This window comes from Mustela erminea, chromosome 6 (assembly GCF_009829155.1).
Source record: "Mustela erminea isolate mMusErm1 chromosome 6, mMusErm1.Pri, whole genome shotgun sequence".
Lineage (NCBI taxonomy): Eukaryota > Metazoa > Chordata > Mammalia > Carnivora > Mustelidae > Mustela > Mustela erminea.
The window spans coordinates 95,949,248-96,021,336 of NC_045619.1; the positions used below are offsets into that span (position 1 = coordinate 95,949,248).

A 72,089-nucleotide genomic window follows, 5' to 3' on the forward strand; every position below is an offset into this window, starting at 1 on the left:
TAGAAGACATCAGTGAGACCCTAACCACAGAAAGAAATGAATTAACAACAACAACAAAAAAATCAGTTGGGAATGCCAGGGTGGCTCAGTGAGTTAAGCATTGCCTTCAGCTCAGGCCATGATCCCAGGGCCCTGGGACTGAGTTCCACATTAGGCTCCTTGCTTGGTGGGGACAACTGCTTCTTCCTCTGTCCCTCCCCCTGCTCATGCTCTCTCTCTCTCTCTCTCTCTTACAAATAAGAAAAGTCTTAGGGAAAAAAAATAATCAATTGAGATGGAGACTGTAATAAATGAGATTAAAAACACAGCTGGTACACACTCCAAACCCTGAAAAACAGGGTGGAAGAAGCAGGGTGGAATGAATTAATGACATAGAGGACAAAAGAAACAGAAAGCAATGAAGCTGAATAAAAGAGAGAAAGAATTATATAAAACAAGAACAGACTTAGGGAACTCAGTGATTCCATCACATGTAATAGCATTTGTATTATAGGAGTAACAGAAGAAGAGAGAAAAGGGGGCAGAAAAATTTGAAGAAACAATAGCCAAAAACTCCTCTAATCTGGGGAAGGAAACAGACACCCAGATCTAGGAAGAACAAAGAACTCCCATCAAAATCAACAAAAGCATACCAATACCAAGACATATCATAATTAAATTTGGAAAATATTGTGATAAAGAAAAAAATCTTTAGAGTAGCAAGAGAAAAGAAGTCATTAACTCAGAAGGGAACACTCCTAGGGCTAACAGTATTTTTCAACAGGAACTTAGCAAGCCAGAAGAGAGTAGCATGATATTCTGAATAGAAAAAATTTGTAGCAAAGAATACTCTATCCAGCAAGACTAAGACTATCACTCAGAATAGAAGGAGAGATAGAGTTTTCCAGACAAACAAAAATTAAAGGAGTTTGTGACCACTAAACCAGCCCTGCATGCAAGAAATATTCAAGCGGACTCTTTGAGTACAAAGGAGAGATCAAAGGTGATAAAGACAAAGGATCAGAGAATATCTCCAGAAACAATGACAAAACGGGTAGTAAAATGGCAATAAATCCGTATCTATCAATAATTACTTTTAACGCCACCTGGGTGGCTCAGTTGGTTGACCAACTTTTGGTTTCAGGCCAGGTCATGGTCTCGGGATCATGAGACTGAGCCCCATGTTGGGCTCTGCACTTAGCAGGGGTCTGCTTGAGATTGTCTCCCTCTCCCTTTCCTCTGCCCTTCCCTCTCTCTTTCTCAAAAAGAAATAAATTTAAAAAATAATAATCATTTTGAATATAAATAGAATACACACAACCTATCAAAATACATAGGGTGTCAGAATGCATTAAAAAACAAGACCCATCTATATGCTATGAGAGACTCATTTTAGACCTAAAGACACATGCAGATTGAAAATGAGGCAGAGGAGAAACATTTGCCATGAAAATGGATGTCAAAAAAAACTGGGGTAGCAATACTTATGTTGGACAAACTAGACTATATTTTTAAATTTGTAAAAAAATATTTATTTATTTATTTATTTGAGTTGGGGTGGGGCAAGGAGAGAGACAAACATAATACCAGCTGATCATGAAGCCCCATGTGGGACTCAATCTCCCAAACCTGAGATTGCGACTGAGCCAAAAATCATGAGTCAGGTGCTTACCCAATTGAGCCACCCAGGTACCCTGACAAAGTAGACTTTAAAACAGACTAAAAAGGGACAAAGAAGGATATTATATAATCATAAAGGGGACAATCCAACAAGAAGATATAATAATTCTAAGTATTTATGCACCCAACATGGGAACACTCACATATATAAAATAATAACAAACATACAGGAACATACATGATAATACAATAATAGTAGGGAACTTTAACACTCCACTGATATCAATGGACAGATCATCTAAACAGAAAATAGACAAGAAAACAGTGGCTTTGAATGACACACTGGACCAGATGGACTTAACAGATATATTCAGAACATTTCATCCTAAACCAGAATAATACACATTCTTTTCGAGTGTTCACAGAGCATTCTCCAAAATAGATTACATATTAGGTCACAAAACAGGCCTTAACAAATACAAAAAGACTGAAATCACACATGCACCTTTTTTGACCACAGTGCTATGGAACTTGAAGTCAACCACAAGGAAAAAAATAATTGGAAAGACCACAAATACATTGAGGGTAAACAGCATGCTACTAAACAATAAAACATCCAGGAAATAGAAAAGAAATAAAAATACATAAGAACAGAAGAAAATGAAAACACAGTGGTCCAAAATCTTTGGGATGCAGCAAAAGCAGTCCAAAGAGGAAATCTTATAGCAATACAGGCCTACCTCAGGAAACAAGAAAAATGTCAGGTATACGACCTAACCTTACACCTGAAGGAGCTAGAAAAAATAGCAACAAATGAAGCCTGATGCCAGCAGAAGGAAGGAAATAATAAAGATTAGAATGGAAATAAATGTTATAGAACCTAGGAAAACAGTAGAATAGGTCAATAAACCTGCAACTGGTTCTTTGAAAAGATGAATAAAATTGATAAACCTCTAGCTAGACTTATCAAAAAGAATAAAAGAAAGCACCCAAATAAATAAAATCACAAATAAGAGATGAGAAGTAACACCAACACTACAGAAATACAAACAATTTTAAGAGAATATTATGAAAAACTATGTGCCAGCAAATTGGACAACCTAGAAGAAATGGGTAAATTCCTAGAAACATACATTACCAAAACCAAAACAGGAAGAAATAGAAAACTTGAACAGACTGATAGCCAGCAAAGAAACTCAATAATTAAAAAACTCCCACCAAACAGAAGGCTAGGACCAGATGTCTTCACAGGGGAATTCTACCAAACATTTATTTATTTCTTTTTTAAAATATTTTAATTTATTTATTTGACAGAGATCACAAGTAGGCAGAGAGGCAGGCAGAGAGAGCGAAGAAAGCAGGCTCCCTGCTGAGCAGAGAGCCCGATGCAGGGCTCAGTCCCAGGAGCCTGGGGTCATGACCTGAGCTGAAGGCAGATGAAGCCATCCCCACCCAGGTGCCCTCTACCAAACATTTAAAGAGGAGTTAATACCTATTCTCAAAGTATCCCAAAAAGTAGAAAAGAAAGGAACACTTCCAACTTCATTCTATGAGGTCAGCATTACCCTGATACCAAAATCAGATAAAGACTCTCTTGAAAAAGAGAACTATAGGCCAATATCCCTCATGAACATGGATGCATTTTGTATTCTTTGGGTAAATACCTAGGTGCACAATTGTGGGATTTTAAGGTAGTTCTATTTTAACTTTTTTGAGGAACTTCCATATGGTTTTCTAGAGCAGCTGTACCAGTTTCCTACCAGCGGTATAAGAGGGTTCTTTTCCCTCCAAATCCTCACCAACACCTGTTGCTTCCTGCGTTGTTAATTTTAGCCATTCTGACAGGTGTGAGATGATATCTTATTGTAGTTTTGATTTGTATTTCCCTGAAGATAAGTGATGTTGAGCATGTTTTCATGGATCCGTTGGCCATCTGGATGTCATACTTGGAAAAATATCTGGATGAGCAATACTTTATTTATATATTCACCTACTAAAAGGCATTTAGCTGCTTTCAACTTTTGGCAGTTATGAACAAAGCTGTAATCTGTGTGCAGGTTTTTGTGTGGAGTCCTCAACAATTTTCTTTTTATTGGAGCACAATTAATATACAATATCTTGTTAGTTTCAGGTGTACATCACAGTGCTTTGATATTTTATACATTATAAAATAATCCCCATGATAAATCCAATTTTAAGGATCCATAAATTGGTAAAAGTACCATCAGTTTTGGCTGTATTATTAATATTCCCCTTGTATTAGAGTTTACCAGAGAAACAAAACCAACAGAATGGAACCAAGATATGCGTGCGTGTCTTATTAGGTATTCAACTAATTGAATGGTAACTGCTTATGGATGATAATCTGCCTTACTTGATGTTTACTGGTTTAAATGTTAACCACATCTAAAAACTACCAAGAAAAGTGTCAAAAGATATTCCGGAACTAAATAGGCTGATTCTATAGTTTATGTGACTGAAAATAAACAATAGCTAAACATTCTGAAAAAGCAGACAAATGAAAAGACTTATAACAGTAGACAATTAAAACATGGGGACCTATCACATAAGCGAGGCAACAAATCTATGAGTCATAAGAAACACATGAATCAACTAAAATATACACAGTAATTTAATAATATTTAAAATAACTGGTTTATTGGGCCTAGGGGGAAATAGAAGACAAATGTTGGCATTTGCAATGTCTATGGAGCTTATATGGTATAGGTTTAATAGTAATTTTTTAAATTAAGGAGTATTTGGCTTTATTTTAAATATTCAGCTAATTATTAACTCAAGTCCTCCTGTAAAAGCCAGAAGGCATCTACCATAGCTCTTGAGGAAATACCAAATTTCAGTAGTCCCAGAGGAAATGATTGAAAAGTCAGGCCCAAGATAGATTTGCGAGAGTGGTAAAAATGCAAAGGAGATGGTTTGCCCAATCTCAGTTTCTAAGAGACTGTAGCAGGAAAATGGTAGAACCCTGATACCTAAGATAAAGCCATGTGTGAATGAACCTAAAAAACCTTGAACCCTAGATCTCCCTGAACTAATTGAATTGACAGAAACTGCCTTCTTCTTTTGCAAAGGGAAATCTCTTTATTCTTCGTGGCCCTTGACTTGTAAGATAAAACTTATCTTTATCAGTCACACCTAAACAGGTTAATATAAGCCCTGTTCCAGGAGGACCTAATGCCAAAGAAATTACAAGACTTGGGTAATACATTCTAGAACCAGTGGAACCAGTGTAACTGATATTGGAATAGATCTTCAAGATATTTAATTGGGGAATAGGATGTAAGACTCAATGGCAGGAGTTTGTTTACATGGGTAGTTCATCTACCACCTGATGTTCAGTGTTCTGGCAAGACCATGTGGACAGAGTTTGTTGTGATGGCTCCTTAAAGCTTGGACAAAATAATGGCTGAAACTTGGATGTTACTGAAACTTGGAGAAATGGCAGGGCATTTTTGACGTAGTATTGAGAAAGGGGCCAAAGGCCAGAGAGGCAGGAATATTAGAATAGACTGATATTCTAGAATAGAAAGCTTGCTACCTTATTGAGTTCTCCTAAAGGATGTGTGTGTCACTAAGGCACATAGAAATGCCCGTTTTTTTTTTTCTTTTTTAAAAATTTATTTTATTTTTTCAGTGTTCCAAGATTCATTGTTTATGCACCACACTCAGTGCTCCATGCAATACATGCCCTCCTTAATACCAACTGCCAGGCTCACCCAAACACCCCCCGCCAAAAACCCTCAGTTTGTTCACAGAAATGCCCTTTAAGGGAGGTACCAGGTTATTAGAGAAATTTGTGGTGGTTGTCCTTCAGGCTGGAGTTAATGGTAGGATTTGTTGTTGTGGAACTGGGATACCTAGTGTCAGCAGAATGATGGAATTACAAAATGGTAAAAACCAAATTACAGTATTTAAATATCAGAGGCAAAGTGGTTACAATTACTTTAGTGAGAAGCAAAGCCAGAAGGACAATCAGGAAGACATAACAATTAGGGTCTTTGTATTAACTAATATGATGTTCCTTGGGTTAAGAAAGATGGACAACTGGCAAGGGTGTGAGGGTAATATTGGGTATAAAAAGTCAACTGTAGAGCAGAAGACTGAAAGCTGCTACAATGGAAAATTGTGGCCCTTGCCCAGGCCAATTCAAATGAAATTCACAAATCCAGAGCCCATTGATTGAAAAAGAAGCTTGGAAGCCTTGAGCAAGGACCCTATAACAATTCTGAAAATACATACAGTAGAATTCCTTCCCCAAAAGACCTGTGGCTATTTACGTCTGTTTGATCTAACATTGATACCTGGGAAACCAAAACCCCAATTAGAAGAAGAGTTTATGGGAGTAAGTTTGAAATAAAGTGTTGGGCATATCTGCTTTGTAACATTTCTAAGAGTTTCCATGGATATATTTTGTGATTGTTACCCCAGTCTTGTAATGTGTATTTGGAATTGATATGCTTAGCAGCTGGCAAAATAATCACATTGGTTTCCTGACTAGAGAAAGACAGTATTTGAAATGCCAAGTGGAAGCCCCAGAAACTACTGGAAACTATCCTGCCCTGCCAAAATAGTAAATCAGAAGCAAGGATGCCTTCTGGAAAGAAAGGGCAGGGGTTTTCATATCATTTTGTAATTAACCTTTATAGTCCTTCCAAAAATGAGATCGATAATGGTCAATGAAGATTGACAATCATCAATTTAACCTGTTGGTGGCCCCAATTTCAGCTGCCATGTTAGATGTTTATTTTATTATTTTTTATTTGAGCAGATAATTAAAGCCTCTGGCACTTGGTATATGGTCATTGATCTGGCAAGTGTTTTCTTCTTGATCTTCATCAATAGGGAAAATCAGAAGCATTTTGCCTTTATACAGAGATAGCAATGCTCAGTTCCTACCCTACCTCAAGGATATATGCTCTTCTTCTCTGTCATTATACTGTCCATTGGGATGTCAGTTACTTTAATGTTTCACATACGTTGTCCTAGTTCACTACATTGATGACAGCATATTAATTGAAACTGATGAGAAGAAAGAGACAGTTACTCTAGATGCCAACAATAAAAATATATATGCCAGAATATAGGACTTCAGCCCATAAAGATTCAAGGATCTGCCACATCAGTAAAGTTTTAGGGTCCAGCAATCTAGTCATTGAAATGGGTCTTCTAAAGTAAAAGACAAATTGTTTATATTTCACCACTTTTCCCCACTATGGAAAGCTACAGGCTTTATTTGGCCTCTTCAGCTTTTTGAAGCCCCACAAAGTGAATTTTAGAAAAGAACTTAAAATCATTGGTTAGGTAATATGGAGGGCTTATAGCTTTGACTAGTGCACAGAGAAAGATAAGTGTTATGTACTGAGTCTAGGCTGTAGTGCCTCTGCTTTGCCACTATGACTGGCAGAGCCAACGGTGTTAGGATCTTTAGAGGACTGTGATGCTCTTTGTTCTTTGACAATACCTAAAAGAAAGTAATAGCCCAGACCATGCTTTCTACTGTTACCTGAGTGCTACTGAGCCCTGATAGAGACTAAGCAGCTGATCACGGGACACAAGATGTCTAAGTGGCTTGAGTTACCCGTCATGAGCTGCATTATCAAATTCAGAGTTATGAAGGTGAACCGGACAACCACAGTCCATTATTTGATGAAAATGCTATGTTTAAGTTTGGGCCTCAGGAAATCTAGCAGACATAAGTAAACTTATAGAACTAGAAGGTAGAAAGGTGGTTGCCAGGTATTGGGAGGTGAAAGAAAATGGGAGATGTTGGTCAAAGGGTGCAAACTTGCAAATATAAGATGCATATGTTCTGGGGATCTAATGTATAGCATGACCATTGTAGTTACTAATGTACTGTAAACTTGACATTTACTAAGAAAATAAATATTAAGTGTTCTCAACCCTCCTCCATGCCCCCCCACACAAGTAATCATGTGAGGTGATGGGTGAGTTAACTTTTTTGGTAATCATTTTACAATGTATACATATATCAAATTATCATGTTGTATATCTTAAATATATACATAATTTTTGTCAATTATACCTCAATAAAGCTGGAAAAAATAATCTAGCCCAATTAAAAAAAATACAAAATATGTTCAACCTCACCCAAGAGGGTAGCGTGCTTTAACTCCATAGAAACAGAAGCTCTGCTTGCTTTAACTCCATAGAAACAGAAGCTCCTTTGCTCAGTTCCTCTGGTCTTCAAGCTATATACCTCTGAATCTGCCTGTTCATTTGCATCCTTTATAGTATATTTTATAATATATTGGTAAATGTAAATAAAGTGATTCCCTGAGTTCTACGAGTCATTATAGAAAATTATCCAACTCGAGAAGAGAGTTGTGGGAACCTCTGATTTTTAGCCAAGTTGAACAGCAGTATGGATAACCTGGGAATTCACTACTTTTGATTAGCATCTGAAGTGGGGAAAGCCTTTTTAGACTGAGCCCTTTACCTGTGGGGTTTGTCCTAACTCTGGGTAGTTAGTGCCATAATTGAATTAAATTCTTAGGACACCGAGGTGGTATAAGTTTCTGGATATGGAAAACCTAGAGTTTGGTTCTGTGAGTGGAGAAACAGTTTTTCTTCAGAGATTAAAAGAATGCAAAGGAATTATGCCATATATGTGAATCTCAGCTTAGAAATGACACGTTGTAACTTCTGATCACATCTCATTAGCTGAAGCAAGTCACATGGTCTGGACCACAAGGGCTTTGGAAGAGGTGAATATTTGTTGAGTATATATATATACATATATATATATGTATATATATATGTTGAGTTTATATATATATATATATATTTGTTGAATTATAAACTAACTTAAAAGACTTGTATGAAATATGACTTAGAGATCTCTACCAACACAGTCTCAGAAATGTCATTCCTAGGATTTTATCCTACAGGTATATAGCACAAGTATAAAATTGTATCAATAGGTGATTTGTAAATCAAATTAAGTTACCTCAATTCTATAAATCTATACAGCTCATCAAAAATAATGAGGCAGCAGCATTATACATACACTGGTGGAAGGATCACCAAGATATACTGTGAAGTATAAAACCAAGGTACAGAACAGAATACACAGTTGCTATAATTGCAGGAGAAAATATAAATATTCCTGAAGTATATATACTATCTGTAGGAGGACTTTTAGAATCTGGCAACTGCAGTTACTCCAATGAGGGAAAATGAGTGGCTGGGGAGAGTAAAAGAAAAACTTTCTTTTTTTTCCTGTATACTGTTTTATTACTATTGGTTTGGTACAAGACACACTTTACTCACTTAAGAAACATAAAGGGGTAATATACACGTTAGAAACATAGACTTCTCAATTTTTTCTGATCTGGAGTTGCTGATCTGTGTTGCATTTTCTGTGTGACGTTTATGTCCTTCTCCCTCCCTCAGTGAAGCTATGGGTGCTCTTAGAAAATTCAACACCCTGTGCAAATAATTGCATTAGGGAATCCTGGTTCTTTCTCAAAACTGCTTCATTCTGCTTCTTCCTTTGTGAATTCATGTACTTCTCAACTCCTTAGTTTTTTCCTCTCTGATCACCCCTTATAAAAGGACGTTTTGCCTTGCTATGGAAGTTCCTCAACTCATGTACATTGCTTTTGTTAGACACTTCACAACTACAGTAAGCACTGCATTCTTTTTTTTTTTTTTGCTCTTCTTGGGAGGGTTTTATTCTTCTTTTTTTAAATTATGTTATGTTAGTCACCATGCAGTATATCATTAGTTTTTTTATGTAGTGTTCCATGATTCATTGTTTGCATATAACAACAAGTGCTCCATGCACTACGTGCCCTCCTTAATACCCATCACTGGGATAACCTATCCTTCCACCACCCCCCTTCCCTCTAAAACCCTCAGTTTGTTTCCCAGCATCCAGAGTCTCTCATGGTTTGTCTTCCCCTCCGATTCCCACTCCCTTCATTTTCCCTTCTTTCTCCTCATGTCTTCCATGCTCTTCCTTACATTTCACAAATAAGTGAAACCATATGATAATTGACTTCTTCTGCTTGATTTATTTCACTTGTATAATCTCATCCATTTCTGACTATGTTGATGCAGAAGTTGTGTATTCATCCTTTGTATTGGCTGAGTAATATTCCATTGTATATGTGGACCACATATTCTTTATTCATTCATCTGTTGAAGAGGATCTCAGCTCTTTCCACAGTTTGGCTATTGTGGACATTGCTGTTATGTACATTAGGGTGCATGTGGCCCATATTTTCACTACATCTGTATCTTTGGGGTAAATACCTAGTAGTGCAATTCCTGGATCATAGGATAGCTCTATTTTTAAGTTTAAAAAAATTTATTTATTTATGTGACAGAGAGATCACAAGTAAGCAGAGAGGCAGGTAGAGAGAGAGGGGGAAGTAGGCTCCCTGCCGAGCAGAGAGCCTGATGTGGGGCTCGATCTCAGGACCCTGAGACCATGACCTGAGCTGATGGCTGAGGGTTAACCTACAGAGCCACCCAGGTGCTCTATTTTTAAACTTTTTGAGGAAACTCCACACTGTTTCCCAAAGTGGCTGTACCACCTTGCTTTCCCACCAACAGTGTAAGGAGGGTTCCCTTTCTTCCATAACCTGTCCAACATTTGTTGTTTCTTGTCAATTTCTGCCATTCTATCTGGTGTAAGGTGGTATCTCAATGTGGTTTTGATTTGAATTTCCCTGATGGCTAATGATGATGAACACTTTTTCATGTGTCTGTTAGCCATCTGTATGTCTTCTTTAGTGACGTGTCTATCCATGACTTCTGCCCATTTTTTGACTTACTTGTTTTTTGCGTGTTGAGCTTGAAAAGTTCTTTATAGATCGTGGATAACATGATCTATATCTGTATCTGTAGTGTCATTTGCAAATACCTTCTCCTATTCTGTGGGTTGCCTCTTTGTTTTGTTGACTGTTTCATTTGCTGTGCAAAAGCTTTCTATCTTGATGAAGTCCCAAAGGTTCACTTTTGCTTTTGTTTCCTTTTCCTTTGGAGACGTGTCTTGAAAGAAGTTGCTATAGCTGATGAAAGAAATTGAAGAAGACAGAAAAGGACGGAAAAACATTTCATGGCATGGAATGGAAGAATAAACTGTTAAAATGTTTATGCTAGGGACGCCTGGGCTCAGTTGGTTAAGTGGCTGCCTTCAGCTCAGGTCACGATCCCAAGCGTCCTGGGATCGAGTCCCACATTGGGCTCCTTGCTCGGCAGGGAGCCTGCTTCTCCCTCTGCCTCTGCCTGCCACTCTGTCTGCCTTGCTCACTCTCTCTCTTTCTCTCTCTCTGATAAATTTTTTTAAAAATGTTAAAAAAATGTTTATGCTACCCGTAGCAATCTATACTTTCAATACCATCCCGATCAAAATAACAATGGGATTTTTCAATGCACTGGAACAAGCAATCCTAAAATTTGTATGGAACCCAAAAGACCCCAAATCACCAAGGAAATGTTGAAAAAGGAAAAACAAAGCTGGAGACATCACCTTACCTGATATCAAGGTATATTACAAAGCTGTGATCACCATGACAGCAAGGCACTGGCACAAAAACAGACACACAGATAATGGAACAGAATAGAGAGCCCAGAAATGGACCCTCAACATTTGGTCAACTAATCTTGGACAAAGCAGGAAAAAATATCCACTGGAAAAAAGACAGTCTCTTCAATAAATGGTGCTAGGAAAACTGGACAGCTATATACAGAAGAATGAAACTCTACCATTCGCCATACACAAAAATAAACTTTAAATAGATGAAAGACCTCAATGTGAGACAAGAATCTATCAAAGTCCTAGAGGAGAACATAACATTTTATTTTTAAAAAATTGTTTATTCCATTGCTATTGCATTTTAGGAAACTGTTAAAGGAAAAAATATTCAGATATTTCTTAAGGAAGACAAAGAAGATTTAATTTAAAAGGGACTTTATGAAGTTGGAGTTTTGCATTAGGAGACAGTGATTGGGCTCAATGCCTAAACAGACAGAATCACCGATACCTATGCTCACCAGGCAGAATGTGGGCTCCCCTCCTGTCTGGGAGGGCTGATCCCTTATTCTCTGGAATCATATTGAAGAACAGTGGATGATTAAAATGTCTTCTAAGAAGAGTTCTGGTGACCCATGGGAGGGAAGGAGTGCTGATAAGTAGTTGCTACAGAGTGCAAATTCATTTTGAAAGTCTTTATTCTCCTATATAAAATACAGTCCTTTTTGAATTCCAACTATAGTTAAGCCATACAGTGAGCACTCAGGTAAGAAATAGATTCTGCAGAGAAGAGAAGGAGCAAAAAATGTTCTCTTAGGCAGTGGGATAAAGTATATAACTGCAGTTTGCACAGCAACTCTGATTTCCCCAAGAGCAGCTGGCAGATAGTACACAATACACCACCAGGGCATTAAATTTGCTTTATCATACAGTAGTTATAAATATAATCCAATTAGGTAACTGCTTAGATCCCTTAGTCTCAGTGGAGAAAGAAGATTGTCTGAAACTGTTTATGAACTCTACATAACCCTTCATCTCACCACATAATGTAATACTCACTTTAAGCTCCACTGCCCACACCCACCACTATATACTGGAGATTCAAGAAGAATCTGGGGAGTGGAATTCTATCATCATTTATGTAATTGGAAGACACATGGTGAGCATTTGCTCTAGGGGAAAGGAGTAACTCTGCCTCCTAGTTCCCACTGATAAGCAGAACTAATCACTAGGAAGAAAGTGAAAAACTAACCAAAACAAACAAACAAAGAAACAAACAAAAAAACAGAAAAAAAAATCCAAACTACAGAACGAGTTTTGGGACAATTTGCCTTCTGGGAGCAAAGGAGTGGAGAATATATCCATTTCTCATTAGAGGTTCATCTAGTCTCTTGGCAAGAAAAGGTAATGAGTCACCAAAATAAAAACTGACAGAGACACCAGCCTCCCTAACCCTGGAAAACCTGGAATAGGCAGTATCCTTCAGGAATAAAAACTGAACCTTAATGTATAATATAGAGATCTATAAATGACTTTAGTAAACCTTGCATTACAAATGCTCAGCCAAGTATATTCACAAAACCTTAGCAGCTAAAAAATAGATCACCGAGCAGCAGATGATGATAAGGACAGCAGAGACACAAACACAAATACTTCTTGAGAGCAAAAGATAATTTTTTTTTTTAATTCACAGGACTTATCTTTCAAGTTCAGCTTCAGCATGATGATATTTGAAGAAGGAGAACCAGTTGCTCATGCATTGGAATGTACTTAAGTTTACAGGAGTGGGGAATGTGGTAGTTCAAGCAACTAATTTAAATATTAAAAAATAGCCCTATATTATACTATGGGTTTATGAAGTGGATATAGGATGCAATCTGAGTATTGCCCCAAATTTTTCCTTCCAAGGGATATCTCAGACCTCAAGCATTAATGTCAAATTATCATTAATTCTCAGAGTCTTTAATGATATTTTTGTTAAGTCACTGAAGTCTTTGTTAAACATGTTATCTAAATCATTGGTTGAAATGGAGCATTATGCCTCCATCAGAAAGGAAGAATAACCAACTTTTGTATCAACATGGACAGTACTGGAAGAGATTATGCTGAGTGAAATAAGTCAAGCAGAGAGGGTCAATTATCATATGGTTTCACTTACTTGTGGAGCATAGGGAGTAACACGGAGGACACTGGGAGATGGGGAGGAGAAGTGAGATGGGGGAAATCAGAGGGGGAGAAAAACCATGAGAGACTGTGGACTCTGAGAAACAAACAGGGTTTGGAGGAGACGGGGGTGGGGGGTTGAGTGAGCCTGGTGGCAGGTATTGTGGAGGGCATGTATTGCATGGAGCACTGGGTGTGGTGCATAAACAATGAATTTTGGAACACTGAAAATAAAATAAAATGAAAAAGAATCATTGGTTGAATCACTAGTTGGCTAAGTAAATGATGCTATATGGAGGAGAGGACAGCAGAATTCCAATACAGTAGGTTGGTGGCAAAAAGAAGCAAGAAAAATTCTTTTAAAGTAAGAGAGCAGGAATAGGTTTTTGAAGTCCATTATTGAATAAATAGTAAACTGAAGGTAAAAGAAATCAAGTCTGAAAATTTCAGTAAAACAATATATAATGTCATTTTCCTTTTGCAGGTCTCTATCTTTTAGAGTAATACAGCTATACCCAAAAAAGATTCTGTAATTTATACTGAGGATTAAAACCAATAAGAAGTTCATGAGTCATAAATGAGGTCATGGTCAAGAGTGCTTAGATGTCATGAGAAGTGACTGAAAATGTGGGACAGTGGTGAGGTGAGGTTTAGGTAGAATGCAACAGTGAAAGAACAAGTACAGAAAAAAATGAAGTGTACAGTCTTTCCTTTCTGACATATTTGCCCAGTCACTGACCACAAGACAATCTTGTTTTTTTTTCAGATACCATGAAGAAAAAGAACATCTGCATATTTGGTGTCTACTTGATCACTGGGGAATACTATTTATCCAAAACTATTTAGAGCTTAGTCAAACCAGTAGCCAGAATTTAAGGGATATAATTTGTTTTAAAGGAAGTGACAGCTGATTTAATCAAAACTGTCTTCATCTGATTGAAAACTCAGATATTATTTAGAAAGTCAATTCAAACCTCTGAGACAAAAAGGGATTTTTAAAAAAGATTTTATTATTTGACAGAGTGAGAGAGCACAAGCAGGTGGAGTGGAGGTAGAGGGAGAAGCAGACTCCTTATTGAACAGGGAGACCAATGTGGGGTTTGATCCCAGGACCCTGGTTCATGACTTGAGTCAAAGGCAGATGCTTAATCAACTGAGCCACCCAGGTATCCCAAGAAGGCATTATTAATAAAAGAATATTTTGAGAAATATGTCCTGGTGGCTTTCAAAACCTAGCTACACTATAAAATCATTTGGAAAGCTTTTTAAAAATACTGGTGACTGAGCCCTATCTCAGAATAATTAAGTGCAAATCTTTGGGAATAAGTTTGGGCCTTGGTATTAAAAAAATCTCCACAGGAAGGAGTCAAGATGGTGGAGAAGTAGCAGGCTGAGACTACTTCAGCTAGCAGAGATCAGCTAGATAGCTGATCTAAAGATTGCAAACACCTACAAATCCAACGGTAGATCGAAGACAAGAAGAACAGCAATTTTAGAAACAGAAAATCAACCACTTTCTGAAAGGTAGGACTGGAGGAGAAGTGAATCCAAAGCGACGGGAAGATAGACCCCGGGGGGAGGGGCCAGCTCCCGGCAAGTGGCAGAGCAACGGAGCACAAAATTAGGACTTTTAAAAGCCTGTTCCGCTGAGGGACGTCACTCCAGAGGCTAAACCAGGGTGAAGCCCACGCGGGGTCAGCGTGGCCTCCCGCAGGGTCACAGAAGGATCAGGGGTGTCTGAGTGTCGCAGAGCTTACAGGTATTGGAACAGGGAAGCTGGCTACAGAGACAGAGCCGAGGAGTGAGCTCCCAGCTCGGGGTTACCTTGAACCGGTCGCGGGCTCTGTGAGCTCGGAGCGTGGTCGGAGGCCAGGGAGACGGGAGTAATTGGGCGCGGTTCTCTGAGGGCACACTGAGGTCTCCTCCGGGCTGGAGACCGGGAGGCCACCATTTTCATTCCCATCCTCCAGAACTCTACAGAAAGCGCTCAGGGGACAAAAGCTCCAGAAAGCAAACCTGAGCGGATTACTCAGCCCAGCCCCTGGTAAGGGCGGTGCAATTCCGCCTGGGGCAAAGACACTTGAGAATCACTACACCAGGCCCCTCCCCCAGAAGACCAACAAGAAATCCAGCCAGGACCAAGTTCACCTACCAAGGAGTGCAGTTTCAATACCAAGGAGAGCAGCGGAATTCCAGAGGAGGAGAAAGCCAAGTCCAGAACTCATGGCTTTCTCCCCTTGATTCTTTAGTCTTGCAGTTAGTTTAATTTTTTTTCTTTTTCAATTTTTTTTCTGTTCTTCTGCTAAATTTTTTTTAACTTTTCGCTTTTCTTTTTTAACGTTTTTTTAACTAGTTTATCTAATATATTTTTTTCTTTTTTATACTTTTTCTTTATTCGTTTTTTTTAATTTTTCTTTTCTTTGCTTTTTTTTTTCTTTTTTCTTTCTGAACCTCTTTTTATCCCCTTTCTCCCCCCTCATGATTTGGGATCTCTTCTGATTTGGTTAAAGCATATTTTCCTGAGGTTGTTGCTACCCTTTTAGTATTTTACTTGCTCCTTGATATACTCTTATCTGAACAAAATGACAAGGTGGAAAAATTCACCACACAAAAAAACAAGAGGCAGTACCGAAGGCTAGAGACCTAATCACTACAGACATTGGTAATATGTCAGATCTAGAGTTCAGAATGACAATTCTCAAGGTTCTAGCCAGGCTCGAAAAAGGCATGGAAGATATTAGAGAAACCCTCTCGGGAGATATAAAAGCCATTTTGGGAGAAATAAAAGAACTAAAATCTAACCAAGTTGAAATCAAAAAAGCTATTAATGAGGTACAATAAAAAATGGAAGCTCTCACTGCTAGGTTAAATGAGGCAAAAGAAAGAATTAGTGATATAGAAGACCAAATAACAGAATAAAGAAGCTGAGCAAAAGAGGGAAAAACAGCTACGGGACCATGAGGGGAGAATTCAAGAGATAAGTGACACCATAAGACGAAACAACATTAGAATAATTGGGATTCCAGAAGAAGAAGAAAGAGAGAGAAGAGCAGAAGGTATACTGGAGAGAATTATTGGGGAGAATTTCCCCAATATGACAAAGGGAACAAGCATCAAAATCCAGGAGGTGCAGAAACCCCCCTCAAAATCACTAAGAATAGGTCCACACCCATCACCTAATAGTAAAATTTACAAGTCTTAGTGACAAAGAGAAAATCCTGAAAGCAGCCTCGGAAAAGAAGTCTGTAACATACAATGGTAAAAAAAATTAGATTGGCAGCAGACTTATCCACAGAGACCTGGCAGGCCAGAAAGAGCTGGCATGATATATTCAGAGCACTAAATGAGAAAAACATGCAGCCAAGAATACTATATCCAGCTAGGCTATCATTGAAAATACAAGGAGAGATTAAAAGCTTCCAGGACAAACAAAAACTGAAATAATTTGCAAACACCAAACCAGCTCTACAGGAAATATTGAAAGGGGTCCTCTAAGCAAAGAGAGAGCCTAAAAGTGGTAGATCAGAAAGGAATAGAGACAATATACAGTAACAGTCACCTTACAGGCAATACAATGGCACTAAATTCATATCTCTTAATAGTTACCCTGAATGTGAATGGGCTAAATGCCCCAATCAAAAGACAGAGGATATCAGAATGGATAAAAAAACCAAAACCCATCTATATGTTGCCTACAAGAAACTCATTTTAAGCCCAAGGACACCTCCAGATTTAAAGTGAGGGGGTGGAAAAGAATTTACCATGCTAATGGACATCAGAAGAGAGTAGGAGTGGCAATCCTTAATATCAGATCAATTAGATTTTAAGCCAAACACTATAATAAGGGATGAGGAAGGACACTATATCATACTCAAAGGATCTGTCCAACAAGAAGATGTAAATCTTAAATATCTATGCCCCCAACGTGGGAGCAGCCAACTATATAAACCAATTAGTAACAGAATCAAAGAAACACATCAACAATAATACAATCATAGTAGGGGACTATAACACTCCCCTCACTGAAATGGACAGATCATCCAAGCAAAAGATCAACAAGGAAATAAAGGCCTTAAGTGACACACTGGACCAGATGGACATCACAGATATATTCAGAACATTCCATCCCAAAGCAACAGAATACACATTCTTCTCTAGTGCACATGGAACATTCTCCAGAATAGATCACATCCTCGGTCCTAAATCAGGTCTCAACTGGTATCAAAAGATTGGGATCATTCCCTGCATATTTTCAGACCACAATGCTCTGAAGCTAGAACTCAATCACAAGAGGAAATTTGGAAAGAACCCAAATACATGGAGACTAAACAGTATCCTTCTAAAGAATGGATGGGTCAACCAGGAAATTAAAGAAGAATTGAAAAAAAATCATGGAAACAAATGATAATGAAAACACAATGGTTCAAAGTCTGTGGGACACAACAAAGGCAGTCCTGAGAGGAAAATATATAGCGGTACAAGTCTTTCTCAAGAAACAAGAAAGGTCTCAGGTACACAACCCAACCCTACACTTAAAGGAGCTGGAGAAAGAACAAGAAAGAAACCCTAAACCCAGCAGGAGAAGAGAAATCATAAAGATCAGAGCAGAAATCAATGAAATAGAAACCAAAAAAACAATAGAACAAATCAACGAAATAAGGAGCTGGTTCCTTGAAAGAATTAATAAGATTGATAAACCTCTGGCCAGACTTATCAAAAAGAAAAGAGAAAGGATCCAAATAAATAAAATCATGAATGAAAGAGGAGAGATCACAGCTAACACCAAAGAAATACAGACAATTATAAGAACATACTATGAGCAACTCTACGCCAACAAATTTGACAATCTGGAAGAAGTGGATGCATTCCTAGAGACATATAAACTACCACAACTGAACCAGGAAGAAGTAGAAAGCCTGAACAGACCCATAACCAGTAAGGAGATTGAAACAGTCATTAAAAATCTCCAAACAAACAAAAGCCCAGGGCCAGACGGCTTCCCAGGGGAATTCTACCAAACATTGAAAGAAGAAGTAATTCCTATTCTCCTGAAACTGTTCCAAAAAATAGAAATGGAAGGAGAACTTCCATTTCCATAAAACTTCCATTTTATGAGCCCAGCATCACCTTGATCCCCAAACCAGACAAGGATCCCATCAAAAAAGGGAAATACAGACCAATATCCTTGATGAACACAGATGCGAAAATTCTCACCAAAATACTAGCCAATAGGATTCAACAGTACATTAAAAGGACTATTCACCACAACCAAATGGGATTTATTCCAGGGCTGCAAGTTTGGTTCAACATCCACAAATCAATCAATGTGATACAACACATTAATAAAAGAACAAGAACCATATGATACTCTCAATAGATGCTAAAAAATTCATTTGACAAAGTACAGCATCCCTTCCTGATCAAAACTCTTCAAAGTGTATGGATAGAGGGCACATACCGCAATATTATCAAAGCCATCTATGAAAAACCCACCGCAAATAATCATTCTCAATGGCGAAAAACTGCAAGCTTTTCCACTAAGGTCAGGAACACGGCAGGGATGTCCATTATCACCACTGCTATTCAACATAATAGTAGAAGTCCTAGCCTCAGCAATCAGACAACAAAAGGAAATTAAAGGCATCCAAATTGGCAATGAAGAAGTCAAATTATCACTCTTCGCAGATGATATGATGCTATATGTGGAAAACCCAAAAGACTCCACTCCAAAACTGCTAGAACTTGTACAGGAATTCAGTAAAGTGTCAGGATATAAAATCAATGCACAGTAATCAGTTGCATTTCTATACACCAACAAGACAGAAGAAAGAGAAATTAAGGAGTCAATCCCATTTACAATTGCACCCAAAACCATAAGATACCTAGGAATAAACCTAACCAAAGAGGCAAAGAATCTATACTCAGAAAATTATAAAGTACTCATGAAAGAAATTGAGGAAGACACAAAGAAATGGAAAAATGTTCCATGCTCCTGGATTGGAAGAATAAATACTGTGAAAATGTCTATGCTACCTAAAGCAATCTACACATTTAATGCAATTCCTATCAAAGTACCATCCATCTTTTTCAAAGAAATGGAACAAATAATCCTAAAATTTATATGGAACCAGAAAAGACCTCAAGTAGCCAAGGAATATTGAAAAAGAAAGCCAACGTTGGTGGCATCACAATTCCGGACTTCAAGCTCTATTACAAAGCTGTCATCATCAAGACAGCATGGTACTGGCACAAAAACAGACACATAGATCAATGGAACAGAATAGAGAGCCCAGAAATAGACCCTCAACACTATGGTCAACTAATCTTCAACAAAGCAGGAAAGAATGTCCAATGGAAAAAGGACAGCCTCTTCAATAAATTATGTTGGGAAAATTGGACAGCCACATGCAGAAAAATGAAATTGGACCATTTCCTTATGCCACACACAAAAATAGACTCAAAATGGATGAAGGACCTCAATGTGAGAAATGAATCCATCAAAATCCTTGAGGAGAACACAAGCAGCAACCTCTTCGACCTCAGTCGCAGCAACATCTTCCTAGGAACATCGCCAAAGGCAAGGGAAGCAAGGGCAAAAATGAACTATTGGGATTTTATCAAGATCAAAAGCTTTTGAACAGCAAAGGAAACAATCAACAAAACCAAAAGACAACTGACAGAATGGGAGAAGATAATTGCAAATGGCATATCAGATAAAGGGCTAGTGTCCAAAATCTATAAAGAACTTAGCAAACTCAACACCCAATGAACAAATAATCCAATCAAGAAATGGGCAGAGGACATGAACAGACATTTCTGCAAAGAAGACATCCAGATGGCCAATAGACACATGAAAAAGTGCTCCACATCACTCGGCATCAGGGAAATACAAATGAAAACCACAATGAGATATCACCTCACACCAGTCAGAATGGCTAAAATTAACAACTCAGGAAATGACAGATGCTGGCGAGGATGTGGAGAAAGGGGAACCCTCCTATACTGTTGGTGGGAATGCAAGCTGGTGCAACCACTCTGGAAAACAGCATGGAGGCTCCTCAAAATGTTGAAAATAGAACTACCCTATGACCCAGAAATTGCACTACTGGGTATTTACCCTAAAGATACAAACGTAATGATCCGAAGGGGCACGTGCACCCGAATGTTTACAGCATCAATGTCTACAATAGTCAAACTACAGAAAGACCCTAGATTTCCACCAACAGATGAATGGACAAAGAAGATGTATATATACACAATGGAATACTATGCAGCCATCAAAAGAAATTAAATCTTGCCATTTGTGACAACGTGGATGCCACTAGAAGGTATCATGCTTAGTGAAATAAGTCAAGCGGAGAAAGACAACTATCATATGATCTCCCTGATATGAGGAAGTGGAGATGCAACATGGGGGGTTAAGGGGGTAGGAGAAGAATAAATGAAACAAGATGGGATTGGGAGGGAGACAAACCATAAGTGACTCTTAATCTCACAAAACAAACTGAGGGTTGCTGGGGGGAAGGGGGTTAGGGGAAGGGGGGTTGGGTTATGGACATTGGGGAGGTTATGTGCTATGGTGAGTGCTGTGAGTGTGTAAATCTGGCGATTCACATACCTGTACCCCAGGGGATATATGTTTATAAAAAAATTAAAAAAAAACAAAAACAAACCAAAAAAACAAAAACAAATCTCCACAGCTGATTCTGAATTTAATATATATTTATATATATGTAATTTTTTCCAATTTTATTTCTCTTCAGTATTCTAGCATTCATTGTTTATGCACCACACCCAGTGCTCCATGCAATAAGTGCCCTCCATAATACCCACCACTAGGCTCACCCAACCCCCCATCTCCCCTCCAAAACCCTTAGTTTGTTTCTCAGAGTCCACAGTCTCTCATGGTTTGTTTATTTATTTTAGTGAGCCAGGGGAGGAGCAGAGGGAGAGAATTCTCAAGCAGACATCCTGCTGAGCACAGAGCCCGCCATGGGTTCCATCCTGGGACCCTGAGATCATGACCTGAGCTGAAATCAAGAGTTGGAAACTCAACCTTCTAAGGAACCCAGGTAACCCTCTCCAGATGATTCAAATGTGTAGTCAGACTTTATAGACACTGACTTGAAGAGCATTGTTGCCCACATCCAGTTTTTTTAAAGATTTACTTATTTATTTTTTGTTAGAGAGAGAGAGAGAAGGCATGTGTGCTCATGAATGGGGGCAGGTATAATGGGAGAGGGACGGAATCTCAATCAGACTCCATACTGAGCTTAGAGCCAGGCACCGAGCTCAGTCCCACAACCCTGAGATCATGACCTGAGCTGAAACTGAGAGTCTGACACTGAACCTACTAAGCCACCGGGCACCCTGCTTACATCCATTTTTACTTTGATACAATTGTATCTTCACTGGGACACAGTTGATATTCAAGTTTGTTTCCCTGAGAACTGATCAGCTGTCTTAAGCTGTGATCGATTATATTATTTTATCACAACTCTTTCATTCCTGCCTCCTCTTGCCATTGTCTCTCTGTTAGTGTAGTACACTTTTATATACTGTTGACTTCAGTGTTGACTGTATGATTTTCTTTAACTGATAGAACATGGAAATGACACTTGTGCCAGATTTGATCTAAGGTCTTCAGAGGCATAACAAAACTCAGATAACTTAACTACCCCCCACCCATTATGAGAGCAAATAGCCATTATTCTTTCATTTTGAATCCAAGAAGGAAGATATGTAGAGGCATACCCTAAGTCAAAGTCTCACTTGGTCTATTTAACCAATGATCTAAAAAAAGTGAAACTAATGCACAAGTATTTGTAAATAATGTATGTATCAAGCAAATAAATATCTAACAAATAAAAGGTATTTACACATTGTAAATAATGTATATATTATTATATAATTACTTATATATAATTATATTATGTAAATAAGATTATTTAATATAATAAATTAAATGAAATGAAATGAATAAAATTATATAATGTAAATTAAAGCTATTTATACATTATAAATAATTTATGTAACAAGCAATATCTAGCAAATAAAAGGTATTTAAAAGGGTATTAAATAAGTTTTTATGCAGAATTTGTTTAAATTTGATGGTAGTAAAAAATTAAAAATCACCAGATTTTAAGTGGTTTAGATAGAATTTAGCTCAATGATTTTAAAATAATGTGATAATTAGAGTTTAAATGGATTAAATGGATTGTATTTCTATGGCCAGTTAAGTTATTCTTCTCATTCATAAAAAGAATACTGGTACATATGTTTGAATTATGTTTCCCAGTGACCAATCAATAAAGTTTTCATCTAGATAGGTTTGTGGAAAGCATCTCTCTGCTTCATAAGTAAATGTATATGAGAATAAAATGTTAAACTGATTTGGAAATATTACTTGTACTTCTAGCATATTGGCAAATTTTCAGTTAAAACTGAGAAAATTCAACTTATCATTTAGGTGTCTATGTTTTGAGTCACTGGGCAGGTTTTGTCATTAATGTTTAGAAATTACTAATAATGATAAACAGATAATACTCCTCAAGCAATAACTGAGTCAAGACAGAGTTAACAGGTAAAAATTGTTAAAAGTATTTTTCATGGGGCGCCTGGGTGGCTCAGTGGTTTGGGCTGCTGCCTTCGGCTCGGGTCATGATCTCAGGGTCCTGGGATCGAGCCCCGCATCAGGCTCCCTGCTCTGCAGGAAGCCTGCTTCCCTCTCTCTCTCTCTCTCTCTCTCTCTCTGCCTGCCTCTCTGCCTACTTGTGATCTCTGTCTGTCAAATAAATAAATAAAATCTTAAAAAAATATATTTTTCATGATGTATTAGTTACACTAAAGCTTTATGATATATTAGGAAAGATAAGAGAGTTAGACAAGCAATCATACACATTTTTGAAAGAGAAAATCATAGTAAGAAAGCAAAATATGTCTTAGTATCAATTTTATGTCTTGATCTCTCTTTTGAAACATTTGCCATGATAAAATATCCCATAATTTACTTTATAAAATGTTTCAGTTCTTTTTAATGTAACCCTTTTCATTTCTAAAATCATTTTCTTAACTTATTTCTTATAATAATTATAAATTATTTTATATCTGTTTTTTGATATCCATCAGTGATTACTAAGGAGTTTATATATAAGGTAGATACTAAAGAAATTATATTTATACAATGGGTAAAGCCAGATGTAATTATGTTGTCACTTTCTTGTGTTTTGAAACTTGTAAGAACACTTTAGATAAATGCACCCCCCAATATTTTTAGACTATTAAACTGACATTCATTTGTGATGTTATTTATTGCAAGGGCAAAAATCATATAGTAGAATAAGAAATGCCATGCTCACACAAAGTGGCTTGGTGTCCAGGTGTCTTTGTGGAAAAAAAAAAGTATTAATTTTATAGTATCTTGGGGACCAAGTTGATGCTCCACACATAATCCACAGTGTCACAAATGTCCTTAGTAAACCACACTCCCAAATGCAAAGCCTTCACACTTAATATAGCAGAATGTCATTCTGTGCTCACTGGGTTGCCAAAAATGCTAGCAGGGTTACCACTATATCACCTATCCTCCCCCCAGAGATAGGAGAAGGTAGATAATTCAAATTAGTTGTAAAGAAAGGCAGTAAGTAGCATTGTGCATTTTGATCCCAGATATTTGAATGTATGCTACATGTTGGCTACAGTCTCATTCCATTCATCAATGCTGTCCTGTTGTAGGTTTGCATGAGACTTTTATTTTTTTAATTATTTATTATTTATTTGATTTTTTTTGAATGAGACTTTTAAAATACATTAATTAGAAAGCTAAGATTCTCCTTCAGTCAATAGATGGTGGCTTATGACTTAATGTTATATTGCTATCCATTTTCTTATGTGTTCACATTTTTTTTCATTCACATTCATGAGTTAAATACAAATTTATGGTGAACATGTACCAGATTTAGACTCACAAATATAATAATACCAGAAAAGTTATCTTTCTAGGAGGAATATACATTTGATGAGGAAAAGCAGTAAGTCCAAAGGAAGAGGCCAAGTCAGCTCCTCTGTAGGCAGCCCAGGGGCAATAAGACATATTACTGATAAGGTATATCTTCTGTTAAGAAAGTGCGGCCAGACTGCTCTGTCATTTGTGAGTGAGAAGTACTAAAACTTTTCAGTCTCAGATGAGTTGAATAAAGAGACAACCTCAGAATTCTTGATATAGTGAAGGTAAGATATGAGGCAGAAAAATTGTAGCATCCAAGAAAAGTTTATGAAAACCAGGTGTGCTAAGGAATGGAAGAACTAGTAACTCCCATCTAATCAAAGACATCACCTGAATTTAAATAAGAGAGTAGAAGGAAGAAGAGATAGTTAAAGGAGAAAAATGGAGAAGTAGAATATTATTTAAAAGACATGTATTAGGGCACTTATGTATGTTGTAAATTTTTAAAAGTTTGACTTTCTATCTTTTCAGGGGCCTAGTGTTTCATGTGCATTCCTCAAAAAAGGCAAAAAAGGAGTACGATGTATTCCTTGTAGACATTATTCTTAAATAAAATGTTATAGAAGAATGATACAACCCTCAGTCCTCAAGTTTTTCAGCAACAAAATGGACAAGATAGGGCTAGATAAAGCCCGAGTTCTGTTCAGTACTACAATGTGATTATTAGGTGACTAAGAAGATAAATTACTTAATTAATGGATAAAGTATATTAAGACCATTTCATAGTGCTCAGTAAAGAAATTATTCAGGGGTGTCTGTCTCAGTCCAGTTAGCATCCAATTTTTAATTTCAGCTCAGGTCATGATCTCAGGGTTGTGAGATCCAACCCCACTTCGGTCTTCATGCTCATTGGGGAGTCTGCTTGAAATTCTATCCTTCTCTCTCCCACCCCATTTAACCCCACTACACGCCCTTTCTCTCTCCCTTTCTCTACAATAAATGAATAAATCTTTTTTTAAAAAAAGGAAAAGATTCAGTCTAAGTAATCAGGGTCTCAAAAAGACAATTTGCATGACATTCCAACAGGAACTAATAATTTGCATGTTTTCTCTGGTCATATTACAAGAAAAACTACAATGATAGGTTTTGCAAAAGGAACTGTGAGAGAAGGCTGTGTTGTAGATTGCTTCATATAAGTGTACGGAAATGTTGTCTATCCCTTTTCACCATATATGGCATTCCGTTGTCTGTACTACCTTTTATTCAAGCCTATTGATGGACTTTCATTCAGTCTTTTGCTATCACAATGAATGGCACAAAGATTAGTGTCATACAAGTCATTTTGTCTTTTCACCAATTCTGTATTTTGAGTACATTTCTAGTCATTAGATTACTTGTCAAAAAGTACAAATACTTGTGTTTTATACACTGGTATTTAGAAAGATGTATAGTTGTGTTCCACTTGTTATCTTTACAACAATACATTGTATTGTATGTATTTTACCTAATATGAAAAATAATACAATAAGCTAGTTTCTTCCTTCTTCCTTATCCCTTCCTTCTCTCAATCTTCAAATTAAAAGTTTTATAATTTTATTTTCATTTGAAACCTATGTAGCAATCAGCAAGTTTACTCTATGCCAATTACTATTTCCAGTCCCCCTGCCTTAGGCTAATCTATTTGTACCATATATGACAAGAAAGATAGGAAAGATTTCCTTACATATTCTTTTCTTTTCTTTTCTTTCTTTCTTTTTTTTTAAGGGAGGGAGAGGTAGGGAGGAGGAGAGAGGGAGAGAATCTTAAGGCTTCGTGGCCAGTACAGAGGCCAAGATGGGGCTTGATCTCACAAACCTGAGGTCATGACTTGAGTCAAAACCAAAAATCAGACACTCAACCATGTTAGCCACCCAGGCACCCCATCACTACATTTTTATGAAATAATTTGTAGCCTATCTTACTGGGTTAAAAGAGAAAGTGCTGATATTATTTATACCATTCTACCTCATTAGTAAACAGGGGTAGTCATAATCATCTCACAGGACTGTTAAAAGACCAGTAAGATATACTAAAAGTATTTTACCTAGGGCTTGACACATGGTAAATATTCAATAAATATGAATATATTCTAATTCATTTTTTAAATAGGAGTGAAAACTGTATTATTTATCCAAATGAATTGTTTAGACATCAAGCATTAAACTGGTTCTTAGCTTATGTTTCACAAGTATAACGCACAAAGGAAGAGTGAAGTGAAATCCGAAAGGCTCACATCCTAAACTGACATTTTACAATTGCATATGGTATGACCTATTAATCCTACTAATCCCTAAATCTTCTCACAAGGCACAAAGGATGTACTGTCTACATAATTTAGAATTGATTTATTAATGCTTCTTATTCTTGTATATGGTTCCCTCTGAGCATCAGAATTATTCAGTGATGGCAGTAGAATCAGCCTCATAGGGGTCTGTTTAGATGGCAATGACTTCATGACTACAGTGTTATTTTATGCAGTGGAAAACAATTTATTGAAAATGAAGAAAAATGTAAATGATTCCTGTAAAGAAATTAAATTAATGTTAGGTAGTAGAACACAGATGTTTTGTGTGCCATACCTATGCAACCATGTCATTAAATTCAAATCTCTAATTAACTGACATCTGTTTCTTGTTCAATTTTGAAATGATTCATTAAAACCACTTGCAGAAACAAGTACACTTGTGAAGAAAAAAATGTTCCTGACCTTTTCTCCCCTTCTATTTTTTCCTACCTTATTATTGTTCCTTCAAACTGACTGGCTGACTGACTCAGTGATTCAGAATTAAGACATATCTGACACTCCAAAGCCTATCTATCTTACTTCTTAACTTCAGATCCCACACAACAAAAGATTCTGTAACAAAATCGGAAACTAAATAATATTAAGTCATGAAAAACAGGTTGCTTGGGCAAGATAGTCTAATTAATTTTAGAAGAAAAGCAGATGAGCTAATTTTATACTAGCTTTGAAGCCTAGCTTCTATTATCAAGAAATATTAACATTTCAATTTAATTAAATATAATTGAGCATCTATCTGTTAGAAAGGTAGCTATGTTGCAGTAGACAAAAAAAGGAGGGGAGTGCTTTGAATAAGATCAAATTTATTCCAATTTCAATTCTGAAACTTATTTTGTAACTTTGGTAGTCTCTCTGAATTCCATTTTGCTTACAGACAAATGGTCATAATATTATGACAAACATCAAGGCAGTGCCGTTAAGAGTGACATTTTGAAACACTGTTTATATGTGACACTAGTGTATTATTTATAATAATTCATAAATTAAAACTTTATTACCTTTATCAGTAGGTACACAGCACCTCAAAACATGCTTCCTACATGTTGGCAATTTTCCACACTAGCCATTCATTTTGCCATGATAAAAGCCAAAAAATTTGTGTTGTTAGCTTCTCTTGTATCTAAAAATGAACATATGTCCTGAATGTTGAGAGCTCAGCTGAGCTGCAGAGAGCTGAGCTGCTAGGTATAGAAGTATTTTCCCCTCTCATTCCTCCATTTTCTTTCATGAAATAGTGCGCAGGTCAGCGGTCAATATGACCAGTGTAGACGTCAGGGATATCTCATTGTTGAGAGACCCTCGAACCAAAGGCCCCTGCAGATGATCGGACCAAAGGGGACAAAGGGAAGGGTGAGGAGGAAGAATCAGGAATTAAAAGGTGCTGAGCACTGACTCAGAATAAAGTAGGGCTTATTATTTTTCCTTCCACTCCTTCCCCCAATAAGGAGGCTTCTGTGAAGTAGCCATATAAACTGGACCCTGAATAAAGGTGCCTGGACCGGGAATGCAGATTTGCATATAAGCATGGACAGCCAGGGGAGCCAGAGTCCTTGACTATAATTCATTTCAGAGACTACAGCTCACTGCTTGTACACCAAGTCTGGTAAGGAAAGGCAAGCTTGCCCTTGTGCCAGGCAAAGCCTTTGTAATTGCTATGGTTGGTTCTGAAAAATCCCACGTAGAATTTTGGCCTGGAGCTGGACCTCAGTAGGATCCACAAGTTAGGTAAATGCAAAGGGCACTTAGATATAGACTTGGACAAAGTGAAGTGGTCTCATTTGGGTTCTAGCGTGAGGGGGGAAGGTAGCAATATTTCTCCTTTCAAATACTTTTTCAAAGAACCAGCTAGGTGATCTGCTGCAGTAGAAGTGAAGCTCCTTTCCTGATGCCTGACCATCTTCTTTGCTCAGAGCATCCCATGTATGATTTATTCTTATTCTTGGTTCTTGATTCTCTGAACTATCTGGCTATAGTGCCATCCACCAAAGAAGAGTATATGCTAGGGGCACCTGGGTGGCTCAGTGGGTTAAAGCCTCTGCCTTCAGCTCAGGGTCCTGGGATTGAGCCCTGCATTGGGCTCTCTGCCTGCCTCTCTGCCTACTTGTAATCACTGTCTGTCAAATAAATAAATAGAATCTTTAAGGAAAAAAAAAAAGAAGAGTATATGCTAAATCTTAAATGAGGCCTTATGTGCAGTTATCAGCAGACGTCTATATGTTGAATTCTCTTGTTCTAAATGGCTCTTTATAGTTTCTTCATTTGTTGAGATTTTTTTAGTTTTCTTTTTTTACATTAAAAAATTCTATGTTTATAAATACACAAATGAGGATACATATATATTGTGTTCAAGGCTCAGTATAGTACCAATAAGCTCATAAATACTTTAAATTATTGATACCACAAACAAAGATATGAAATTACCTCTATTTGCATGAAGTCATCATAAAGAGGCTGATCTTAAAGTTAAAGACAGAATAATTTAAATTCTTGTAACATCTTTTTTTTTTTTTTACGATTTTATTTATTTATTTGACAGAGAAAGAGAGATCACAAGTAGGCAGAGAGTCAGGCAGAGAGAGAGGGGGAAGCAGGCTCCCTGCTGAGCAGAGAGCCCAATGTGGGTCTTGATCCCAGGACCCTGAGATCGTGACCTGAGCTGAAAGCAGAGACTTAACCCACTGAGCCACCCAGGTGCCCCAAATATTAACATCTTATTTAGAGATCTCATATATTTAAAGATAAGTAAAAATAATTCTAAGAAGTGAACAAAATTTGTTGCCTCTTTTCCCAAAGACTTCAAGTTAAAATAGACTGATGTCCTGTCAGAATGATTTCCAAAAGTTTGCAAGCTACCTGGCAAAACGAACAGACAGTAATGATGTAGACTGAATTTGGATTAAATTATCCATTATAGTGGATATTTTAGTCTGGTTTTTTATTGTGCATGTTTAGGAAACTAAGTAGAAACACTTTGATTCTGTAGTGAAATCTTTAGGTAAAATGGACGCAAATACCTAGCTGGTTTGCTATCTGAGCAGGATAGAACACTCTCCAAATTGAATAATTTTATTCTCAGTGACACCAAAGTTTATTTTTCCAACATATGGGAATACCCACTTTGATTCTTTTTTCTATTTTGGAAAGGCTTTCATTTTCCTATTGTCTCCTATTACAATGGAAATTGGCCTGAAATTAAATACTAGTATTTTAAGACAAGTCCTCTCAGAAAGGGGCCAGGAAGAGGTACTGAGAGAAGAGGAATCTTTCAATATCTTTCCTCTTAGAGTCTTGTATTATGACATTAGTAATGTATTATGACATTGCATGAAATTATTACCTCCTCCTTCTTTCCAAATTGGTCAGTCATGGCCCCTGTGACTATTTCAAAGTTGAATGCTTCATTGTAGAGCGATGATCATTACTTACATGAAAATTTGTAGCAAGAATTGGAGGAAAAAAAGAGAAAAGATAGATTAGATATCGTGTCCTTTTTTTTTTTTTTTTTGAATTTGCTGCTGCTTTTTTTTTTTTATTTTTATTTTTTTTTTTTATTTCCAGCATAACAATATTCATTATTTTTGCACCACACCCCGTGCTCCATGCAATCCGTGCCCTCTATAATACCCACCACCTGGTACCCCAACCTCCCACCCCCCGTCCCTTCAAATCTGCATCAAACACAAGAAGGAAAATTCCTTTTAGGAACTTGGTCAAGTCTAAGATTTCCTGGGAAATTGGCTTTGCTAAAATATAGCATGGTTTCAGAGATTTAACCCAAATAATCATAATTGGGTCAACATATTTTATACTTTATATCCTTTATTCCTGTTCTCCAAAAATACATAATTCAGTCAGGCTCTAAGAAGCTACATAGCTTGCTGGCAGAGACTTTGAAGGAAAACATTGAGCTTCTTAATTAAAATCTGAAGTTGTATTTTATAAGGCTTAAATGTTTAGATGGTTTCAAATATAATGTTGGGAAAATTCAAGTAAGAGATATCCCTGACATAAATAATATCTTTGATTCCATAGATATGCTGTTCAATAATATTGGTATGTTCTGTTCTTTGTTGCTTTTGTATTCACTGGATTAGTATGTTAAGGGCATTTCTGATTCTATCCTTGCATTAATGTTGAAACTGGGGCAAAGAATATTTCCTTCTATGTTTTCAGCTTTCATTCTGTCAAATATTGTCAGAATTTGAAAACAAAGAATTAAAAGTTTAATGGAACTAGAATTAAAGAAAAAGGTCCTCTGTAAACTTGAAATCCTACTACCTTATTTCCTAAGCCTTTTCTTTCTTTTGCTGTCTCAGAGTTATTAGAAAAAAAAAGGGTTATAAACATATTTTGTAAACCATAAAACTCTACGTACTTAAATAAGGCATTATTAATTTCATGTCAAGGTCAACAATTAATAGTTCATCGTCTTGGTTTTTTTTTAAATTTTTTTATTTTTTATAAACATATATTTTTATCCCCAGGGGTACAGGTCTGTGAATCACCAGGTTTACACACTTCACAGCACTCACCAAAGCACATACCCTCCCCAATGTCCATAATCCCACCCTCTTCTCTCAAACCCCCTCCCCCCAGCAACCCTCAGTTTGTTTTGTGAGATTAAGAGTCACTTATGGTTTGTCTCCCTCCCAATCCCATCTTGCTTCATTGATTCTTCTCCTACCCACTTAAGAAGTGGTGATGCAACATCTTCTTGGTTTTTTTTTCCCACTTCTCCTACTTCATTTATAATGTCTAAAAATCCAGAGTATGATATTTATGTAATTTATTATTTTAAATTTAAAATTTATGATTTTAAATTTATGATATTTATGTAATTTAGTAAAACTCCTTTGCATTTGCAAATATCACTGAAAATAAATCTAGACTATTTTTGGACAGAAATCACACTTTGTTTTTAAGATAACTAAGTCTATATTTTTATTTAATATAAGAGAGTATGTTTTAATTCTACTGCTAATTGAACTGATGCTTTTATTTTTCTGCTCTTTGCTATCATAGTTTTCAGACATACCTAGGTATTAATATGTAACTAGCTCTTTACTTTTTTGTTGCATTTTTATTTTAATTCCAGTACAGTTAGCATACAGTGGTATATTAGTTTCAGGTGTACAATATAGTAATTCAACACTTCCATACAACACCAAGTGCTCATCAAAACAATTGCACTCATTAATCCCCATCACCTGTTTCATGTGTCCCTCCACCCACCTTCCCTCTGGTAACCATCAGTTTGTTTTCTATAGTTAAGAGTCAGTTTCTTGGTTTCTCTCTCTCTCTCTCTCTCTCTCTCCCCCCTTTCCTTTGTTTTTTTCCTTGCTCATTTTTTTCATTTTTTAAATTTCACATATGAGTGGAATTATTTGGGATTTGTCTTTCTCTGACTGACTTATTTTGCTTAGCGTAATACTCTCTAGCTCCATCCATGTCTTTACAAATGGCAAGATTTCATTCTTTTTTTATGACTGAAAAATATTATATGACATATATTTAATATATTAATTTTTTATGACTGAAAAATATTATATGACATATATTTAATATATTAATTAATTAGATTAATATGAATTAATTAATTAGTAATTAGATTGTATATAAACTATACATTTTAACATTAGTATTATCACTTCTTTATCCATCTACTATTCATCTATCATCTACTGATAGACACTTGGACTGCTTCCATAATTTGGCTATTGTAAATAAGTTCTCTATAAACATGGGGGTGCAGGTATCCCTCTGAATTAGTGTCTTTGTATTTTTGGGGTATTACCCAGCAGTGTGATTACTAGGTCATAGGGTAGTCTATCTTTAATATTTTGAGAAGCTTCCATACTGTTTTCCAAAGTGGCAGTACTAGTATGCATTCCCACCAACAGTGCATGAAGGTTCCTTTTTTTCTACATCCTTGCCAAAACTCATTGTTTCTTATGTTTGATTTTAACCATTCTGACAGGTGTGAAGTGATATTTCATTGTAGTTTTGATTTGCATTTCCCTGAAGATCAGTAATGTTGAGCATCTTCCATGTGTCTGTTGGCCATCTTGATGTCTTCTTTGGAGGATTATCTGTTCATATCTTCTTCCCATTTTTTAATTCAATTGTTTATTTTTGGGATGTTGAGTTGTATCAGTTCTTTATATGTTTTGTTTCATTTTACTACTGAATTGATTCAGGTCTAAATAGAAAAGCTACATGCTGAACCCTAATATGATTAGAACACAGTTCTTTATATATTTTGGATACTAACCTCTCATCAGGTATATCATTTGTAAATCTCTTCTCCCATTCCATAGGTTGTCTTTTAGTTTTTTGATTGTTTTCTTTGCTATGCAGAAGTTTTTTACTTTAATATAGTCCTAATAGTTTATTTTTTACTTTATTTCCCTTGCCTCATTAAACATATATAGAAAGAAGTTGCCATGGCCATTGTCAAGGAAATGACTGTTTGTGTTCTGTGATTTTTATGGCTTCAGGTCTCATATTTAGATCTTAATCTATTTTGAATTTATTTTTGTGGTGGTTTAAGAAAGTGGTCCAGTTTCATCATTTTGCATATAGGTGTCCAGTTTTCCCAATACCATGTGTTTAAGGAACTGTCTTTTGCTCATTGACTATTCTTGCTTTGTCAAAGATTAATTAACCATATAATTGGGGGTTTATTTCTGGGTTTTCTATTCTGTTCCATTTATGTATGTGTCTGTTTTTGTGCCAGTTACATACTGTTTTGATTAATACAACTTTGTAGTATAACTTGAAATCTGGAATTGTGATACCTCTAGTTTTTTCTTTTTCAAAACTTCTGTGGCTATTCAGGATCTTTCATGGTTCCATACAAAGTTTCTAACATTTATTAACTTTTTAACCAATGTAAACTTTTATAATATTGACTTCTCTTCACTTTCCCATATATTTCTTAAGGAGTTTCATAATCATCTTTCCCTTTACTCCAATTCACTAATCAAGCACCTAATATTTAAAAAGTTAAAATTGGTTAGGTTTATTCCCAGGTATCTTATGGTTCTTGGTGCTATAGTAAATGGAATCGATTCTCTAATTTCCCTTTCTGTATTTTCATTGTTAGTGTATAAGAAAGCCACTGATTTCTGCACATTGACTTTGTATCCTGCCACATTGCTGAATTGCTGTATGAGTTCTGTAGTTTGGGGGTGTTGGAGAGCATGTGGAGAAAGGGGAACCCTCTTACACTGTTGGTGGGAATGCAAGTTGGTGCAGCCTCTTTGGAGAACAATGTGGAGATTCCTCAAGAAATTAAAAATAGAGCTTCCCTATGACCCTGCCATTGCACTACTGGATATTTACCCCAAAGATACAGATGTCGTGAAAAGAAGGGCCATCTGTACCCCAATGTTTATAGCAGCAATGGCCACGGTCACAAAACTATGGAAAGAACCAAGATGCCCTTCAACGGACGAATGGATAAGGAAGATGTGGTCCATATACACTATGGAGTATTATGCTTCTATCAGAAAGGATGAATACCCAACTTTTGTAGCAACATGGACGGGACTGGAAGAGATTATGCTGAGTGAAATAAGTCAAGCAGAGAGAGTCAATTATCATATGGTTTCACTTATTTGTGGAGCATAACAAATATCATGGAGGACAAGGGGTATTAGAGAGGAGAAGGGAATTGGGTTAAATTGGAAGGGGAGGTGAATCATGAGAAACTATGGACTCTGAAAAACAATCTGAGGGGTTTGAAGTGGCGGGGTTGTGGGAGGTTGGGGTACCAGGTGGTGGGTATTATAGAGGGCACGGATTGCATGGAGCATTGAGTGTGGTGAAAAAATAATGAATACTGTTTTTCTGAAAAGAAATAAATTGAAAAAATTTTTTAAAAAGTTAAAATTGTATAATATAATCCTTGAACTTTTATTTATGTTTATCTTTATGTTTCAGATGTTTTCTGTCACATCTTCACTAATCATGAGAACACAGTGTTTTACTAGTAAGAAGCAGTTACATTATATGCAAAGTCTACCTTGCTGTAGTCTTTCCATTATTCAAAACTTATGTAATTCAAGATATATTATGACAAAAATGGTGAATATTTCTTCCTACTAGTATACAGAATAATGTCACATAGCATTAGCATAAGCATAGTTTATAATCATTCATTATTTCTCAGCTTTGGAATTACACTGATTTTAGACTTATATTTTGGGATTCTTAATATTTCAATTTTTGTTGATGAGGTAATATATATTAACATACATATTTTTTCAAATTTATAAAATATGACATTAAAATATTCAAATATATAAAATGATATGATAAGTAGATGAAATTATATTTGAATGGAAGAATGAAATATGCCTTTTGAAACTAAAAGCATGTCTGCAATTTTTTTTAAGTGTGCTATGTACCTAAAGTGGGGTTTGAACTCATGACCCTGAGTTCAAGAGGTCATGTGCTCTAACAGGTGAGCCAGCAAGATGACCTGCATATTTTTAATTTTTAAGCCATGGGTTTAGTTTTATATCACATCAAACTATCTCAGAAATCTTTTCATTTAAAATTTCCCATCATCAGGGCATCTGGGTGGCTCCATGGGTTAAAGCCTCTGCCTTTGGCTCAGGTCATGATCCCAGGGTCCTGGGATGGAGCCTGCTTCCCTTCCTCTCTCTCTGCCTGCCTATCTGCCTACTTGTGATCTCTGTCAAATAAATAAGTAAAATCTTGTAAAAAAAAAAAAAAAAGAATTCTCATCATGATGGAACACCTAGTAATAGACTAGCTCTTCTGCTGCAAACATAAGCTTTAATGTCCAAACCACAAAAGTCACACAAATATTAGGAAACAAAATGTGATAGGCAGAATATTTCCTCTGCAAAAATGACCATACCTTGGTCTCCAGAATCTGTGATTATGTTACTTTACATGACAAAAGGGGAATCTGCAGATATGAATAAGGCTATACCTTAGAAAGAATATTATCCTTCTACATTATGAGAGCGGGCTCAATCTAATTCCATGAATCCTTAACTGTGGAAATTTTTCTAGACTGGGTTAAAGAGAAAAGACAGAGAAGGGAGAGAAACATGAAGTGAGAAGGACTCAATCTATTGTTGTTATCTTGGAAAATGGAGAAGGGCTATGAGCCAAAGGATGCTGACAACCTCTAGAAATTCTGGAAAAGGACAGATGATAGATTGACCCTTATATGTCTAGAAAGAAATGCAGGTCTGCTGACACCTTTATTTAACCCAGTGAGATCCATGTCAGATTTCTGATTTGTAGAGCTGTAAGATAATTTGTATAACTCAAGGCACTAAGTAGGTCGTAACTTGTAGAGCAGCAATACAATGCTAATACAGAATTTGATACCTGAAGAAGGGATGCTCATGTAACAAACAACATGAAAATTTGGAGTGGCTTTGGAATGGAACAGTAGGCAGATGCTAGAAAAGCATTGAGGAACATGATAGAAAAGTATAGGTGGCCTTGAACAGACTGTTAGTAAAAATATGGACCTTAATGACTGCCAGTGAGGACTTGAAAGGGAGTGGGGAGCATTATGAAGAAAACTGAAATCACTCTAGAGAAAGCCTAAATCATGAAATAACACTGGTAGTTGTGTGGACACTAAATGCATTTCTGGTGAAATCCCAGGAATGAAGAATTTGTTATTGGAGCCTGGAGGAGGAGGAGTGCTTCTTACATAGGGGCAGAATACTTTGTGGAATTGCATCATGCATATGGATAGAAACCATAATTTTTAAGTGATAAATGTGGATATTTAGCTAAGACTTATAAACAAAGTGTTGAAGATGAGTTGTTTTGTTTTCTTCTGCTTATAGTAAAATGCAAGGTAAGAGAGAGAAATTGAGTGTAGAACTATTAAAATGAAAAAAAGACTTGATTATTTGGGAATTTCTCAACCTACCCAGATGGCAAAAGAGGCCAAACTTAAAAAGATTCACTATCAGAAAAGAATGCTTTCAAGAAAAAGCCAAGACTTTGCTCAACTTTTTGCTAATAACTCTGAAAAATCAAAAGGTTAGAGTATTCAGTCACACAAATGGCTCTTTGAAGAGATTAATGGTGTGACTCATAGATCCTTTCAGGCATCTCCGAAAAAACCCCAAATAGAGAATTATCTTGTAAAGATCTGCAGATGAGTCCCATACCTAATGGAGTGAATCCCCATGATGTACATGGGCAACCCAGAAAGTTCTTGAGAATTTTTTATCATCAGAAATACCACCAGGTTGGACCAAAAGAAAAGAAATAATATCAAGTAAGAGAAAGTTGCCAGATCCTCCAAAATTCTACAGACAGAAAACAAGCTGATAAAACTTCAGCTACAAACCCAAGCTATCTTTCTTGAAAAAAAAAAAAAAAAAAAAGATACCTTAGAGGCCAGAGACATGAAACTAGGAGCAGAATTTCAAGCTCAGAGGACAGAATCACAAACCACAGAGGATTATTTCCAAACTTTGAAGACTAATGGAAACTGCCTGGTGGATTTTTAAATTACTGTTACTACTGCCTCTTTTTTTTCTTCCTTTTTCTCCCTTCTTGACCAAGAACGCCTGCAACTGTTATCTTGGTCCTCCTATCATTTATTTGGGACAGATAACTTATTTCTCTAGTTTCACAGCCCCACAGATGGAGAGGAATTGTGCTCCAGAATAAATCATACCCAAACTCTCACCCATACCTAATTTGGATGTTATAGATAATGAGTATAGGGACTTTTGAGTTCATTAGATTTAGTTAAGATGTAATTTTGGAATTTGAATCGATGCTCAGTTGTAGTGGGTGGGATTTTCAGGGCCCTTGGAATGAGATGAATGTATTTTACATGTAGATGGACATATATTTTGGGGATATAGAAGGCAGAATGTGGTAATCAAAATTATGGCCGAAAGATGCCCATGCTCTAATTTCTAGGTCCAGTGAATGTTCCTGTACATTGTAAAATGGATCTTGCAGTAGTGATTAAGGGCACAGGTGATTAAATGTAACTTAAAAGGGAGATTATCCCAATTATCAGAGTGAGCCCAATCAGATTACATGAGTCCATAAATGTGGAAAATTTTCCCTGATGGGCAAAAGTGATGAGATAGAAGAAGAAAGAAGAGAGACACGAGGTGAGAAGGGGCCAACCTGCACTTGCTTGATTTGAAGATGAAGGAAAGAAGTGAGACAAGGATTGTAAACAGCCTCTAGAAGTTGGAAAAGATCAGAAAACAGATACTAGGGTTTCAAAAATGAATACAGCCATGTCACCATCTTGATTTTAGCCTAGTAATGCCTGTGTTGGTGTTGGACTTCTCACCTGTAGAATTGTAAAATGATAAGTTTGTAATTTGATTCACTACTACACAGTTGTTTTTAGCCTTCAGATAATAGGCAGCTCATGACTATGATCTCTTAAAGAAGGGATACACACAAAGTGAGCCCATAACATTCCAGGGTTTCTCTTTGAAGGCACTTTATGAACTGTAGTCCATGGAAATGGAATTCAAACAGAACAGAGGAAAATATGTTCATAGGTTGAGGCTACTCAGATAACCAGGGCAGGGTATTTCAGGGAAGCAAAATATTTAGAGTAATCTTCTGCAGAAATCTAAATAGCTCCCTTAAGTCTTTGTTGGATTACTAAACTGAGCCTATGTGGGGCAAAATTCCATGAGACCCAGCAGAGAACAACTATCAGGATGCTGTGCTCTGGACAGAGGATTAGGGGTCACAAGTTTTTGGGAGACATTGGATTTTAATCACCCAGCGTAAACAGACATTGGTAAACACTTGAGATTCAGTAGAAATATTAGAAAGGCTATATCTTAGTAGTAGGACGACTCTAGCATTAGGGTTAATGTTATTATATATGACCTAAAAAAACTTAAAAACAAGACTTGAAGGTATCAAGCTAGTATCTATAATAATCAGCATAAAATAAAAACCTACTTGAAATAGAGATCAGAAGTCTGTTACTCATAGTGCTCAGATCGGGAAAACCATCAATTGAAATAGGCTCAGATATGAAGAACATGTTGGAACTAGTGGACAAGAACTTTAAAACTACTATTCTAAAAGAGTTTGAGAACTTAAGAATGGGCACAATGAATGAGTACATTAGAAGTACCAACTGAGGGGCGCCTGGGTGACTCAGTGGGTTAAAGCCTCTGCCTTCGGCTCAGGTCATGATCCCAGGGTCCTGGGATCGAGCCCTGCATTGGGCTCTCTGCTCAACAGGGAGCCTGCTTCTCCCTCTCTCTCTGCCTGCCTCTCTGCCTACTTGTAATCTGTGTCTGTCAAATAAATAAATAAAATCTTAAAAAAAAAAGTATCAACTGAAAAATGCACACTATTAAACAAATAAATAGAAATTCTAGAATTGAACAATTCAATCTATGAAATTAAAAAAAAAAAAAACCCTGCTGGGCTTAACTGGAAGTTAAGCAATATAGCAGAAAGATCAATAAATTTGTGACAGGGTAACAGGAGGCATCCACACTAAACCACAGAGAGAAAAAAGCTTAAAACAAATGAGCGAGGCTTCAGTGAACCATGGACAATATTAGCTGAATATTGTTCTATCATAATTAATTGAAGTCTCAGAAGGAGAAGAGAACTTGGAAAGGAATAATATATAAAGAATTGATGGCTGAAAATTTTTCAGTTGTAGACTTTCATTCCAAAGATCCAAAAAGCCATATTAATATAAAATAGCTTGAGATTTTGTAGTTGCATGGGATATTACAGTTGGATTCCTTGAAAATAAAAATAAAGATAAAAGTTGAAACAGAGTCAGAGGGTGAAAATAAATGGATACTATTCAGAGGATCAACAATAAGTGTGATCACTGACTTCTCATCAGAAATAGTGCAAAATAGAACAAAACAAATTCCATCTTTAAAGCACTGAAAGAAAAAAAAAGTCAACCTAGAATTATCTATACATCATAAGCATTTAATAAATGAAGGGAAAATAGAGACATTTTCAGATGAAAACGAAAGCTGAGGAAACTTTCCACCAACAGAACTCTACAAGAAATATTAAAGAAATTTAAATCAAAGGAAAATGATACTAGACAGGAAACTAGATCTATACAAGACAATGAAATACAGCACAAGTGGAAAATATACCAATGAATATAAAACCAATTTTTCTTCTTCCTTAATTTCTTTAAACTTAATAAATTGTTTAAATCAAAAATAACCATGAGTTGTGGTTTTTACAAAATATGTTGAAGTAAAATGTATGACAAAGTTAGCTCAAAATATAGGACCAATGAAAGAACATTATTGTTAAGTTCTTCCATTATACATGGGTGTGTAATAGTCCCTAGTACACTGTTGGAAATTAAAGATATATATTATAACTCCTAGATTAACCACTAAAAAATATAACATGAATAACTAAATGTCAATAGAGGAAACAAAATGGAATATTTTATTTATTTATTTAAAAGATTTTATTTATTTGACAGAGAGAGACACAGTGAGAGAGGGAACACAAACAGGGGAGTGGGAGAGGGAGAAGTAGGTTTCGTGGGGAGCAGGGAGCCCAATGCGGGGCTTGATCCCAGGACCCCAAGATCATGACCTGAGCTGAAGGCAGACGCTTAATGAGTCACCCAGGAGCCTCTGGAATACATTTTTTAAAAACTCAGTTAATGCAAAGAAGAAAGAAGGGAAAAAGCAAATCAAATCAGCCAACCAACCAACCAAAAAAAAAAAAAAAAAAAAAAAAAGAAAGAAAAAATAGAAAAAAGAAAAAAAAAACCCAGATGGGCTAATGGAGAGCAAATAGCAATTTGTTATACTTAAACCTAATCATATCAATAAGGAACAACTCTTTGTGACAAGGACTAACTGTATTTGTGTAAAGAACCAGCCCTAAGGCATAAATAATATTTTTTTCTAATCTTCTAACAGTCAAAAGCAACACAAAACCTTTGGAGCACAATGACAGTAAAATTTGTTCATCGTATCTTTCACATCAGCCTGAAGATTGCTGCCACTTTCATCAAAATGCCATACTTCATCTCCTGAGGTTTGGTCTCTGCAAAGGCAAATGTGCCTTCCTATAAGGTAGATTCCTGAAGATTAACTTCTAGGCACCAGTCCAGAGCACTGAATAAATAAACAAGAGGGATTTTGAGGAACGATGGTTTCAGCTCCTTCCTGTTACTCTGCAGCTTGTAAAATTTATTAATAGCAAGAGTTATAAATATTGGGGTATCAGAGTAGCTGCTTGGGTTATAATATGCAAATAAGGTAACGGCCACCACCCCGATGGGTTTTCAGGCTTTGAGGCCCACTTCATGTAAACTGCTCATACCAGACACTGGTGAACAAACAAAACACGAGGCATTGTACAAAGCAAAAAGCAAAATATTTACCTGCCTACAAGCTCTGGGATCACTTTTTATATTTTCCTTCAGTGGTGACATTTCTTACTGTACTGATGTGAACTTTGGCATAGATTTAAGGCCTAATCACTATTTTTAAACTTAAGGAACCCCCATCCAGTGACTAGAACATAAAAAATAATTTTGCACATCCCACATTTGTCCAAGGAAGTTGGCCCAAGTTATGACCTGCTTGTTCTTGACATGCCTGTACTTTTTCTCAACTCTGGGGCTCCTATCCTTCCTAGCTTGTCATATGCCCTTTTAGCCTTGTACATTTTGGAAGCCTCCTTGGATTACACTTTTCTGGCTTTTCTCTAGGTCTGTATTTTTTCATGCTACTTTATTTACATTTTCTCTGGGGTTCTATTTGTGAGACATCTTCAGTCATTTTTAACCCACTGAACTTTTCTGCCAGGACTGATAAGTATCCCCAACAAGAGAAAAATAATGACAATGGAGTAGAAACATAAGAGTAGAGTGGGAAAATAACTCCAGGATTGGGGAAAACAAAAACAAAGATACCACAGGCAGTAGGGATGAAGCTACTCAATAAAAAGGCAAACAAAAAGAGTGGAGTAGGCACTCTGACAGGGCTGGAGGACTGGACAGGACTGAAAACATAGTTGAAAAGGTATGTTGTGGTTGAAACTATTCAAAACTCTGAAGAGTTTCTGCTGTTACATCAGCACCTTCCTGGAATAATTATAAATAATTTGGGTAGGATAATAGCTAGGGAGGAGGCAGGGTGGAAATTAAAATTTGCCTTTAAGTTTCCTTGTTTTGTTGGTTTGGTTTTAAAAGGCAAAGGGAATTTGTAGATATAGACAAACTATCTTGGCAGTAAACTGAGGATAAAAGTCAGTCTCTAGCAGGTTAATCAGAAAGAAATTTGTGGGGGTGGGTGCTGGGAAAAAGAGAAAGAAGACAAAAGAAGGGGGTGAAGGAGGAGGGAGAGAGAAGAGGGGAGGGGGAGGGGAGGAGAAAGGGGGGAGGGGAGGGGAGGGGAGGGGAGGGAGAGCCCAGAACGGCTGAGACATCTGAGAATCCTGACAGTTACTGGTCCTTTTATTCACTTATGGTGCCATGAAATGACAAGGCCTTGTGGGTTTTCCAAGTTCCATATTTGGTATTAAGTAGGATTATAGTCCTTTCCAAGCCCCATGTACTACATAGAAGCAACAACACAGTCATTGAAACTGAAGGAGCACAGAAGACTACAATGATGGACATTTTAGTAGCAGCCGATATGAAAGGCAATGCAAGCAGCAGATGACTCCAGCTCTGAACTCCCTCCCAAGCATTTGGATTGGGTTAAACTCTGGGACTGTGGTGATGCTAGGAAAACTTAGTCATGGATATCAAATAAAGTAAGTGTCCTACCATCCTAATAAGTTGGTATTGGGGGAAGGTGGGAGTGTCCAAAAAAGAAATGAAACTGTTTTAATGAAAACAGACTGTTTTACACCTTAGCTTGTGAATGGACTAATATTTGATATTTAATGAGTGCTGTGTGTAAGGCACTGTGTTAAGAATTTCATATGTAGTATCTCGTTTAACATCCACAACAATCTTTTCTATGAGTTACAGGGCATTATCTTAAATTGCATAGTGCACAAGGCAATCTCTAAAAATTGTACCCAGACTTTTTAACCTTCATGAGAAACCTGGGGTTTAGAAACACAGTTCTGTCAGTAAGTTGGTTACTCTCTGTGTCCACACTAAATAGTGTGCTATACTGCCTCTTAGCCTGTGTAAAAGTGAACAAAAAAGGAGAGGTTTCTGGGACGCCTGGGTGGCTCAGTTGGTTGGGCGGCTGCCTTCGGCTCAGGTCATGATCCCGGCGTCCTGGGATCGAGTCCCACATCGGGCTCCTTGCTTGGCAGGGAGCCTGCTTCTCCCTCTGCCTGCCACTCTGTCTGCCTGTGCTTGCTCTCGCTTCTCTCTCTATGACAAATAAATAAAATAAAATCTTAAAAAAAAAAAAAAAAAAAGGAGAGGTTTCTTTCTGAACAAGAAAAACACCAAACCAAGTCCATGAGGTTTTCAGGGAGGAGAGGCTTACTGAGAGAGGCTGGTAGAGAAGAAGCAGAATGCATGGTTTTCATTGCATTAGTTGTATTTTTATCTCTTCATCTCTTTAGACCAAATTGTTCTATGCATGGAGATGAATGCTTAAAGACATGATTTCACCCAACATGCTCTTTGGGACACTATCTGTACAGAATGTTAATAGGCATGACAAGTAATGTTCTGGGGTCAGCAAAAGCTAGGGAGACTGTGAGCATAACCAAAGTCAAAATCTGTGTGTGTGGGTCTGGAGAAGGGGAGGAGAAGAATTCACAAAGCCTTTAAAAACTGTGGGGACAATCAGGTTTCACTTACTATTTCCACAGACATCTCCTAGGAGGGTTATGACTTGTAGCCTTTCTTAAATGTATTTGAGTAGGGGTTTATGAAATATCTATTTATTTGTATATATGTATATGCATTTACACATTTACATACATATATATTATTTGCTAGGTATCTTAAGGAAACAATTCTGATGGGATGTATTGTATGGAACACTGGTCTGTAAAAGGGATATTTCCCAGCTTAAAATCTATGCATCATTCTTCATGTCCCATGTGGAGCCCTTATTGGACACACTTAATCCTCTTGCTTTGCTCATCTTTGTTTCTGGATATAAAGAGGAAGGCCTTGGGCACCTACATTCCAAATTACTCTTATCTTTGAATCTTAGGAAGTAAGTTGAACATTTTTTTTTTTTTAATTTCTTTTCAGCGTAACAGAATTCATTGTTTATGCACCACACCCAGTGCTCCATGCAATACGTGCCTTCCTTAATACCCACCACCTGGCTCCCCCAACCTCCCATCCCCCGCCCCTTCAAAACCCTCAGGTTGTTTTTCAGAGTCCATAGTCTCTCACGGTTCATCTCCCCTTCCAATTTCCCCCAACTCCCTTCTCCTCTCCATCTCCCTATGTTGACCTTTTTAAAAAAGATTTTATTTATTTATTTATTTGTCAGAGAAAGAAAGAGAGAGAGAGAGAGAGACTAAGCACAAACAGAGGGAGCTGCAGGCAGAGGGAGAAGAAAGTTCCCTACTGAGCAAGGAGCCCAATGTTGGACTCGATCCCAGAACCCTGGGTTCATGGTCTGTGCCAAAGGCAGATGCTTAACCAACTAAGCCACCCAGGTGTCCCAATAATTTGAACTTTTGACAGTAGTGAACAGGTAACCACTCTACTAATTGGTATCTGTGTATTTCTTTGGGTGGTATTTTTGCATTTCTGACCTTAGACAAGTCAGTTAATCATTCTACTGCACTTCCATAAATGAGAATCTGAGCTAAAATAATCTAAAAACTCTCTTATACATATCTGATTCTCATATTTTTAGAATATGAGAAGTTTAGAAAGATTTTAAGCTATAGTAGATCCTCAGCTAGTTTAGTAGTCTCAGGATTTTGTCATCAATAAATTAGCCCTCACGGTAAATTTTTCCAAGTACTTGGGGAAGCTTATTTGTAACTCTTTGCAACTAATTAAAACTATGGAAATACGATAATGAGAACAGCTGGCATAGTGCCCATATTTAATTAACCCTAAACCCTTTTTAAGAAATAATACATAAAGATTAAAAAATCCCATTATTTGTGAAACACATCCTTTTTTTTCTTTTGGCTTAGAAATGCAGACTTAACTGCATCTCTTCCTCACCCTCTCCACTTTTAATCCTCATTCTCCAGAGAGTGGCAGACATCTTGTATAAGACCTATTACTGTGGCCCCATGATATTTTCTTGAGGTCATATTTTTCTCTTTGTGCACACATTTGCTAATCTATGAAAGTATATTTTTCAAGAAGAATATCTAAAAAGGAAAATAGGGATGTGGATCAATAGAAACCATAGCTTTAAAAAGAGACTAGTGGGAAACCACAGAAAAGGTCAATATGAAAACCCTTATCAGCCATACACGATGCTGTTTAAGGAGTAAGCTTTGCCTTGGGGTTCTCTTACCCGGTTATTCATTAACTGACAGGAAATGCCTGACCTGAGGGATATTATTATTTGAAACTTGGTCTTTTTCTTTTCCTCCCAAAGTCTATAACGTCTCTATTTCAATTGAACACTTTTGAAAAAAATCTTTTTATTTTTATGACTGTACATTTTCTGGAAAGTGATAAATTGTGTCCAGTAGGAAAAAAATGGACTTAATTTAAATGTTTTCTGAAGGTTACAATCTTAATAGAAGTCCATGAATTTGAGAAATATTAACTCTGCAGTGTATGACAGCTCCTGAATTTTGCAGCATGCCAACATCAAGTTAGCTAGTGCCCCTCTTCCTGTAAATATTTACATTTTAAAAACCAACACCAAAATACAACTTTATTTACTGAACATGTCATTATTGTTTCTAAGAATGATATTCTTTCTGGTTCATAACTTATTACCGTTTACAAAAGACCATTTGATGACTGAAAAGAATGTGAACTGATTAAATGTAATATTCAATTTCATGCACATATTTTTCTTTTTGCCAAAAAGTGGTGTCCTATTTCTCTTGAATACTATATATCACCTCAGTGGTTAACATTTGGTTCAATTGAATACAGGTGGTTAATATTTGGTAGTATTTTGAAACTGATTCCTAGCCTGGAGACATTTTAGCATCAGTAAGTGTTTTGTATTGAGAAAAGTCCAAAGCAATATCTATGGCTGACAATAATATCTTGTATAATTTTGCTTTTCCATTTAATTTCTGAGTTTTCTTCCCATAATTCCAACCTTGAGCAATGGGCTTCAAGGTGAATTATCAGTAAAAGAAAGTACGCATGCAATCCAGGTTGTAATGTAAGTTTCTATATTGATATGTGGTATGATGAAATCCTAAGGTAAATAACTTTTAAGTGGTATGTAGTATATTCTACAATTGCTTAGGATATTGCTCTGTTGGGAAAGAATGGATACTTTACATGGCAATTCATACCTCCATGTACAGCATCTGTTACGTATTGGTAATTGCTCCTTTGTTTGTCTCTTTGGGATATGATAAAGCACTCTTTACTATAACTTGGGTGACGTCAAGAAGATGAACAATTTTTGGATTCTGGATGAATGGCAAACAAGAACACTAGCATATGTGTGCTAGAATAAGAATGGTGCATGGTCATGGTTTTCCAAGGATTACATTTCCAAATATGAGTAATTTTTAGTGTATTTTCAGTATGAGTACTTTAGGTTTCATAATATAGGGAAGTAAATAATCCCTTATTGTGAACCTATTTGCTATTGTCATGATTTTAGCCTAGGTAGACTGGACTGTCTTTTGTGGCTCATATATTAATATTAATTAAACATTAATAGGAATATTAGTTAAACATTAATATATGATATATATTATAACTAATACATTCGTATATATTAACTAAAATATATATTATAATTACTTTATAGAAATTGGTTAAATATTCATATTAATATTTATTATTAATATTAATCCCTAAACTTTTTTTAGTGAAAAAATTATAAGACAAATAGCATTAATGAAGTCTTACCTCATTGACTACTTACCATTCCAATTTAGCTTCTGTAGAGTGGTAAGATAATAGGAGGCTATATGATACCATACCTACTTCTTGGCCAGGATAAATGAATAAAATATGTAGCCAAGGGAATTTGAAATAATATGAGAGATGTCACTGTGGAGAAATGGGAGCAAAGGTAAGCATAAGTTGTGGCCAAGTAGTCACCAGATGGGATGGATACATGCAAACCAGTACACACTATATAGTGGAATGATCATTAGCAATCAAGAAGAGTTTTTACCCATAGCTAACGTTTGGAAATCCATAGCTCATTTAAATATTTTGTTTGAAGAATACCCATAGAGCTATAGATTAAACAAAAAAGGAAATTGCTTTATTTATATATTTCCAGTCTATGGCTTTTATAGGCTCCTGACAAATCAGATTTCCAAGTGCTATCTTTAGTTGTAGTAAATACAGTCTTTTTTTTTTTCTTTTTTTGCAAAATATCTTTAACTTGAAAGAATTCAGGAGAAGTGGCAGAAATAAGAACTATTAGTTCTGCAATCTTATTATGCAAACTGAAAAAACTATTCATTGTAGTGTACAAGCCTCTGCAGGCATTAGTGGTCTCTGCAGTTGGAGAATGGGATATTTGCATTTTTTAATTCGAACATGTTGGAGTACCAGAATGACTATGTTCATAACCTTAATGAGTAAATATAAATTTTGGTATCAAATTGGGTTAAAAACTTATCTGAAAATTAGAAAGCAGGATTTTCTTGAGCATCATTTCATTAATTTGGTATTTTATATATCCTACAAATACTTAAACTTTTTAAAGAATTGAACACAGTCCTAGGCACTGAGGATACGGACATGGATACGATTCAGGGATGTTCGATTTAGTGAGAGGATCATGGGCGAGCATTTAATTACAATTCAGATGCAGTGTGCTACTGTTTATACCAGAGGATATATCCTGTGGTTTATCCTGTAGTTTGTTCTGTGGTTTAGTTGGGAGGGAATGTCCTCCAGTAGGCAAGGCATGGATCTAAGGAGAATAATTTGGAAGTCGTCAGTGTCCTGCCAGGCTCACCTCCTACCCTGCCTCTTTCTCCACCAGGTTCTTCTCAGCCTCCTTCACCTGAAATTTAACTATCCTCTCTGTCCTTTCAGAATACTTTTGATCTGAGGTACTAATATTTCCCCAGATTAATTGCGTAGCATCATTTTCAAGGTGCAACTTAATTGCACCACAGCTAATCTGTACCTTCATTTATTTTTTTATGTTATTTATTTATTTATTTTTCTTCAGGCTGAAAAAGGAAGGTAATTTCTGGGTGTCTCACATCTGCTAACTACCTTCTATGACCAATTGACTGATGTGGCTCTCCCTATCTAACTACCCCAGGACAGAATGCCAGAAGAATCTAGACTGTTAGAAAAAGTCACTGAGGAAGTACCACTGTCATTATAACTTGTGCCTGAAGTGACCCTCCATCACACTTTGGCCTCCTGAGCCTTCCACAGATAACAGGGTCCTGGGCACAGGCTGCAGAACCTACTGTGACTCTGTCTTGTCCTCACAATGAATCTGCTACACTCTGTATGACGAGGACTAATCTATCTGCATCCTCCATTGCTCTGTCACATTTCGCAAGACCTACCTCCAAACTGACATTTTATTTTGCCAGGCCCCATCCTCAGGGTGGATGAAACTTTTCTTCTCGGATTCAAAACCATATCATCCCATCTCCATTAACAAAGCCTTTTTTGGCGTGGAGCTGGCAGAGTTCACAAAAGTGATAAGCTTATATACAATACAAGTATAATTAATTTTAGGGGCCACAGGGTGGCTCAGCTGGTTAAGCATCCAACTCTGGATTTCCACTCAGGTCGTGATCTCAGGGTTGTGAGATCAAGCCCCACATCAGGCTCTGTGCTGACCTTGGAGCCTGCTTGTGATTCTCTCCCTCCACCCTTCCTCACGGATGCTCTCTCTCTCCCCTTCTCTCTCTCTCTCTAAAAGAAAAAAAAAAGTAATTTAAAAATTCTATTTCCTAACCATTTTATCAGATCAAGAAAATTGTTGAAGTCTTCCAGGACAGGTCCCATTTACATGTTTATGTGTGCCACGTAGTCATCATTTCTGCTTGGGTAGTGCTATCAGACACAGAAGTCTCACAAGCCTCAGTGGTCCCCGGCTCTGGCTTTATAGTTGCAGCCCTCTGGAGGGATTGGCAGGCATATAAACCATATATAGATGCTTGTTTTACAAAGGTAGGCATAGCAGAGACATCTGTGACCATCAGTTTCTGTCACAGTCCTAATCTGCATCCACCAGTGACTAGAGATAGTTTATTTACTGTCTTATATTGCATAATTCTTGTGTCAATACTTGATTTGCTTCATCCATAATACAGAATGGAATTCCGGCTACTTTGATTTTCCTGGGTCTTTTTTTACAATGCAGAATATCTCAAAGGCTGACAATCCAGCTTTGTCTCATTATATGTTTTTGTTTACAAAGATAGTAGAGGGATGACACCAGGATAAGTTCTCAGTATCAGTGTATGCAAACAACAGCAGGGGAAAACAAAGACACTATCTTAAGTCTTTTTCACTTAAATAGTGAATATGATGTTATTCAGGACATGAAGTCATACTAGGAAGTTTATGGAGTCATACTAGGAAGTTTAGATTTCTGATTACTAGGATACATCTTATATCAGTGGTTCCAGAGCACAGGGACACAAACTCTTAAAGACCTTGGTATTATTGCAAGGACTACATGCAAAAATCCTTATATACATCAATTTTTTTCCCTAGACTGAAGGAATATTAGGTCTTACCTATATGTGTATTACAGTTTTTGAAGTGTAAATAGATGCCCTTAGGATTACTGTATTATAAACATTTTAAAAGCACTCAAATATAGATTATGGTCAATTATTATCAATTAATATCTATCAAATACTTTTTGTATGAGAATCTACAAATATTTTGGTTTTAAGAAGGTTCTTCCCTCTGAAAAATTTACAATTCCTTTGTTAAGTAGAATATGTACTCCTATCCTTACTGGTAATAGATGAACAAAAGTATAATCATTATTTCTTTTTCATTTTCTGGAAAGATCATCTATTTGAAAATATCATGTTTGAATAATACTTATCCTGCCCCTGCTATTTCAAGTGACTAGTTACTGAACAGTAGTTTTATGCCTAGACCTATAAAAATCATTTTATATACCTAATATTGTTTGTACTTCACAATAGTCCCATAAGGTGTTATTTCTCTCCTTTTATAGAGAAAGAAACTGAGGCTTGGAGAGAGAAAACTTGGCAAAGGTGACCCAGTCCTGTTATGTGACAGAACATAAATTAAGCCATGTCAGAATTATTTCATATCTTTGCTTATATGCAAGACACCAACAGAAAAAAAATCACCCTTCTAAAAAATGCTAGTGAGATAATCATCAGTAATTCTTAAATAGAGAGATGTTTATCAAGCATTTATCCATGATGGGTCAATTTTCCCTAACTGCTTATAATATTTTTTGAAATATTTATTTATTATTGCTCCTTCAATGGAACAATAGAGGGAGGTAAAATGAACAAAAAACCTCTTTAATTAAGGTAGGTAGATTCAAAACAGGTAATTAGAAATCAAGTATTTGTTCTTCTTTTGTTTTTAACATTTACTTTTTTATTTGAGAGAGAGAGAGAGAGAGAGAGCAGGAAGAGCAGCAGAGGGAGATGGAGAGAGACAATATCACGCAGGCTTCCAGCTGAGTGTGGAGCCCCAAACAGCCCTCAATCTCAGGACCCTGAGATCATGACCTGAACCAAAATCAAGAGTTGGATGCTTAACTGACTGAGCCACCAGGTTCCCCAATATCATATATTTGTTCTATGATCAATTAAAATTCTTGTTCAGAAGAGCTTCCTACCAAAAGACTTCAGTAGGAAAGAAACCTGCACATCATCTTGTGTGACTTTTAGGATGTCCTTCAACTGTAATTATCAGTAATAATTCAGGCCCATGAGTATTCTTGAGTTCTTCTACTTCTCAGATTATCTCTAGATGAGCAGCAGAAACACTGCAGATTTCTGCCATCTCCAAACTAATCTGTTTTTATGGGTTTTGCCTCATCTGCACAACTGCTATCCTTGTTTGTAAAAATGGCATTCTATCAACTACAGTCTGGAGAGTTGTCCAATTTAAACTCTGTTAATATTTTAAAAGGAGAAATGGCACCTATATATTTAAAAGTGTGCCTGCATTACAAAGTAATATTGACTTTTAAACTAGACTTAAACGTTGCAAAGATTGTACAGAGAGCTCCTATATACCTCCATACCAAATTTCTGTTAGTATGAACATCTTACATTAGTACAGTGCATCTGTCACAACTAATGGACCAATGTTGATATATTTTTGTTAAAGTCTATACTGTATTCAGATTTTGTTACTTTTTACCTAATGTTCTTTTTATGTTTCAGGATCCCATCCATGATACCACATTGCATTGAGTTTTCAGATTTCCTTAGGCTCCTCTTAGGTATGACAGTTTCCTGGATTTTCTTTCTTTCTGTGATCTTGGCAGTTGAGGATTTGTGGTCAGGTACTTTGTAAAATGTCCTTCAACTGGGGTTTATCTTTTTTTCTTCATGATTAGACTGGGTTACTGGTTTCCAGAAGGAAGACCACAAAGACAAAGTGCCATCTCTACCACCTCATATCAAGGGTATATACTACCAACATGATTTATCACTTGTTGAATTTAATCACCTGGATAAGGTAGTGTTTGTCAGGTTTCTTCACAGTAAAATTACTTTTTCCCCTCTGCTTTCCATTCTTTTCCAAATATAGACCAACATCTAGTGTAAAATGTAAGAAATACAGGGGCATCTTGGTGGTTCAGTGGGTTGAGCAACTGACTTTGGCTCAGGTCATGATCTCAGGGTCCGGGGATTGAGCTCTACATCAGGCTCTGCACTCAGTGGTGAGTCTGCTTGTTCCTCTCCCTCTGCCCCTCTCCCCACTCATGCTTTCTGTCTCTCAAATGAAAAATAAAATCTTTTAAAAAGTAAAATACTGTATGTTGGCTAATTGAACATAATAAAAAATAAATATAAATACCTCCATAGTAATAAATAAATAAATAATAATAAATAAATAAAATGTAAGGCATACAGTTTTTAGAGATTGCCTATAGACTACACAATTTATAGTTTTATTTTCCAGAAATAATAGCTTGATCTTGGAAACAGACCAAGAAACATTAGCTTTTTTAAAAGTCAGTATTTTGTCCATTATTTTGGTGAACTATCCAAGTTCTTCAATAGGATATGCAGTGGTTATTGAAAAATATTAATTTATTTCCCATATTTCTCCAAAAATATTTGCATGTGGCAAAGATATATGGATTTTTTGTTTCACCAAATGAATCTACTTTTAAGAATAAGTGATTTAAGAAGCTGAGAGATCTGTGATTCTCTACTCTGTATTATCCCAGAAACAGTACTATCACCATGCTGTGTTGCCCTCCTTAGGCTGATAAACCTTGCTTTTTGGTTTTCTACTTAAAAAAAAAAAAAGCCAGAGAGAAAATAGGAGGAGAAAATATATAACTAGGACAGAGGATATTATTAAAAATGTAAAAGCAGATAAAGATGACATTTAATACTTCATAAGAAATCTATTGTTATGAAAAGGAATGTATCAAGGAAAAAAAATAGTTCAGCCAACACTGAAATTTCATTTCTTAGCTCCTTAATAAAGACTGAGAAGCCCCCCCCCCCGGGCAAAATGCTTATCCCTTCTCGCATGCCTAGAATAACTGTATTTCCCACCTTCCCTTGCTCTTAGCTGATGCCTTGTCATTAAGTTCTGACAAAGGGATGTTGATTAAGTTACAGGTGTCTGCCCCTGGGAAACTTCTTTAAGAGATAGTTAGTCTATACCTTCTATCTGTTGTTGTTTTTCCTTTCCTTTTCTCTTCTGACTTGAACACAAGCCAGATGGGTGTGGCTGAATATGGTCAAGCCAAAGTTGACCATGAGTTGTCTGAAGGAATGAAGAACATAATTGGTGAAACAACAACATAGAATCAGCTGAGTTCGTAACACAAGATGCACCTGCCCTAAAATGACTGTCTCCACACTTTTACATGAAACATCAATAAGTTTTTATCTTTTTAAAGCCACTATCATTTCTGGTTTTCTGCCACTCACAAACAATTAATATAATAACATTCTGAGCCCAAGCTCTTCTTTAGCTAATAATAATAATAGCTAATATTTATTGAATATTTCCTTTTTCCCCAGCACTTATGTGCATGATTTACATATAGTAGCATTTGAAACTTTCAATAACTATATGAAACAACATTATTAACTTTCTTTTACAGTTGAGCAAACTGAAGCTCATGGACTTGAACTGTTTCAAAGATCATAAAGCTGTTCCATAGCAAAGCTAGGATTTGAATTCAGTTAGTCTGGCTTCAAACACTGCACTCCAAAGAAACTGTTATTTACTCAAGACTTTTTTAGAATATCAGAATAAAAATAATTTTATATTAAAGACAGTGTTGAGGTTTCAATATTGTCAATAAATACTTAGGCAATATAATGTAAAGCTCAAAAACATGAGACCTAGAGACAGACGATGTAGGCTTTGACATCATCTATGTATTAACTACATAATAGATTCTAGAATCCATTTCTAATTCCATAGATTGAATGGTTAGAGTTTGTCAGTCCCCCTTGCCCTCCTTGCACTCAAGTGGCATATGTATTTTACTCTGAAAATGGCAAGTATTTACTGTACTATAATTATTTTGAGAAAAAAAAAACTGAGTAGTTTGCTTCTTACTTGACAGTCTATGATAATGACCTAATAAGACATAATACATAGAATGTGACAAGCGTCAGAGATGAGGTAATTTGTAATTTGAAATTGTGGAAATTGCAATTCAAAGATCTCTTATAGTTTTATTCTCTAAATATATTATAGTGGCATGTGTGCCCATAAGACTGTGTCGAATATTAGGCAAAAGTTTACCAGAATATATTCTTCAATTTTATTTTTGTGTGTGCTTATTTATTTATATTTCTATGTCAAACTTATTATTGATTGTCTATTACCACATACTCAAGCTGCAACGATCAGACCAAGGAGATTTACGTAAAGTGCTTAGAATAGTCCAAAACGGTATCCTCAAAGACCACAGTGATGATAACCTCACGTAGGCTGAGTGTTTGCTGTGCACCTGGCACTTTTGTTTCTTATGCATTGATTTATTTGATTTTTCTAATTACCCCTCTGACAGAAAATCATGAACCCTCTTTTATGGATGAGGAAGCCAAGGCACAGAGAGGTTGAAAATGTTGCTACAATCCTAAAATAAGTGGTAGAGCTACAACATGAATCCAAGCAATTGGTTTCCAAGATCTGCCTTAACCCATCATGTTGTATGGTTTTTCTAAAATATGAGACCTAAATAAATACATAAATAGGAAGATACTTCTGGAGTAAAAGATTATTTCTTATTTCTGCTTTACTCCTGCTGGCTTAAAATGTGAAAATCACCAGGAGGGAGGTTGTGTTAAACCCTTACTTCAAAAAAGAAATAAAAATATTTACATAAATGTGAAATTACCTCTCAAGATTATGCCCAACAATATTTTTATTATACATAATTATATGTAGTATCCTCTACCCTGTATATCATTCTTAACACAGAGAAAATGCCACCATCCTAGAACTTCTATCTTGAAATTAGAAGTATAATCAGAGCTCAACAAATTAATATTATCATCCACCCAATGTCATCAATCCTTTAGAATAAAAACAACAATTGAGTCTATTTCTCTAAATATTTTGAAATGGTAATCTAAATACAGTGATTTTATCCAAGGCATTGTATCTTATAAGCTTCTAAATGTAAATGTTTACCCTGTGTATCTTGCTTAACTCAACATAGAGAAAAATACCACATTCTAGGAGCTTCTACCTTAAAATCAGAAGTATAATCAGAACTCATCCATCAATGTCATTAATACTTCAGAGTAAAACCAATTACCAAGTTTATTTTTCCAAACACTTTGAAATGGTTATTTCAATATAGGGATTTTATACAAGGTGTTTTCTCCTATCAGTCTCTAATTGTAAATGCTCTATAAATCTGAGCTACGGATTTATAGCTTGTAAGAGAACTCAAGAAATGAAATTTTTATTAAGCTATTTGTGGAATTACAAATTGCTTCCATATACAAAACAGAACATTAACATTTCTCTAAATTATTATTAGGTATACCTAGTGTACAATGTATACATTTTGAAATGCAACATAATTATCAGTACTTAAAAATATTCTGATCTCTATCATTAGCCTTTAACATGTACTGCTATTTTAGAGAGGTAGATGAGTAAGTAGCACAATGTAGACAGAAACAATTTGTTTGGGATTAAAGTCAAAGGTATAGTCTTTGGTAAAAGTACATGGACTACACAGATTTTGAATGCCCTAATTAATTACTTTCTTAACAAATTTAGTCTTTCTAATAGTCTTTCCCTAGGAATAATGGATAGTTCACAAAAACCAAAATGGAATGGTGACAAAAACCTTTAGGCTCCTTTATTGCATTCATAACAGTATTCATAAATATAACACTTGTCCCATTGTTTTCAATTATTCAGTAGTTCAATAATTATTTTTGATTTCTCTGGGTATACATAATAATATTGTCAGTAGTTCAATAATTATTTTTGATTTCTCTGGGTATACATAATAATATTGTGCTAAAGATAAATGAGATATTTATATCCTTCAGGAGCTCACTTTCTTAGTAATATGTGGTGTTATAGTGAAAATACTTCCTTCATTTCAGTATTTTATACTTCGGGTTATAATAATCTATCCTTGTTTCTGATTCTTATGGAATCTCTGTAAGAGTGTATTTTCTTCCTTTTTGTATTCTTAGTGACAAATTCTCATCTCAGCACAAATGAAATCAAGATTTGGTTTGGCAAAGGAAATAGACATTAGGCCATGAGAGTAGATGGTCTGTTTGAAGAACAAGCAACTATTTCACGTGTCCGGAAGTGAAGTAGCAGAGTTGGGAAAGTGAGTTAAACAGAAGTCACCTTGATAATATTGAAATAAAATATTTGGTAAAATTATAAGTATTTTTAAACATTTTTGGTGTCTCAGAATATTTTTCTAGCAGAAGATGCTGATTATACTGTAAAAATAACTATGGGTTATATATATATATATATATGAGTTTGTGGGAAACAACCCTCTTGGTTTAGTCTCTAGTTCAAGAGACCACTCTTTCCTCCTTGTAGTTGTAATGATTAAAGTGGTCCTTCTTAGGTCAGCTATGACCTGGATCTAATTTTCTTTTCAAAGATCTGGAGTTCGATCCAGAGCATTCTTTTTTTATTTGTAAATTTCTTCTCCCCAGGTACCTTTGTATGAAATTCACACATGCTTAAATGTCTTCCATACTAAAAAAACCAGTAGTGCCTCTTAATTCCATCTAGTAATCCAGGTACTGCTTAATTCTTAATCCCTTTCATAACAACTTATTAAGGGTTATTCTAAAATGCCTTTCCTCATTTCTTCACACACCATTCACTTTCTAACCCATTCCATTTTATAATCTTAATAATCCACTCAAAGTGCTTTTATTAAAATCGCCAATGTTGTCTTTGTCATCAAATCAAAAGGTACTTCTTAGGTACTATCTTATATAGACTTTCAGTATTTTGCTTAACATCTCCCTCCTTGAAACCCTTAACTTCTGTCAAATATTCTCCTGGTTTTTATTTCTTCTCCTTCTTTACTTTTTTGTTAGATTCTCTGTGAGTCTACTTTTCTTGTTCCTACATATTCTTCAATAGCAACCCCATTTATTCCGAAGGCTTCAATTACCATCTTCATGCCAACAGCTTCCTTCTTGTTATTTCCGTACCTCTTTTCTGGGCTTCAGATTTCCATATTTGACTGTTTATTTGACATTTCCACTTATATATCAAAATCACTTCAAAATTAACCCCACCCAACTTAACTAGAAATCTAAGAACCATGTTTTAATTCCATAGCCTCTGAATTCCCACTTATAATAAAAATCTAAAAGTTGATTAAAAATATTTCTAGTACTGGGGGGAGGAGCCAAGATGGCGGAGAAGTAGCAGGCTGAGACTGCTTCCGCTAGCCGGAGATCAGCTAGATAGCTTATCTAAAGATTGCAAACACCTGAAAATCCATCGGCAGATCGAAGAGAAGAAGAACAGCAATTCTGGAAACAGAAAAACAACCACTTTCTGAAAGGTAGGACCGGCGGAGAAGTGAATCCAAAGCGACGGGAAGATAGACCCCGGGGGGAGGGGCCGGCTCCCGGCAAGCGGCAGAGCAACGGTGCACAAAATCAGGACTTTTAAAAGTCTGTTCCACTGAGGGACATCGCTCCAGAGGCTAAACCGGGGCGAAGCCCACGCGGGTTCAGCGTGGCCTCAGGTCCCGCAGGGTCACAGAAGGATCAGGGGTGTCTGAGTGTCGCAGAGCTTGCGGGTATTGGAACAGGAAAGCCGGCTACAGAGACAGAGCCGACAGTAAGCTCACAGCTCCGTGTTACCTTGAACTGGTCGCAGGCTCAGAGAGCTCGGAGCGCGGCCGGAGGTCAGGCAGACGGGAGTAACTGGGCGCTGTTCTCTGAGGGCGCACTGAGGAGTGCGGCCCTGGGCTCTCGGCTCCTCCGGGCCGGAGACCAGGAGGCCGCCATTTGTATTCCCGTCCTCCGGAACTCTACGGAAAGCGCTCAGGGAACAAAAGCTCCTGAAAGCAAACCCGAGCGGATTACTCACCCGGGCCCCGGGTAAGGGCGGTGTAATTCCGCCTGGGGCAAAGACACTTGAGAATCACTACAACAGGCCCCTCCCCCAGAAGATCAACAAGAAATCCAGCCGAGACCAAGTTCACCGACCAAGGGGTGCGGTTTCAATACCAAGGAGAGCAGCAGAATTCCAGAGGAGGAGAAAGCCAAGCACGGAACTCATGGCTTTTTCCCTGTGATTTTTTTTTAGTCTTGCAGTTAATTTAATTTTTTTCTTTTTCATTTTTTGTTTTTTTTTTTTCTCACCTTCGGGTAAATTTTTTTTTTTTTTAACTGTTACCTTTTTCTTTTTTAACGATTTTTTACTAGTTTATCTAATATATATATTTTTTCTTTTTTACATTTTTCTTAGGTGTTTTCCTTTTTTTTTAAATTCTTTTCTTTTCTTTTTTCTTTTTTTTTCTTTTTTCTTTTTTCTTTTTTTTTTTTTTCTTCCTTTTTGAACCTCTTTTTATCCCCTTTCTCCCCCCTCACGATTTTGGATCTCTTCTAATTTGGTTAAAGCATTTTTTCCTGGGGTTGTTGCCACCCTTTTAGTATTTTACTTGCCCCTTCATATACTCTTATCTGGACAAAATGACAAGACGGAAAAATTCAACACAAAAAAAAGAACAAGAGGCAGTACCGAAGGCTAGGGACCTAATCAATACAGACATTGGTAATATGTCAGATCTAGAGTTCAGAATGACAATTCTCAAGGTTCTAGCCGGGCTCGAAAAAGGCATGGAAGATATTAGAGAAACCCTCTCGAGAGATATAAAAGCCCTTTCTGGAGAAATAAAAGAACTAAAATCTAACCAAGTTGAAATAAAAAAAGCTATTAATGAAGTGCAATCAAAAATGGAGGCTCTCACTGCTAGGTTAAATGAGGCAGAAGAAAGAATTAGTGATATAGAAGACCAAATGACAGAGAATAAAGAAGCTGAGCAAAAGAGGGACAAACAGCTGCTGGACCACGAGGGGAGAATTCGAGAGATAAGTGACACCATAAGACGAAACAACATTAGAATAATTGGGATTCCAGAAGAAGAAGAAAGAGAGAGGGGAGCAGAAGGTATACTGGAGAGAATTATTGGGGAGAATTTCCCCAATATGGCAAAGGGAACGAGCATCAAAATTCAGGAGGTTCAGAGAACGCCCCTCAAAATCAATAGGAATAGGCCCACACCCCGTCACCTAATAGTAAAATTTACAAGTCTCAGTGACAAAGAGAAAATCCTGAAAGCAGCCCGGGAAAAGAAGTCTATAACATACAATGGTAAAAATATTAGATTGGCAGCTGACTTATCCACAGAGACCTGGCAGGCCAGAAAGAGCTGGCATGATATTTTCAGAGCACTAAACGAGAAAAACATGCAGCCAAGAATACTATATCCAGCTAGGCTATCATTGAAAATAGAAGGAGAGATTAAAAGCTTCCAGGACAAACAAAAACTGAAAGAATTTGCAAATACCAAACCAGCTCTACAGGAAATATTGAAAGGGGTCCTCTAAGCAAAGAGAGAGCCTACAAGTGGTAGATCAGAAAGGAACAGAGACCATATACAGTAACAGTCACCTTACAGGCAATACAATGGCACTAAATTCATATCTCTCAATAGTTACCCTGAATGTTAATGGGCTAAATGCCCCTGTCAAAAGACACAGGGTATCAGAATGGATAAAAAAACAAAACCCATCTATATGTTGCCTCCAAGAAACTCATTTTAAGCCCGAAGACACCTCCAGATTTAAAGTGAGGGGGTGGACAAGAATTTACCATGCTAATGGACATCAGAAGAAAGCAGGAGTGGCAATCCTTATATCAGATTAATTAGATTTTAAGCCAAAGACTATAATAAGAGATGAGGAAGGACACTATATCATACTCAAAGGGTCTGTCCAACAAGAAGATTTAACAATTTTAAATATCTATGCCCCCAATGTGGGAGCAGCCAACTATATAAACCAATTAATAACAAAATCAAAGAAACAAATCAACAATAATACAATAAGAGTAGGGGACTTTAACACTCCCCTCACTGAAATGGACAGATCATCCAAGCAAAAGATCAGCAAGGAAATAAAGGCCTTAAACGACACACTGGACCAGATGGACATCACAGATATATTCAGAATATTTCATCCCAAAGCAACAGAATACACATTCTTCTCTAGTGCACATGGAACATTCTCCAGAATAGATCACATCCTCGGTCCTAAATCAGGACTCAACCGGTATCAAAAGATTGGGATCATTCCCTGCATATTTTCAGACCACAATGCTCTAAAGCTAGAACTCAACCACAAAAGGAAGTTTGGAAAGAACCCAAATACATGGAGACTAAACAGCATCCTTCTAAAGAATGAATGGGTCAACCGGGAAATTAAAGAAGATTTGAAAAAAATCATGGTAACAAATGATAATGAAAATACAACGGTTCAAAATCTGTGGGACAAAACAAGGGCAGTCCTGAGAGGAAAATATATACGGTACAAGCCTTTCTCAAGAAACAAGAAAGGTCTCAGGTACACAACCTAACCCTACACCTAAAGGAGCTGGAGAAAGAACAAGAAAGAAACCCTAAGCCCAGCAGGAGAAGAGAAATCTTAAAGATCAGAGCAGAAATCAATGAAATAGAAACCAAAAAAACAATAGAACAAATCAACGAAACTAGGAGCTGGTTCTTTGAAAGAATTAATAAAATTGATAAACCCCTGGCCCAACTTATCAAAAAGAAAAGAGAAAGGACCCAAATAAATAAAATCATGAATGAAAGAGGAGAGATCACAACTAACACCAAAGAAATACAAACTATTATAAGAACATACTATGAGCAACTCTACGCCAATAAATTTGACAATCTGGAAGAAATGGATGCATTCCTAGAAACATATAAACTACCACAACTGAACCAGGAAGAAATAGAAAGCCTGAACAGACCCATAACCAGTAAGGAGATTGAAACAGTCATTAAAAATCTCCAAACAAACAAAAGCCCTGGGCCAGACGGCTTCCCGGGGGAATTCTACCAAACATTTAAAGAAGAACTAATTCCTATTCTCCTGAAACTGTTCCAAAAAATAGAAATGGAAGGAAAACTTCCAAACTCATTTTATGAGGCCAGCATCACCTTGATCCTAAAACCAGACAAGGATCCCACCAAAAAAGAGAGCTATAGACCGATATCCTTGATGAACACAGATGCGAAAATACTCAACAAAATACTAGCCAATAGGATTCAACAGTACATTAAAAAGATTATTCACCACGACCAAGTGGGATTTATTCCAGGGCTGCAAGGTTGGTTCAACATCCGCAAATCAGTCAATGTGATACAACACATCAATAAAAGAAAGAACAAGAACCATATGATACTCTCAATAGATGCTGAAAAAGCATTTGACAAAGTACAGCATCCCTTCCTGATCAAAACTCTTCAAAGTGTAGGGATAGAGGGTGCATACCTCAATATCATCAAAGCCATCTATGAAAAACCCACCGCAAATATCATTCTCAATGGAGAAAAACTGAAAGCTTTTCCGCTAAGGTCAGGAACACGGCAGGGATGTCCATTATCACCACTGCTATTCAACATAGTACTAGAGGTCCTAGCCTTAGCAATCAGACAACAAAAGGAAATTAAAGGCATCCAAATCGGCAAAGAAGAAGTCAAATTATCACTCTTCGCAGATGATATGATACTATATGTGGAAAACCCAAAAGACTCCACTCCAAAACTGCTAGAACTTATACAGGAATTCAGTAAAGTGTCAGGATATAAAATCAATGCACAGAAATCAGTTGCATTTCTCTACACCAACAACAAGACAGAAGAAAGAGAAATTAAGGAGTCAATCCCATTTACAATTGCACCCAAAACCATAAGATACCTAGGAATAAACCTAACCAAAGAGACACAGAATCTATACTCAGAAAACTATAAAGTACTCATGAAAGAAATTGAGGAAGACACAAAGAAATGGAAAAATGTTCCATGCTCCTGGATTGGAAGAATAAATATTGTGAAAATGTCTATGCTACCTAAAGCAATCTACACATTTAATGCAATTCCTATCAAAGTACCATCCATCTTTTTCAAAGAAATGGAACAAATAATGCTAAAATTTATATGGAACCAGAAAAGACCTCGAATAGCCAAAGGGATATTGAAAAAGAAAGCCAACGTTGGTGGTATCACAATTCCGGACTTCAAGCTCTATTACAAAGCTGTCGTCATCAAGACAGCATGGTACTGGCACAAAAACAGACACATAGATCAATGGAACAGAATAGAGAGCCCAGAAATAGACCCTCAACTCTATGGTCAACTAATCTTCGACAAAGCAGGAAAGAATGTCCAATGGCAAAAAGACAGCCTCTTCAATAAATGGTGCTGGGAAAATTGGAGAGCCACATGCAGAAAAATGAAATTGGACCATTTCCTTACACCACACACAAAAATAGACTCAAAATGGATGAAGGACCTCAATGTGCGAAAGGAATCCATCAAAATCCTTGAGGAGAACACAGGCAGCAACCTCTTTGACCTCAACCGCAGCAACATCTTCCTAGGAACAACGCAAAAGGCAAGGGAAGCAAGGGCAAAAATGAACTATTGGGATTTCATCAAGATCAAAAGCTTTTGCACAGCAAAGGAAACAGTTAACAAAATCAAAAGACAACTGACAGAATGGGAGAAGATATTTGCAAATGACATATCAGATAAAGGACTAGTGTCCAGAATCTATAAAGAACTTAGCAAACTCAACACCCAAAGAACAAATAATCCAATCAAGAAATGGGCAGAGAACATGAACAGACATTTCTGCAAAGAAGACATCCAGATGGCCAACAGACACATGAAAAAGTGCTCTATATCACTCGGCATCAGGGAAATACAAATCAAAACCACAATGAGATATCACCTCACACCAGTCAGAATGGCTAAAATCAACAAGTCAGGAAATGACAGATGCTGGCGAGGATGCGGAGAAAGGGGAACCCTCCTACACTGTTGGTGGGAATGCAAGCTGGTGCAGCCACTCTGGAAAACAGCATGGAGGTTCCTCAAAATGTTGAAAATAGAACTGCCCTATGACCCAGCAATTGCACTATTGGGTATTTACCCTAAGGATACCAACGTAGTGATCCAAAGGGGCACATGCACCCGAATGTTTATAGCAGCAATATCCACAATAGCCAAACTATGGAAAGAACCTAGATGTCCATCAACAGATGAATGGATCAAGAAGATGTGGTATATATACACAATGGAATACTATGCAGCCATCAAAATAAATGAAATCTTGCCATTTGCGACAACATGGATGGAACTAGAGCGTATCATGCTTAGCGAAATAAGTCAAGCAGAGAAAGACAACTATCATATGATCTCCCTGATATGAGGAAGTGGTGATGCAACATGCGGGCTTAAGTGGGTAGGAGAAGAATAAATGAAACAAGATGGGATTGGGAGGGAGACAAACCATAAGTGACTTTTAATCTCACAAAACAAACTGAGGGTTGCTGGGGGGAGGGGGTTTGGGAGAAGGGGGTGGGATTATGGACATTGGGGAGGGTATGTGCTTTGGTGAGTGCTGTGAAGTGTGTAAACCTGGTGATTCACAGACCTGTACCCCTGGGGATAGAGTATTATGCCTCCATCAGAAAGGATGAATACCCAACTTTTGTAGCAACATGGACGGGACTGGAAGAGATTATGCTGAGTGAAATAAGTCAAGCAGAGAGAGTCAATTATCATATGGTTTCACTTATTTGTGGAGCATAACAAATAGCATGGAGGACATGGGGACTTAGAGTGGAGAAGGGAGTTGGGGGAAATTGGAAGGGGAGGTGAAGCATGAGAGACTATGGACTCTGAAAAACAATCTGAGGGTTTTGAAGGGACGGGGGGTGGGAGGTTGGGGTACCAGGTGGTGGGTATTATAGAGGGCACGGATTGCATGGAGCACGGGGTGTGGTGCAAAAATAATGAATACTGTTATGCTGGAAATAAAAAAAAAATTAATAAAAAAAATAATAAAAATAAAAATAAATAAAAAAAAATATTTCTAGTACTATATTGTGTCTTCTATTTTCTCTATATTTTAATTGATTTCTAGTTTTTTCTTTATTGTGGAAAACATACATAACTACTCGATCAATTTTTTTTTCTTTCACTGGATTTAATTCTTTCAGAAGAAAGTGTTTAGCACATGTGAGACTTAATATTTGATTATCATTTGGATGTTTCAAATAACCCAATCTACTATGTTCTGTGCTAAAGACATAACAAATGAGCTAAAACAAAGTTATTGCTATCTTGGAAATGCTGTGCTAGTAACACAAGAGTGACAGTAAAACAAAATAAACAAATTGATATCAGTTGATGATGTGTTAAGAAGAAAATTAAAGCAGGAATGGGGAGAGGAACTGGCATGCTATTTAAAATAGATGTGTGTGTGTGTGTGTGTTTAAATAAGATTGCATTTAATCAGAGACTCAAATGAAATACCATGGTAGATTTTCTCAGAGAAAAACAGTCCAGAAAGAGAGATTTTCAAATGGCATGAAGCAGCATGTGCTGGGATTGGTCAAGGAGGAAGGTGGGCTAGTGAGAGAGTGAAGAGAGAAGAGCAGGTGACAGATCATATAGGTCCTTGATGACAATGATTAGCACTATGAGTGAAATAACGAGCTGTTGCAGGGTTGTGAGCACAAAAGTGACATAATATGATTTACTTTTTCAAAACAATACTCTGGCTGTTTTACAATAAGTAGGGTAGAGAGAGAGAGTCAGCATGGAATTAGACCACCCCCCCCCCCCGACACACACACACTTACTTTGGGAGGTTCTTTAAGATGGTCTTGGTAAATGATGATAATGGTTAGGGCAAAGTGATCAAAGTAGAAATGATGGCAGATGGTGTGATTCAGGATAAATAAGGTAGAGCTTAAAGTTTTGGCTGATGAATTTGATGTATGATGAGGGAAAATAAAAGGAAATATGTATGATTCTAATATTTTTGGCTTGAGCAACTGGGAAAATCATGTTGTCATTTACTGAGAAGGGGGAAATGAAGAACAACAGATTTGAGAATGACAATAAAGAATTCAATTTTGGATATGTAAAGTTGGAGATAATTCAAACATATCCAACTGGAATTGTAAGTAGAGAGTTGGGTATATGGATGGATGAATTTCACTTACTCTCCATGCATTCAAGAAAAAATTAATCTTTTTGAGCCTCATTTTCTTCTGTAAGTTGACCCTGCTGGATTCCTTTAAGGATTAAAGGTAATATACTTGAAGGACACCTGGGTGGCTCAGTTAAGTATCCAATTCTTGATTTTGGCTCAGGTCATGATCTCAGGATTGTGAGATTGAGCCCTGAGTTGGGCTCCATGCTGAATGTGGAGCATGCTTAAGATTCTCTCTCTCTTCCTTTCCCTATGCCCCCCCTCTCCTGCTCTAAAATAAGATAAAGTAAAATAAAATGAATAAAAATTATATACTTGCAAGTATCCAAAATATGGCAACACAAAGTAAGCATTCAATAAGTTTTAGGATTTTTTTTCATATCAAAATGCAGCCTACTTCATAAAGTTTTGAGAGATCCAAATGAGGCATGGAAAAATTTCTACAAATTCAGAAAAATCAAAATATAAATTATTAGTTCTATTATCATTGATAGTATAACTAATAATGTTTTAGTACATTAAATTTTTATTTTATATGCTAATATTGCTTTTAAAAAATAAAGCATCACCTCACACATATATTAGAAATATAAGGTCTATTTCTTAGGCCCTTTGTGTAGTGAAAGTCTCAACAAAGAGAAACTGTTTTATTTTCTTGACCTTTATATAATCTTCAAGTCAATGGAAAATTGTAGTTCTTAATCATTACTTGGACAAAAGTAGTATGAGCACCCAAGTATTATTTATGGTATTAATTTCCTAGAAGATACATTATGTGTAGGATAATTTACCCTGGGAAAAAAAAAAAGGATGTGGTCAGCTAGGAATCATGACCACCTTCCAGTCTACAGTAATGGATGGCATCCAGTGCTACAAATACAATTCTTCCTGGTATAATCTGGTTCCCGTTTGATTAGATGACAGATAAAGGAAGCAAGGCAAGCAGAATGTCTTCTCTGACAAAACCACATTTTTATTATAGGCCTATCATCAATGCTCTTCATTCTGTAATCCTTGCCAACGTCAGCTACTCTAAGTCCTGAATACTCATGAGATGCTGTATTCCATTTAAAGACATTATTACCTTTCTGACCTCTTTATCAGCACAAGGTAGAAAATGAAGAAAAAACAAAAAAGGTCTCTATTCTGATATCTAACATATCAATGGTCATGAAAAGAGAAAAATGACATATTCATTTATTTAAGCTAATATGTTTAGCTCCAAAAGTCAGAGAGAAGAGATCAAGAGCAAGATAGTCATATCTGAGCTAAAGAAACTGTGACTATGGTCTTTTAGGAACTTACTGGTAAGTGTTTAACAACTTCCTCGATGGAGATCAAAAAGAGCAATTCAAAAGAGATTTTTCAACCAAATGGAGAGTAAGGTACTTATTGTTACATTTCCTTTGTGAAAAACTACTTGTCTAAGAGAGTGATTCTGAAACCAAACCAAAAAATGGATGAATAAAATGAACAAATAATAAAATGTTGAAAGTGACAACCTGAAAATCAGATTTGTACAGGAGGCAAACTGATCACTAGGATATTAAATTCTTATTGAGAGTCAGTAGAGTAAGAGGGAGAGGCATCACCAATAGCTAGCTGCTGGATGTAATGGCACCAAAGTGTGCTCCTCCAACTAGTAACTGGCCTTCCTGTCCTTATTTTGTTGCATTTAACCTAGGCGTCTTGAGTTGTGATAAGTTTCTTATCCTAATGGCCAGCTTAGTGACTTTAACCATGAAAACCTACTTCTAATCTTCTAGCTTAAGTTTTTAGCCTGTTTATGATTTCCATTATCTTTGCCGCTGACCACTTATTTTTTGCTTATTTTGTTTCATCAATTTCACAGGTTCGACTGTTTTTCTGACTTGGGATTTATTGTCTTTTCTACTTGATGGCTCTGCTTGCATGTCTTATTGTGAGTACCCCTGACTCTGATAAACTCAACTACAGTGACCCATAGAAAGAGCCAGATATCCACCAACAATGAAGATTATTTAGTCTGGATAAGAGGTTCAGAGGCATTTTAATGTGTTTTATAGTCTCTTTTACAATTGGAAGGTGCTAACAATATTCTTCTTGAAGTCCAAAAGCTGAGATGTAGCCCTGTTATCTTTGGTTAGGCTTTTTCCTTAATGGAGACAAAATGCCCTGACCTCAGCATGTTCTCATTGAGAGAGAGAGAGACAGAAAGACAGAAGGAAGGAAGGAAAAAAGGGAGCAAAGAAGGAAGGACCTATTGCTGTTTGCAAAGCTATCATCTCTCTTATAGAATATATTGCTTTGTTCATTAAATCAATAAATACTTCCAAATGAGCAGAGCACTATAAACATCACAAGGGATCTAGAGCAAGGTAAGCCCCAGAACCTAATAGCTTGATCTTAATAGTGCTAGACAACTGGACCAAAAGGTCATTTCTGAATCTTGATAACTATACTGAGCTCATGTGTGTAAGGTAGCAACTTTCCTAGACTCCACATAAAATCATTAAATGGTATCCAGGTGTCTTACACTGTGAAATTTTTCAATCTGTGTCTGCTTAAAGGGAGATACATGGTACAGACTTAAGAAAAGGAAGGATCTGCATATGCTTTCACTTTATACATTTTAAAAAACTCATACAGTACTAAATCATGCTCTAATCAGACTGAGCAAGATTAAAAGGACTTTATTTGATCTCTGTAGACTTATATTTAGGAAAAAAGTTATTTTCTTAGAGTCATATTGAAATGAAATAGCTTACCAAATGACACTGTGAAAATATTTGTTATGGAGATTCTTGCAATATGACAAACATGAATGTTTATGTATATGATGATTTTCTATCATCTTATTTTTATGAGTCCAAACAGAGATTGCTTTTATACCAGTATTTGAAATATCTGTTGTATTATGTTAAAAAAAGCAATATTATAATTTTTACTGTCAGTAAGTTTTAACATTCCAGCTGATTAACTTGACACCTAAATTCCCTTCCTAAATGTTTTCATTAGGCATATATTCTTATTTTCTTTTATTTTACAAATCTTTCCACAAAAAATACTTCAGACACATTTTAGGACCAAAACATTCATTTCCAAAAGGAAATACAGCTCTGGATTATGGGTGAGTGTTGTTGATCTTAAAGTAAACTCTTTTCACAAATGAGGACCCTCCCATTTATATCAGGTTGGTTTTTTTCTAAAATTAGACACTATAGCACAACGCTATCTATCTGGGCATTTGAGAAGCACACACATAGTTTTAGTGCCAGCTGTGTCACTTTCTGGCGATGTGACTTCTGGCAAACCAGGTATTTTCTCAACCATCTTTATGCTTATTTGTTAAATTAGAATAATAATATTCCATGCCAGACAGAGTCATTCTTAGGATAACATGTGATCATACACATAAAGCACTTATTGGGAGGTCTAATAATATTCTTTCTCAGTTTGACTCTAATTAGGGGACTCCCAGGTAGAAGGTGAGAATAATCATTCAAAGGTTTGTCTTTAAGAGCCCATGGGAGAAAACTAAATTTTAACAAAACAAAGGAGGAAGAGAAGGCACGTGTCTAACTGCTGGGGTATGTTTTGTGGGATAGGGAGATGTGAGCAGTTGAGAACTTGCATATTGCTAAATTCATTTCAATGTAGCATATTTAACTATGTGTATGAAATTCTCCAGGGAAATATGAAAGTGAGATAGGATGTACAAGTAAAGTAGTCCATTGAGCAACATGGATGGGATGGTGAAAATGCTGACTTGAGTGACCACAGTACTTGGTGAACTAGAAGTTGAACTCAGGTGATTTGAATCTCATTTTAGAACACCTTTACCTTTTTTTCATACATCTCTAGAATGAGGTTCCTTGGCTTTTTGTTTGAACGTTTTAAGTGAACATAGCAATTTGATGATGGGAACTTCAAGATGCCATGGGATAGCACATTCAAATTCTTTTATTATTTACAGCTATTCTTCATTAGCTTGTATCAAACTTGAATTTACTTCTGATCAAATCAACGGCAACGTAAGCAACTTGGATTCCTAAAATGTGTTTCAATTAAATAATGACAAATTTCAAAGCAAATCATTGTGCCCATTTCTGTAGCAATCTTGTCCTATTTCCTTGTTCGCTTACTGAAGTATAAGAGATGACAAGCATCTTTAGACAGGGTTTTAATTAGTTTCCATATGTGATGCTTTTATACCATGTGGTCCTGAAATTTTCTTTTTGTATGGAAAAAAAGGCCACTTAAACTGCTTTAATTATTTACCTGCATCAGTTCTGATATTCCCCAAACAGATGGCTTTGACACTTTTTTGCTTGTTTCTGTTTCTGATTTTTTTTTTTTAAGCTTTGCTCTCATTCCAGAAATTCAGAGAGACTGGTTTACTTTGTGAGCAATTGTATTAAAGAGAAGTAAAAGATTGACTGTAGGTCATCTGAAGGATTTTGTGCTGTTAAACTCAGTTGCGGGGAATGACTGAAATGAATTTAAAATTGCCTTTCCTAAAGAGTGAATGGATGCTGTCCTCTGATTTCTGACAGCACAGGGCTTGTAGAGCGTCTTCAAAATGAATGAGATTTTGACATTTCTTATCCGCCCTTTTTTCCTGGTTGTGGGAGCTGGGTGGTGGAGAAAGAGGTTGTTGTTTGATTTCCACAGCTGTACTAAACAAACAGTGAGTTTTGGCAAGGGTAAATCATTTCGTAGGGGCACATGAGACATTTATCTGAGAGAAATGATTTATTTCTAACACAGATAAATGCTTTCCATTCTTGCAGTTGGGGTACTCACTGTGCTCCCCTTGGGAATCAAGCAGAGATACTCATCTTCTCTTTCTCTTCCTTTTCCTCCTTGACCCTGGCTAGTCTTGTGCCTACCAGAAAGCTCAAAAGGGAGACCTCAGGAGAGTTTGACACCAACACACTCCCAGAGTTCTGATGATTCTGAACTCAGAGGTTCCTCCATACCCCTGCCAACCTGAACTCTTCTTTTTGATAAACCCTCTCCTCTTTTCCAGTTGCTGCTTGAAATTCATCTTTCCAGAAAAGGTGTATTCAAGTCATTCACCTTAATTATTTCCTGAAACATTTTTTTTTGTGATGTACAACATGAAAACTTACATATTTTTACTTGAACTCTCCTTTTAATACAGTGTATGGAAGTCCTAGGTCCTTAACAACAATTCAAAATCCTTCAAAGACTAAATATTGCTTCTATTTCTTATGAAAAGAAATACTGTGTAATACATATGCCTAGTCTTCCATCAGTATTCTGAAATACTGATGGAAATTTTGAAATTCTCTCACCTTCCATCTCTCAGATTCTCACTAATACAATTTAGTGTTGCCAGTTTCTTCCTTGATTTTCCTGGTTCATCACTGTTCTTTAGTTTGAGTGGGTGTGGCTATTTAGCCTCATGTGAGATTTCATCACTATTTATTACTACATTTACTTATAGCTAAGTAATATTCTATCTTATTTACTGTAATATCTATTCGATTGCTGCCAAAATTCTCAGCCTAGTAATCTACTCCTGACTGGATTTAGGAAATGACTCTGCCTCCTCCTCTTCTACAGTTTGAGTTGCATCACTTCCTTTCTCACTACCCGTGATTTCCTCTGTATTTTCCCATCTGTCACTTCTGTATCTCCTGCCCCCGAACGTGTATCTTTCTTCCCCATCCAGTGTGGGCTGTCAGTCTTTCCCAAGCCGACTCTCCTTTCAGAAACTCTGTTTTGTGGATTGCCATCACTTTAATCTCTATTCCCCTTGTTTTAGGATATGCCCTGGTCTCTGTCTCAGACACAGAGTAGTTTTCCAAGAGGCATTTTTCACATGGATGAATGACTGGTCTTTTCTAGTGTAAAATTCAACCAATGGGGTATATCTTGAAATATGAACATTATATGGAGGAGCATACTTGTCTATCTCATTAATAATAAATGAGTCTTCTGTAAGATTGTTATGTACCGAGCTAGGAAAAAAGGTAATAACTTCTGAGTCTATTCCACAGGTTAGAATATGTGATCATATGGCTACATCCCTAACAAGTGTGGAAAATATCATCCCTCGCTGTTTAGCCACTTCTCAGTGACAATTCTACTTCATGGAAGAGACAGCACAATGGAAGTTACTTTAATAGTGAAGCCAGTTAGGTCTAGAGTTTGCTTTACAGTACTTTTTTTTTTTTAACAAATATAAAAGTTTGTCACCATCAGCCTGCCCAGCTTAGGAATCAGAAATGGGAAATTGCACATAAAATATTGGATACACTTTGTATAGTTCAATATTGTCCAAGATATGAACTATTATTTCAATATTTTTTACTTCCTTGGAGCTCTGAACTCCATTTTTTTTTCTCTAGCCCAGTGAGGCTACCACAGCTTTTGGATATTGCTTTCTCATGAACAGGAGAAGCAAATGATCTTAAGTGAAAAGAGAACAAAACAAAACAAAACGTTAGGGCAAGCATAAGACTTGCCTCAAAATATTTACTTTTTCTTGAGCATATTTTGTTTCTGTTTTCAATAGAAAGGTTAGTCCAAGGTAAACTACTCTTTTATTGGTACAAGCAGAAGCCCCAAGAGAGGATTTTGAGCAGACAAGTAGAATCATATGAGTTGAGTTATATATATATATTTTTAAAGGTTTTATTTATTTACTTGACAGAGAGAGATCAGAAGCAGGCAGAGAGGCAGGCAGAGAGAGAGAGAAGGAAGCAGGCTCCCGGCTGAGCAGAGAGCCCGATGCGGGGCTCGATGCCAGGACCCTGGCATCATAACCTGAGCCGAAGGCAGTGGCTTAACCCACTGAGCCACCCAGGTGCCCCGAGTTGAGTTATATTTTAAAATACCACTCTGAACACTGGATTTGAATAGACTATTGAAAAAAAGGGTAAAATTGAGAATGATTTTAAGATCATTGAAATAGTCTAGGTGAGAGATGAGAGTTATAGAAACATTGATAACCCTATAAATTCCCTGTATCTGAGGTCATTCTAGGATGTGGGCTAATGGGCCATGGCAGTTGCTGTTTATATCTTGGCCCTACTGTTGCCTCGGTTTAACTTCTTTCTGGACATCATGTAAATGTTCAATATAATGAACATTAAGGTGTCCTATAGCATTACTCCAAACATATATAATATAAGCACTTAATCCTCCTTCTACTGTACATTTTAATTCTCTTAACAGATTGCTTGAATATTTCCTTTCAAGTGTTAGTGATATAAATGAGCAAGATAAAATGTCAACAATGATTGACTTTATACTCAAAAAGATCTTCTTTCTTGCTGAAGAAAGTTTGTGATTGATTTATTTATATACTGTAAAGAAAATCAATTTCTCTTTTATTTAATATCAACCCATTTATTATTAATGAAATAAACCAATACACTCCTTCACATAATCATGTATTTAAAGATATATGAAAATGATAGTATTGATAATTATAGTACGTTGATTACTTAAATCATCCAAAAATCTTAAATCAT

General features: G+C 36.5%; 1 long non-coding RNA gene across 1 annotated transcript; it reads left to right on the plus strand.

Annotated features, from left to right (window-relative positions):
• The first annotated feature begins 42,083 nt into the window (after nucleotides 1–42,083).
• LOC116594004 lies at nucleotides 42,084–55,642 on the plus strand. Its single transcript, XR_004287028.1, has 3 exons — nucleotides 42,084–42,348; nucleotides 51,019–51,077; nucleotides 55,504–55,642. It is a non-coding gene; the product is annotated as an uncharacterized LOC116594004 (long non-coding RNA).
• The last annotated feature ends 16,447 nt before the right edge of the window (nucleotides 55,643–72,089 follow it).